The sequence below is a fragment of the Haemaphysalis longicornis genome, unplaced genomic scaffold (genome assembly GCF_048455015.1).
Source record: "Haemaphysalis longicornis isolate Haplotype H1 unplaced genomic scaffold, Haemaphysalis longicornis Haplotype H1 scaffold_4, whole genome shotgun sequence".
NCBI lineage: Eukaryota > Metazoa > Arthropoda > Arachnida > Ixodida > Ixodidae > Haemaphysalis > Haemaphysalis longicornis.
This window is the reverse complement of record NW_027526361.1, coordinates 149,097,172-149,169,260: the sequence shown is the minus strand read 5'-3', so window position 1 is coordinate 149,169,260 and position 72,089 is coordinate 149,097,172. Positions and strand designations below refer to the sequence as shown.

The following is a 72,089-nucleotide window of genomic DNA, read 5'->3' as shown; positions in this document are numbered from 1 at the left end:
TCGACTCGCTGCTCCGGGACCGTTTCGTCTGCGGCCTCAACGACCCCGCCATGCAGACGCGACTCCTGGAGCTTCCCGACCCCTCGCTGGACGACGCCGTGAAGGCAGCGCTGGCGATGGAGGCTGCGGCCAAGGACGCGGGCGAGCTAGCACGTGCGGCCGGCTCACCGTCGACGGAGGCGGCGGTGAACAAGATGGCGGCACGGCATGGCAGGTGCGTTCGCTGCGGTGGTGACCACCCCCCTTCACAGTGCCAGTTCGCGCAAGCGGAGTGCTTTGCGTGCGGAAGAACTGGGCACATTGCTCGTGCGTGCCGAGGGGGGACGACGGCAGACGGACGGAAGCAGCAGCCGGCGCCGAGCACAGGTTCCGCGCCAGCCCACGGCCGAGGGAGTCGGCGCAAGGGTAGGCGGCGGGGGCGTGCGGCCGCAGCTTCGGGTGCAACGGCTGGGCTTCACGTCGTGGCCGAAGACCCGCAGATGTTCGACATGTGGCACGCGGCCACAGTGCAGCCGCTGGTGCCACCATACTGGCTGACCGTCGAAGTCTGCGGGCGCCCCATCTCCATGGAGCTGGACACAGGGGCCAGTGTGTCTGTCATGGCCGGGAAAGTATTCAGACGCACCTTCCCTGGCGTGGCCGTCGAGGCGTCGGGCGTCATGCTGCGCAGCTACTCCGGACAGCTCGCCCAAGTCGAGGGTAAAGCCCAGGTCAGCGTCCGCCTTGGCGACAGGGAGACCACCCTTCCCCTGTACCTGACCAAGGGGCCGTCACCGACGCTGCTGGGCCGGAACTGGATCCTGGCGTTGGGCGTGAGGCTGCCGGAGTACCAGGAAGCAGTGCATGCAGTGGCAGACGGCCCGAGCCTCCTGACCAAGTTCGAGGCCCTGTTCCAGCCCGAGGTGGGGACATGCACAGGCACGGCGGCAAGCATTGAGGTGCCAGAGGGAGCACTGCCCCGTCCAGCCCGACTGCATGGACGGCGTCATCGAGCAGCTGCTGCACCGGCGAGAGGCCGGCACCAACGGCGGCGGGGTGCTGGGCACCAACGGCCGCCTGCTGCACCTGGTGGTGCTGAGTGCCAGGGCCAGCGCCCAGCAGGTGGCGCATGCTATGCGGCAGGTGCTCCCGCAGGGTTTCCGGCTCGACGACAAGGCCCAGTACGCGCTGGACTTCAGTATCATCGGCGGCGACGTGGGCCTGCCGCACAACTCGTTCCACACGGAGCCCCTGCCCCACAGCTGCCTGTGCGTGTGCACCAGCCAGCCGGGGCTGGAGTTCATCCGCGAGAGCCTCGAGAAGACCCTGCTAGCCAACCTGGAGCAGGAGAACCGGCTGCCCTTCCACGGCCTGCCCCTGGTCATGGTGTTTGCGGGCCAGGGGGACTTCCTGCGCGAGGAGGTCGTCAACCGGGCCAAGAGCCTGCAGTGCCCCTTCGTGGACGACGGCGGCGGCCTGGACCCCGTGCGGCTGGAGCAGGCGCTGTGCGCGCTGGTGGAGAGCATCGAGCGGCTGCACATCTACCAGGCGCTGCCCGCGGTCGCGGGGCCCCGGCCGGACCTGTGGCTGATACTGTGCATGGTGTGCGGGGACCCGTACGCGCCCGAGTAGGTGCTTGCGCCCCTGCTGGCGCAGCCGGGCTGCCTGGCCACGGGCCCGCTGCACTGCCTCAGCCTGGACTCCTTCAAGGGGAGCCAGCTTCACCGACCGCTGCCAGCACAGCACCAGGGGCTGGTGCTACTCGCGCCATTGTGGCACCACGCGCAAGTCCTTCGACACCAGGAAGGCTGACAGCTGGTGTGAGTGTGACACAGGTGGCACCCAATGCTGCCACACCTTCATCGACACCTGTGCCCAAGCGGAGTGCGAGACTGCGGAGACCTCCGGACCGGTACTCGCCGGGGGGACAGGTGTTGTTTTGTGTTTGTGTAGGACAAACAAACTTGGGGGTGAGGGGTGTGACAAGTGTGTGGCGCCCCCCATCCCTGATATTCGTTGGCCGCTAAGTTCAGTGGCCCCACCAGGCTCGGTGGGCAACCTTGTGTGTGGCCGGGCAATAAACACCTCCGAGCACGGCTGCTCGGGGGTCAGTCACCGTCACCACCAGCACGCTGCATGTCGTCTCTCGGCTGGAGGGTACCCCTACTCTCCCAGGTTCACGAACGCGGGACTAAATCGTGACAACTTGCCAGCGCCCGGTACCCTATACCATCAGGTGTGGGAGTGCCGAAAAACACCGGACCTGCACCGAATCCCAAACCCCTCCATACAACAGTGGACGGCGTGATTTACCAGCAAGGACACTACGTTCCAGCTTGACCTGGTGCAAAGGGCCCGCGCAGCCAGCCGCAGACAGGGGATCCTGGACTGCGGATCCCCTCCACCGGGCGGGTGTTCTAACCTGTTGTTGTTAATAAAGATTTGCTTCATTCATTCATTCGCTATGACGCAGCTCACGCGGATATCTCATTTAAACCTGGAGATGAAGCGTTGCTTTCGGCGCCTCTCCGTGCTCCAGGACTGTGCGAAGCGTTTATACCCCGCTTCATTGGCTCCAACAAAGCCCTTCGCTTTTCCTCTCCAGTGAACTAATTAGTATCTCCTACTTGTGGCGTCACCGCCCACCGGTACCCGGCGTTGAAATTGTGCACGTGTCACGTATGAAGCTGTTGGTCTATTGTTCTCAATCCACTTGAGTTTCGACCAGTTTCGCGCCTCTCCGACCGAGAAGAAATAGTGTGAGCACAGTCTTTCAGTCATACAGGATATATTGTCCTGTACTGGTCAATCTCACCATTACGTGTACCAACCCGGAACACTCCCATTACTTGTTCCGTGTTCATTCACGCGTCACTCGCCATCATCATCTCGCCCGCGGGCGCATTCGTTCTTAGCCTGTGCTTCGGCTGGTCTCACACCAAGGCCGGTCACGCCGTTGCGCTGCAATACACGATTAACCACGGCCCCTGGTTTACGTCTCTCAATATACACAATATTTATTGTGCTACTGAGGCAAAAAGTAGACCCCGAATTGATGACGTGCGGAGGCAGAAAAATCAGCTGTTTTTGAATTTCTTCAATTTTTGTTGACGTTTTAAGACTGAGTTCTGTATATTTGTACGAAGTACTGCTTTATTGCGTTTGGTTGTATACCTCTCAGTTATTGTGTACCATGCTAAATGCATTGGTCAGTATTGTTTTGTTACCATATCTGGAAAACCAACAGATGTCATTAGTGTATAAAACTACATAAAAAGTGTCACCGAAAGGTACCAATGCTGCCCTTTCAGTAACACACACCGTCAAACATCCGGCTGCTTAGGCAAGAAAACATTGAGGACGATATCGAAGTTTCATCTTTACTGGAAATGATTGTGATGGTTAGGTGCAGATGGGTTTCTGCCAACGCACTGCGTGTTCCATGCAGATAGCAGTAGTTCCTTAAGATTTACCGCATCCAGGCAGCCTGCCGGGATCCCGAAGGTCGCTATGTGGCAGTAAGTTTCACCATGATACGCTGGTCAGGTACCTTAGCACACACCAAAAACAGAAAAAACAGACGATGAGCCAGCCCTGTCACAACATGCAGTGCAAGGAGCATCCTTTCTTTGTTATTTGTCTGATAGGGCTGCACGGCACAAGGTGTCAGTAGAACGAAGACGAGCTATCGCTGCTGTCGTGCACGGGCTAGGCCCCGACTTCCGCTTTACAAAGCTGAAAGCGAACATAATGCCAAATGGCACAGGGTACCCTCTACACGTAGAGAATTGTGCCCAAGTACACGCCTGCACTTTAAGTTCAGCAAAATTCATGCTTGTCGTGCGAAACTGTTGAAGCTCGGCTCCAAGAGTTTGGGAAGTGGAAAGCTTTGTTTACAAGTCCTAAGAGGACGGCCAGAATTTCAGAGTATTTATTTATTTTTATTGATTGAGATACCCTAAGGGCCAAAAAGGCATTACATAGGGGGGATTATACATAAAAAACTCCCACCTCCCCTCGCGGGAACCCCTGTGTAGATGCGACGCTTAGGGGGTCCACGTTGCAGTGTTGGACAGCGGAGGAACGGCGCTGGAACGATGGAGCAGAGCGGCGCAGGCACCGCGTTTTATAGCGCGCATAACGTGGAGGGGACTGCGTATGCCGGTCCCAGTCGATGACGACGTTGGCCTACTTGTAAAGCGGCGTGGACTCTAGGTGTTTGAGCCAAGCGTGGATGTTGCTTTGCCGGAGAACGGCACACCGCAGCGCACCCGAAAGAGAGGAAACCGCGGAAGAGAGAGTACCCCTTACGAAAATGCCATATATGGCCCATATATAAATTATATGTGGCCATATATAGCTATATATGTGTTCATATCAGGCTATAACTTGCCATATATGGGGGCAAATAGGGCCATATATGGCGGGGTCAGCCCATATATGGCGACAAATATGGCCATATATGGCCCCACATGGAGCCATATATGGCGCGTCCAACCCATATATGGCTTCAATTGCATCCAGATATGGCGCCAAGTACAACCGTATATGGCCTGGTCAACCCATATATGGCGCCTTCTACATCCATATATGGCGCTACGTTCTTCGTTATACAGGGTGTCCCAGCTACCATGCAGCAAGATTTAAAAAAAGAGCAATGGCGTTACTCAAAGAATACCTAGTGCCCAATGTTTGCAGTACCGTGGAGAAGCAGACAGTAATTTTTTTGTTAATGATACTTAACTAATTAATTGTAATTAATTACCTAACTCGAGAATTACTGTCCTAATCACTGAAGTTTCAATGAGGAACCTGTAGGTACCCACGAGGGGCATCTAACTGCGGTATTTTCACCGACGAACTAATTGCCTACTTATTTATTATGACTGAAAAAGAAAACCCGCGAAATATGAAAAATACCACGTGAAGGAGCTTCCGTGCGCATTGTAAAGCAGCATCCCCATATAAGCTGATTGAAAGCAACTGCTTCCCTTGTCACCTGCCCGAAGAGACAGCGCATCACCTTGATAATGGAATGCATGCAAGGAGCAGCCACAGCGAGATTTGCGGGGCGCGTGTACAGATAAGGCACAAACTCGGTCACGATTTCTTCTTTCTTTCTTTTGTTTATTTAATTCTGGCTAACTCAGAGGCCGCCTGTTTGAGGGCGTTGCTTTACGATGCACGCGGAGGCGCCGTCACGTGGTATGTTTCGTATTTCGCGGGTTTTCTTTATCAGTCAGAATAAATGAGTACGCAATTGGTTCGCCGCTGAAAATAACGCAGTTAGATGCCCCTCGTGGGTACCTGCAAGTGCCTCATTGACACTTTAGTGATTAGGACAGTACTTCTCGACTTAGAAAATTAATTACAATTAATTAGTTAAGTCTCATTACCAAAAAAATGCTGCCCACTTCTTCACAGTACTGCGAACATTATGCACTAGGTTTTCTTCGAGTTACGCCATTACTCTTCTTTTGAAACTTGGTGCATGATATCTGGGACACCCTGTTTGGCTTGAACAGCTATATGACACAATCAGATTTATGTTTTACACTAAATGCAGCCAGATATGCGGCCAGTTACTGATATATACAATTGATTAACGCAGTTCCAAAGTAATATATATGCATATTCTCTAACTATTTAATAGCAATCACAGGAATATGAATTCCTTGTCAATATAAATTCTCCTAAAACACTTTCTCTTTAATTACCCAGTTACGTTGCTGATAGTTTTTCCACTATACAGAGATCTTTCCTTGCGTACTTCAAAACTGCAATTATATTTAATGCAGCTGCCTTAGTTCTTTATTTGTCATATATGCAACAGCACCACAAACAGTTTTTATTGTTTCTTTTTCAACACAGCATTTATGTACAGCATCGTCCAATAGCTGGTTATGCTTGCTGTGAAAAACATTTCGCAGTTAACAGCCTTAATTAGTTACGAGAAAAAGATATTTTCAGTGTAAAAAATAAGTAGTGGTGGCATTTGAAAGCTTGAAACCTGTTTATTAATCGGGGCGCTCTCGCGAGTAGATTTAAAATTGCGTTGAGTAGACAAAGAGAATGTTCACAAATCACACTCTGGCCTAGAACTCTTCCCGCGTGTACGAGATTTCGGCGCACGTTAAAGATCCCCAGGTGGTCAAAATTAATCCGGAGCCCTCCACTACGGCGCGCATTATCGCCTGCGTTGCGTCGGCGCGTTAAACACTACAATCAATCAATCTAGAATTCTTCTGCTATCGTGATTTTTTTCCAGTTTGAGAAAGATATGGTGTTCTTCCACATAAAATCATTGCCTCTCAATAAATATCTCTTTTAAGTAGTGATGTGTCATATTGCACTACTTTGTTGCCATTGTGAAAGCATTTGTGAATTGCTTTCACAGCTAACGAGATGGCATTTGGGTAGAACCGCTCAATTTGTCCTCCATTAATGCTCCGTGCTGGTGCGCACCGCCGCGGGGCGCTGTACAACGCACCGGATTTGGGGGCAAGCCTGGTGCATGTTTATCGAGGACGCTACACAGTGACGCAACTCGATCGGTTAGCGATAGCTAGAGCACGGCGCCGAAGCGGCGCCGCCTGCTGCGCATACCCAATATCGCGGTCGCTACCTAAAGCATGACGTGCGTGGCGCATGATTCAGATCATTCAAACAGCCCTACAGCGCATGGCACGTTGAAAGAAAATAGACCTTTTCCAGCAGCGATGTGAGCATGTTGGCTGCCGGTCCGCCATTCTTGGAAGGCGTCTCCCGCAAAGTAAACAAAGAGGCACTCCTCAGCTTTCCGCTTGGGGAGCGGCTATGCTGTAGAGCCTTGCACGTTTTTCTTTTTTCTCTTTCGGCAGCTCGCGGTGGGATCGTAGGGGTCGTAGGAACACCGATTTGAAAGGGAGAAAGGCTTTGTGCAAGTGCACCCTTTCCACTCGCGCTAAGCATCCCCGCGGAGGCGATCACCCATCTTGTCACTGCGAGTTCTTGGAATCACACGTTGGGCTGCAGGATGCCCCCTCTGCACCGCGCATTCCGCATTCCCCAGTGTGTCTTTTTCAACGTGCGCGTCTTCGCCGTCCAGTCGCTCGTTTTCTGTGTGTTTCTGTGAGTGTTTCCGCGTCTGCAAATTTTGGCAATGTCAAAGTAAGTACGCTTAGATGCCGTGCAAGTGCTGTGTACAACAATGCCGCGGCGACTACACCGCGGACACGAAGGTACACGTGTTCACGTTCCCGAGGGAAGAAAGACTGAGAAATGCATGGATACACGCGGTGCCGCGAGAAAGCCTCACCGAGAATTCCAGGGTAAGCTTTTTTTTTCATTTTGGTATAGAATTGCGCTTTCATTTCAAGAGGATACACGTGCACGTGTAACTGGCTCCCAAGCCGCACTTTTGTATGACAAGCACCGAAGGCTTTGCTTATTGGAGGTAATATTTTTTCTAGGTATGCGAGCTTCACTTCGCGGATGCGGATATTATCCGTGTAGCCACGCGTACAGATCAAGCCACTGGCCTACGCTCTCGCGGGTACAACAAGTGTACTCCAACAACTGCTGTCCGAGCCTCGACCGGTATTCGCACTTTCCAGCAACAGTGGCGCCGCCGCGCGCCCTTTTTCCGAAGCTGTTTGTAGATGATCGGCGTCCCGGGCGAAGGCAGCCGGAGCGTTCGGAAACGTGGGGATTGAGAACGCAAAACCAAAAAGCAATCGAATGTGCTGTGTACCACTGTATAGAAATCGCTCAGTGCCGGGAAAAGCCAGCGTTCATACCTTTCTTAGAGATTATAATGCCCGAAAGGTTTGGATAACTATGCTCCGCATTGGAAAAGGTGTCAGCCACACAATGGGGTTTGCAGTAGTCACTTTACGAAAGCTGACTTCTTCTGGAGCAATATCCGTAAGTTTAGTCCACTCTCTCGTTATTGATGGTGTGTTTCTCGTACAAGTTTAGTGTGTCGTTTATTAATAGATGGTTTGCAGTCACAGAAACCGCGGTTGAAGAAAGGCACCATGCCTCCACATAACATTCCTATGCGCACGCACGAGAAGAAAGTGAAGCCAAGAACCAACAGGAGAACGTCATCTTTCTTTTATTAACGTTCTGGTTTCTTGTATAAATGCTGCATTCCGGTTGCATTTTGTGCTTTGTTGGTTTGTTTGTGCTTCGTATTCTTTCTAGCATTATGTGTGATTACTGTTTTGAACTTGCTGCTTTTTTTTCTTTCTCAACCCCCCACCCCCACCTCTTTGGAATGGGTGATGTAGGTATTTGTAATAAAGAAATAAACTTGTTATTGCGGCATCGTCGTTTTCGACAGCGCGCTGAAAGCACAGCACAGCTGATGCAACAGGCCCTGCCGCAGAGGTGTCAGCGTTTGATAATTAGTTTCGGTATTTTTATTATTATCTGTAACCTGCATGAACGCTGTTGGATCTTTCCTTGTAAAAACACCCGACAAAATTATAATTTACTCGCATTATTCGCACTTAATCCGACACAATTTCGCAAGTAGCAATAACAAAACGCTGTGCTCGGTTGCGTCTACCGAGCTCTGCTTGACGCCTGCTAAATATTACTAAAGTGTGCTTAAACAATTTTACCAGCATGGATAGAAGTGTAACATCCTTTATAGAACCTGCAGTGCCAACAAACATTCACGCAGTGCGGTTGGCTGGTGACGCCATTCGGTAATTCATCGATGCATGTCATCGGTGGCCTCCCTGATGCAAAAACACTGTGTGACGGGCGTTATAAACTGCTTCGCCTTTGACAAAGCACCTTCGTAGTCTCATCGGCACGGGAAAAGATGGTCTGAAAAGACACTAATGGGCCCGGATCGGCTTTTCCCTCCAGACGCGCGCGCTTACGCGACGTCCCGATCATCGTCCTGTCCTCCATTTTGGATACCCCGTCGTGCCACCTATAATCGCTGGAAAGTGCGAATAAACACGCTAGAACAGTGGAACCGGCGTGTGGTTCGAGAATCGCTTAACCTGGGTGGTGCGTCTGATGCGTTATTACACTCGATGCTTTACACTTCCGAATTCTCTCGAAAAGTTGCCGCGGAAACCCTACTTGTTTTAATAGAAGCGCTGTTTTACAGCTCACCCTCTCCGTCCCCTCCTCCACTGAAGGAAATCGTATTAACGTAAGGGCTTCTTCTCTGAAATTTGTCGTGCGCGTACGTACGTGTTGAAGTTGCAGCTAATATGCGTTTCCAAAAGTTATAAGGGTGGTAGCACTCAGTTTTCTTCAGAGCTGTTAACCTGGACACTGTGTTTCCCTGTTTTACCACCTTTTCCTGCATCCATTTTTCAAAACTTAGTGCGGGCCACTAGTTCGGTGGAGGTACAATCGAATGCTTTATGTCAGTAAACACGGGAGCGCGTGCCGCTCAATACATGCACAGGACTTTGTTGGGAGGCTGACGCTCCCTCGCAGTTTTTGCACTTAGTGGGCGCACTCCCTGAAACCGCTTTATCGCGCGGCTGCCTGCTGCATTAGTTACGTCGCGGAAGATAACGCATTTTTTATCACTCAGTAGGGCAGTGAAAGTAAACATTTTAATGCATTCGCTGGGTAATTGACCGGAACATGAGCACGTGAAAGAACAACAGCATGGCTTGTTTGGCAAAACAGGTTTGCGGTCTCATTTATTTGAAGGATGCGGTCTTTATCCGGTGGCTTTTCACAGCTCGGATTAGGATGAAGTTTTTCACGGTGTCCACGCACAAAAGGGCGTTTTCTACTTGTGCTTTTTCGGACGTCGGTAGTTTTTTCAAGTTTGTTCAAAATAATGTCTTATCTTAAATTTTTTTTTATCCCTGCTAGCCAAATATTGCTTTATTACAGCCGATATAGCACACGGCTTAATGTTTTAGATTTGTTATAAAAAGAATGTGCCACTGAATTGGAGCGTGACCAAACAAAGTTCGTATTAAGTTCGCTGCAGCTGATAATTCGCTATATTAGCGTTCGTTATAGCGTCGTTCATCTGTACTCCGCTGGGCATTTAAATATAGCTTACGCATCTTAACAAAATAATATCCACGGAGCTTTCACTTACACTTAAAAGAAAAATCGGTGAATATAAATGCATGTTAATGAAATCTTAGTAGCACTATCGCCATGTCAAATCTGGCCGAGAAATGTGCCCCTTGCATGAGCATGCTCTCCTGCTGAATGTGGTTAATGAATTTTTGCTCATTTCTGTTTGTTGTTTTCGGTATTAGCACTAGAGTGGGGTTGAATAAGGAGGTGCTTTTTTGCCTCGTCGCATTCTCCAGAAAGGGTTTACAAGCCAAATGTTTGCACATTTCAGCCATCCAGCAGACACCTCTCCATGCAGGAATTGATGCCATTTTGGGGCGTTTTTTTGTTATCAACATAAGCAGAAAAAATGTTCTGTGGGTTGCAATGTGCATTTACATTTGACGAAGTGAATAGCTGAAGTGCATTTGTTTAAACCTCAAGCTGAATTGTCAAAATAAGGAGTTCTCGATGTAAATAAATAAAAATTATTTTGTAAAAGGTGCATAAAGGTTTTAACATGGACTATGGTGACAAAATTGCAAGCAATTACCTTTCAGCATCACTAATAACAATTGCGTTCTGTATCCTGTTGAGAAGAATGTAAGGCAGAATAAAAGTATTAGCAAGACGGAGAATTGGTTCAGGCCCTCTAATTATTTGAGGACGTGACAGTAGTTTTTACGAAATTTATTTTCAGGATTAATGAAAAAAGAACTTGGACATTTACTAATGATAACTCTATTTGTTTCATTTCATTTGCAAGATTTAGTAAAGCCACAGCTAGATAAAAGAGGTAAAAATAAATAAATGCAGTGAGAAACTTCTGCTTCCATCAAAGAGGCCAAGCTGGCCAAGAAGAATGCAGCCACTGACCCATCGCCACAACAAAGCAACCTGCAACCACCTTAATTCGCATGCACGCGCATCATTTTTGTAATAAAATGTGGAAGGTATGTCATGAAGTGTTTGTCAGCATTTTGGGTGCAGCATTAATTGCTGCTGTTAACTGAAGTTCATTATATATGATATCCACGTGGTCATATACTCAATCCATATATAGCCATATATGATGTTAGGCCGCCATATATGGTTTACCCATGTATGGCCTCGCCCATATATGGCCACGTCAGGAATTGGGCATATAAGGCCATATATGGCCATGTCTGGAATTGGCATATATTGCCATATATGGCGCACCCATATATGGCCACATATGCCCAATTCCAGACGCGCTGGGGCCCGCGCATGTGCAGTACTGCACATGCCTGGGCCCCAGCGCGTCTGCCGTGGCTGTGACGCAACGTGCCGCGGCTATGACGCAACAAAATCCAACACAATCCACTTTAATCCAATCCAATCCAAGCCAAACCAAGCAAAGCTAATCCAATCCAAGACAATCCAATCGAATCCAATCTAATGCCCCTCGCGAGAGAGTGTTCGCTATCGGAGAGGACAGGGGGTGAGCGGCGGAGAGCGGCGGAGAGCGCAGCTGCCGCGGCGAGGAGAAGGGGGAGGGGCGGACAACGCCAACGACGACGCCGGAGGGACAAGGCGAGTGAATCAGATTCTCTGCATCTAAAAAAAATTGCATGCAAGTCACATGTGCCTAATGATTGCAGGGTGAAAAGCCATTGCAAACATAAATGGTGTAAAAAAAAGAATATGGAGTAAAAAAAGAGGATATGGATACAGAACTAGAGCGGATGTTCATTTTCTAAAAACGCTAGCCGAACACTCTGGAACGAGGACCGCTCGGTTAGGTTTGCCACACTGGCAAGCAATATTCCACTCAGCAATACTAAGCGGTAAAGGTGAATTGTGGTATTCGTCAGTTTTCGCGAATATGGGCCTGATTTTGTGCCATGCTCGATGCGTGCTGATACGAAAGTTGCTGGGTGAACATGACTGCGTGAGGCAATAAACCGTTGTGATAACGAGCATGAAAAAATGATAAGCGACAGTATTTTCTTCGAATTGCGAGAGGCGGAAGTTTGAGGGCCGCTTTTATTGCCGAAACACTGGTATAGTGGGAATATGACGAAAGAATAAATCGAGCAGCTTTGTTCTGTACTGACTCGAGTATGGCTGTTAGATATTTCTGGTGCGGGTGCCAATAATAGAAGCGTACTCTAAAGAAGGACGAATTAAATAGTACGCGTGACGTTTAGTTTCAGAGTTTGCAAGGTGTAAACGTCATTTTAGGAGTCCCAGTTTTTTAAAAGCTTTACCTGTTATGTGTTCTATATGAGTGTTCCGTGATACGTTTGAACTAAGAAAAATACCTAGATACTTAAATAACCGCACTGACTCTATACGGGTATTCGAAACAGTGTATTGATTTGGGGTGAAATTGTTAGAGGAAGTAAACGTCACATGCTTAGTTTTATCTGTGTTAATATACATTTGCGAGGGGCAACACCAGTCTGATAAACCTGGTAAATCTGCTTGGAGCGTGGTTATATCAGCCGGATGTGTTATTTCTCTATAAAAACGCAATTATCACCGAAAAGGCGGACGTTTGGGGCTAGATTATGAGCAATGTCATTTACATATATAAAGAGTAGAGGGCCTAGAACTGATCATTGGGGTACACCATATTTTACAGGCATGCGATTAGATACATGATTATCGAGTTTGACTGGCTCGAAACGATTAGTTGAAAATTCTTCAATCCACCCTGTTTTGCGGCTGTCAAGTTGATGGCCGGAGAGCTTCAGCAGTAATCGCGTATAGGGTACACGGTCGAAGGCCTTAGAATAATCAATGAATATAGCATCCACGTAACGTGAAGAATGCAATCAGCGGTGAAAGTCATTCACGAGATTGAAAAGCTCTGTTTGGCATGATCGCTCGCGCCCAAAAACCTTGCTGGTTTTCAAACAAAAGGTTATTTTTGTCCAGGTGAGCCTTTATATGATGATAAAGAATGTGCTCGAGTAGCTTGCAGCAGATCTATGTTAGTAAAATAGGACGGTAATTACTGGCTTGGGTGCTATCGCCAGATTTAAAAATCGGAACTACATGGCCGGTTTTTACGTCCTCCAGTCTGCATCCTGTGTCGATTGACTGCTGGAAAATTAGAGTTAGTAGAGGGGCTGAAAGACGACGCGTAAATGTTAGCAATTTAGAACTGATAGCATCGGGATCAGGGATTGTGCTGTGAGGCAGGCGATCAGTCACCCGAGCTTCACCATTTTCAGTGACAACAACGGGAACATCTGGGAAGGCTATCAGAATTTGCTCAGTGGTTATAGAATTGTCTAATGGCTGTTCAGTGGTAAATACTCCACTAAAATATAAGCTAAAACGTTCAGCACATTCAACATCTGCTAAAGGGGTACCGATATCGCTTGTTAAAAAGGGCATTTTGGCTGTGCGTTTAGGGTTTATGGTGCGCCAGGACTTTTTGGGGTTAGTTTTAAGCATGCTGGAAAGCCTAAAATAGAATACTTGTTTTTGGCTTCCGAAATTTTGGCTTGTAGTAAGCCTGTCACTTCTCTGTACTGCGCCCAATCCTCCGGATTCCCAATTCGTGTTGCGTTTTTATATCACGTTTTCGTTTTGTTTAAAACTGCCTTAATTCATGCGTAACCCAGGGGTCGCTAGCTTGTGCTCTGATGATTAGTTTTGGCACGCATGCACGTTCTATTTCCTTGGGCTTATCGCGAAAGAGAGTCCAATTTTCATTAGTTGTTCGGTTGTTAAAATTTTGCTGAAAGTTTTGCCCGAAAGCCGCTAGCATTGCATTCATCTTTTTGTCGTCAGCGCATGCGTAGTCTAGTATGCACTTCTAGAATGTTGTTTTATCGAGACGCGGCAGTGGCAGCGTGCAGTGAATGATGTTGTGGTCGCTGATTTCTGCTAGTATATGAAATGAGGCATTATCAATATTGTTTGTTGGAACTAGATCTAATGTATGGTCACCGCGTGTTGGCTCAAGTACACGCTGAGTTTGGTAAAAAAGCTGAATCAAATGAAGAAACTGTACACAATCGACGCGGTTATTCTGAACAATATTTAAATTAAAAATAAAAGTCTCCGGCCAAGATAATTAGAAAATTTGGAAATTTTGCTGTAACTTCCTCGAGCGAGGTGGTTAGGTGATCGATGAACTCGGATCGGCTGTCAGGGGGGCAGTAGCAGGCACCAAAGATGTATTTATCTCATTGAAGTACGCAGACACCCAGACAAGCTAAAGAGGAGAATCTACCGTAATTATTTTCGGCTGATAATTTTTTTAATGCAATCACGACTCCTCCACCTCGGGAGTTAACCCTGTCTTTGCGGGAGTTTACAAATTTTCTTGGAAGAGCAAGTTGACTGTTATCAATGTTAACTGAAAGCCACGTTTCGGTGCCAATGACTATGTCAGCTGAGCAGGTGACTCTTTCAGAGCGTCGATTTTTAGAAGCGAGCTTCGAAGGTTAGCCACAAGAATAGATAGTCCATTGGAAGTAACCAGTTTATGTGCAACCCGCACGTGTTGTCATTTGACTGGCTGTTCCTTTCTTGTGGAAACCTGGAGGACACTGTCAGTCGCCGCGTCGTAACGAAAATTACTGCCTCGAAAGTGGAGGCTGTTGAAACGCACTCGGAAGCGCTCATTTTCCTCGCGATTTGTCTTAGCAAACTCCCGCAGTTTTTTCCGCGCGAACTGGATTCTCGGAAAAAAATCCTCCTCCAGCCAAACGTTTGGTGAATCGATGTCTTTAAGCTTGCTGGCATTGCTCACTCAACGCTTCACTGTTTGGTTTGAAATTTATCAATTTGACAATAATAGTTCGTTGGAAACGTGGTCGTGGCTGGCCTACACGGTGCGCATGTTCAGTCTTGCCAATGCTAAGTTTAAAGCAGGTGGGGAAGGAATTCCTTACTATTCTTTCAGAATCGTTATAGTCCTCCTTCTCGACCTCAGGGCGGCCTTTCACAATAAGGTTGTTTCTTCGTATTCTGTTGTTTACATCGTCAACGAAGTTGACGAGTTATTCACTAGTTTTTAAAGCAAAGCTTCTTTCCTCTACCCCCCAAGGGTTCTTTCGCGACCGCTGGTGTCAACAGAAAACTCCCGCGATCAAATAAAAGAATGTATTAGCACCGCCAGGAATAGAACTCGGAACTAACAGAGTGACAAGCCCAGAGCCAGTTGTCTTACCGATTTAACTACGAGCCCACGCGGAGCCGGGCAAGACAAGTGTTGCACTCACCAAGCACATCTAACGGTGCACATGCATATCACCCCCTGCATTCTCGCTTAATGCCACACGATAGCGATTAAAGGAAGCTCACACCAACCCATGGCATCTCACTTCTATTACGCCAATGTGATAAAGCCTGTGGCTTACAGTGTTCACGTAAAAACTCTCAGCTCCTTGTCGTCCTCCCTCATGCCAAACGACACCTCAAGGAGCACATTCAAATACTCATTGATGGCCAGGCCATCACTCGAAGAGCCAGCATCAAAGATCGTGGGCGTGCATTTTCAGGCCAACAGCGAGAGTGACGTATCCTTGCAGCGCCTCAAATACAGCATCAATAAACTTATGCACATGATCAGGCGAGTTGCCACCAAGAAGCGAGGCCTCAAGGAATCCGATACCTTTCGATTTGTTCAAGCTTTTGTCCTCTCGAGAATCACTTACTTCCACTCCCTGTCTTCTTCTCGGCAAAGAGGGCATAAAGATGCTTTATAAAATGATTAAAAAGGCGGTTGAGCAAGCTATTGGTCTTTCCATGAGTGCGTCCACAGAGACGCTGCTTAGCACGGGGCTCTACAACACGATGGAAGAGCTGATAGAGGGCCATCTTTCTATTCAGAAGCTCCGACTGAGCTGAACTGCGGCGGGTCGCCGCATCCTTCGCCAGATTGGCTCTGCAGCACAGATGGTCACTCATCTTGATGTACTCCTGAACGTTTGGCGACAAGAACTAAGGATGCTCCCTTTGCTTAGAAATATGAACCCCTCACACGACGAGGGTCGCCGATAAGCACGGGCTGAAGTTCTCAACTCCACCGTCGGTGGGGATCATGCAGTTATTTACACAGACGCCTCCCAAGATGGAGGGCAGCAGTACGCCATCATCGTGGCTACCTCCAGAACCAACATCATTGCTTGTGCCTCACTCAAGACCGAAGAAATGAAGGCAGCAGAACATGCAGCCATAGCCTTGGCTCTCACTTAACCAGGGGTTCGTAGGGTAGCCACCGATTCCCAACACGCCTACCGGAATTACTAGTCGGGTTTTGTGTCCCGAACTGCAATGCGTGTACTAAAACACCACCACCCAGATGATCGCACTCAGCTCATCTGGACACCCGCTCACGTTTCCATAGAGGACAACGAATACGCCCCCCAAGCCTGCAGTTTTACCCCCCGTGCTATGGAGCTGCACTAGGACAGTCATCCACTGGTGTCGTTCAGGGACATAACCCAGGATTATCGCCTTCTGAGACAGACCCTACCTTCGCCTTACCCTGACATTTCCATAGAACTACAAACCACGCTACGGCTCATAAAACCCGATTCCTTCCAACAACCGACGCGGCTTCACTTATTGCACCCGAATCGATACGACGGTGAATGTAAATTTTGGGCGGAAGTAGGAACACTCTGCCACAAAATCGGGGTGTGCTACTTTAATCCTAAGCACCCTCGTCCCTTTCCGTCAACGACCTAACGAGAGAGCAATGGAAGATGCTGCTGTCCAGCCCCTCTCTGCCTACCCAGATTAAGCTGGTGGGCAGAGCACAGGCGGCACGGAGTGAATATGGGCTACAGTGAAGAAGGAACCACTCCCCTGGGACGCACACTTGGCCGTTCAGAAATCTGAATAAAAGCATTTCCTTCTCTTCCTCCTCCTGCTCTGTCTCTGCCTTGTATTTCGTTGCCTCCGTCCGCGACGGCAAAGGCGGAGAAGTAAGATCGTCCGACAGTGGGTTTCAGCATTCATTTTATAAAAAAAGAGTTTCCACTCATGTGCTACACCAATACAACTCAAACAACCATCGTTCATGCATTGATTTAACCTTACCAAGAATAACTCTGTGAAGTAATAGTGGGTATGGTTAAAGTGCATTTTCCTTATCACTAGTTTCACTATTAGTAAAGTGACGTGAGTGAATTTATGTGACGTCACATGAATAATCGTTGTGGGTGCCGTTTACAGCTTTGCTTTCCAGCCACATTCACAGGGTGGATTGGTGCTATTTTTTGGGTGCTGAGTTTGGTTTGTCGAACCGAATCATTAACAGCACCAAAAATATCTGTGAACTGGGGGGAAGTGGTGATTGTCTGCTCAATTGAACTAATTTTGGTATTTATGTTTGCTACATTTTTTTTTAATCCGTCGAGTACGGAAGTAGTTTCAAGATGTTGTTGCTTGAGGAGTGTGAGTATATCTTCAATCTTAGGTCCGATGTCGACGTCGCCCGCACAAAGCAGAACCAACGCAAGGCATTTTGCAAGTACTAATGAGGCCCTAGGGCACAAAAGGCGCAGAAGGCACGAACATGCACTCCAACTTTCAACACGGCAACAACCAGACCGCTGGCGCAGAAAACACGTGCCGATGCGTTCACGGTACGTGCAGACGTCTACACCCATCAGGCTACAAAGAATACAACGTCAGATCATATTTCAAAGCCGGGGCATGGACGGCCAATACCACAAGCAGAGCAAAGTATATGGTTGATGAAGTTAGTGCCTACCTAGAACGGTGAAAGCGTGAAACTTAGCGACTTTACAGCGTGGCCGCAAATCCCAGGTGGGAGGAGCACAGCAGTCCTTTAAATAGGGTCTGATGAGGGAAGGACTGCCTTTCTTGTGACGTCATGGGTGATCACGCAATCCCAGCTGGCTCGCTGAATCCTACGAGATAAGATTAGGAACACGTAGCCACAGAGTCGTCGGTCAGCAAAGCGGCTGTCTGCACGGGTGATGCACGGAAGCTAGAATGGTGAAAGGGTGAAACTTGGCGACTGTACAGCGTGGCCGTGAATCCCGTGCCGTGTAGACGCCGTGCCGCTGCCTCTTAAGTACATATGTCTGCATACAGTTCACATGTACATGGTAGCTTACAAACTCAACACCACGTTGTCTGATTCAGGCTATAGACTACTGCGTCTTTCAATTCTTTATCTCGATCAGGTAGGGTAAACCAGATGAATGGGGAATAGTAAAAAAGCAGGAAAATAATGCGATACTGCGTTTAACCTCACGAGACAAGCTGTTACTGTAGCAGCTGTGAACGCGGTTGGAACAAAAGATACTTTCTGCTAAAAGATAAAGAACCGAACTAAGGCCCTGTGTTAGGTCCCCTTCTTTTCCTAATATACATTACGATCTACCTAACAGCATCTCCTCCTCCCTCCGACTATTCGCAGAAGGTTGTGTAATTTACCGTGAAATAACTAATCCTAACGACTGTTCTGCACATCAAACTGACCTAAACAGCGTTTCATCTTGGTGTGTTGACTGGTTAATGACACTTAATATGCGTTTATGCAAAGCTATGAGAATCACACGTAACCGCAACAACGGCATTCCCTACCCTTACCTAGTCAAATAATTCCCGCGCCTTCCCGCGAGGGGAACACGAGTAAATGCAAAGCATTGGGGATCGTTAACGCGGCGTAAAGTCGCGTTAGGGTGGGTAGTTGGGTCGTAGTTGCGTTGGTGTTGGTTTGGGGTAGAGAGAGGAGATTAAAGTCGCGTTAGGGTGGAGCGAGCGTCAACCAAGGAAGGAAGGAGCAACGCAGTCACTGAAGCACGAGCGACCGCTAGCCGCTTAATATTTGCAGCGCGCGCAGTAGAGGGAGAGCAGTACAGTGGGGAGAGCGCGCATGCGCAAGCAGCGCGCGCCCTTCCACACCCCACCTCGCTGCTATCACGCACCTGTTACGCCGAGAACGCGACGGAGCGAATGGGCTGACTACGACGCATGCGCGAGCCAGCTGCTGTTGAGAGAGAGGAGGGAAAGAGGAGAGGCGCACCTGCTGCGGACGCTGAGCTGTGGACGCCGTCTGACGCAGGAAGAGGCGAGGCTATGAAATGCTCTGCATTTAAAATAGCTCTCTCGACGCTGTGAATACGTACAAATACTTGGGTGTTCGCATAAGCAATAACTTCTCGTGGCAAACACACTCCTAGAGAACAGCGCCTTCGAGCACTGCACGGTAGAACTTGTCACAGGCAAGAAGAAGGAGAGTACCTTTGTGGTCAACATATCATCATCATCATCATCACCAGCCTATCTACGCCTACTGCGGGGCAAAGGCCTTTCCCATTACTCTCCAACTACCTCGGTCCTGTGCCAACTGTGACCAATTTATCCCCGCAAACTTCTTGATCTCATCTGCCCATCTTACATTCTGCCGCCCCCTGCGACGCTTGCCTTCTCTAGGGATCCACTCTGTTACCCTTAATCACCAGCGGTTATCTTGCCTTCGCATTACATGCCCTGCCCACGTCCATTTCTTCTTCTTAATTTCTACTAATATGTCTTTAACACCAGTTTGCTTCCTGACCCACTCCGCTGTCTTCTTGTCCCTTAATGCTACACCTATCATTTTCCGTTCCATTGCCCGCTGAGGCATTCTCAATTTAAGTTGAACCCTCTTAGTTAGCCTCCAAGTTTCTGCCCCGTAGGTGAGTACCGGTAAGATGCAGCTGTCATACACTTTCTTCTTCAGCGACAATGGTAGGCTGCTATTCATTATCTGAGAATGTCTGCCATATACACCCCCCCATTCTGATCCTTCTAATTATCTCTGCCTCATGGTTGGGATCTGGGGTCACAACTCGGCCTCAGTAGATATATTCTCTTACCACTTCCACTGCTCGCCACCTATCTCAAACTGCTGTGCTGTCCCGAGGTTATTTATCATTACTTTAGTTTTCTGCATAAGACGCAAAATTTTACATTCACAGCCATTCAACGTGTTACATAAATAAAAGTGTGTAGTCTAATGTGTAACAAAATTTTAGAGTATATTATTGTGTGTTAGCTTAATTTTAAATATATAGTTTTTTACCACTTGCGCCAACTGCCGGATGGAGCGGGAGTCAGGCCATTCGGCCGCGATTAGCCCGTGTGTCCGCTCTTCTAATTTTTTTATTTCTGTATGGTGTGAGCGTTTTGATTTGTCTTCCCACCACGTTCGGCGCCTGCTCACGCAAGCGTTATCTAACTTTGTTGCTGCAATGCGTTAAAACGGTGCATTCAGCTATATTCCTTTATTTTTTATTTCGTGCTGAGCACCCAAGGGAAGATAGAACTATGATGGTCTTTCCTTATCAACGCTGGACACAAATAGCGTAAATGGAGATAATGATGGAACAAAATTTTGAAAAACAAAAAAAAATATGAAGGCAATCTACTTCCACTCCCCCTTCAGTCCAACTTTTGGCCGCTGGTTCGCACCGCATTCCAATCGTGTCGAGTATTCGAGTTTTGGGACTTCGAATACAAGCGAATGGCCATAATTCAGAATTCTCGCTAGCGCTCGAAAAAGTTGTGCACCAAACAGCCAGGCTAATATCCAGGATAGCTGGTCGTAACCATGGAATGAAAGAAGCTAACCTCCTACGGATCGTACAGGCCTTTGTAGTAAGTCGGGTGACGTACGCCATCCTGTACCTCCGGCTACAGAGGGCAGAGGCAATTAAAATAGACGCTGTCCTCCGCAGAGCCTACAAGCGGGCCATCGGTCTCCCACTAAACACGCCCACCGAGCAATTTGAGGCCCTGGACCTTACAAATAGTCTGGATGAGCTCATCGAGGCTCAACGGCTAGGGAAACTAGTACGGCTGACGTACAGCACAACGGGGTGCCATATACTCGATTCGCTAGGTATAGCTCACCCCGACAGCGCGTTCTAGTTTCGAGATCCCATCAGCAATAAGGGAGAACATTCAGGTCTCTCCGCTCCCGCGTAACATCCACCCTATACATAACATGGAGCGGCGAGAGGCCAGAGCCCGGGCCCTGCAAAAACGCTTTGCGAAAGTCGAAAACGTTGCCTACGCGGACGCGGCCGATTACGCTGGTCGCGAGGCAATGGCCAATGCGGTGGTGAACAATCAGGGTAACACCATAGCCTCCTGCTCTGTCCGCACGCGAGACTCGGTGGTTGGAGAAGAGGCAGCCATTGCTCTAGCCATGGTTTCCTCCACAAAAATCAAGACAATCATTAGCGACTCCCAGCAATTCTAAATTTCTCACGAGGACACATATCAAGGGAGGCGTCCGCAATCTTAATTTCTGGTCTCCACCTCGAAAACCAGACAGGCAAGATCAACTTAATTTGGACCCCCGCCCACTCCGGCATTGCAGGGAACGAGTCTGCGCACGAAGCCGCTCGAGGCTTTACCGATCGAGCGGACGGCACTTCCTATGCGGAACTCGTCCCCATGTCGGGCAGGGACCGGCTATTGTCATACAGCGACGTTACAGGTCATTACCGTTTAGGCCGGGCCCGCTTTCAACCAGCGCACACATCCCTCAGTAAGCGGCAGTCAGTGGTCTGGCGACTCCTACACACCCACTCGTATCTAAACCCACTTGTGTATAGCTATTGCTAGCCAGGGCGCTACTCCCCTGAGTGTCATATATGTCAGCAACGAGCGGACCTGGCGCACATGTTATGGCAATCCGCAGGCGATCACAAATGGCCGCACAATCACTAATAGTGAGCAGTGGGAGACCGCGCTGCTCAGCTCCAGCCCGGATGACCAACTCTGGGCCGTCCAGCTGGCTAAGGACGCTGCCAGCAGAGCCCAAGGGCTCACGGCTGACGACTAAGCAACACAGCTGGCAAACTGAATAAAGTTTACTCTCTCTTTCTAAAAATTACGGAAAATGGCGAACGCTTAAAGCCCCTGCATTTCCACAATTATGCAGATTTCGCGAAAGTTTTAAATGTAATCTGCATGGTAACGTAAATGAAGATAATTGGGGGACAAAATTTTGGAAAACTTAGAAATAAGAAAATATTTAAAAATTACGTAAAATGTGAAAACGCATAACGAATGGAATTTCCACAATAATACAAATTTCGTGAAAAATCTTTGTAATAGCGTATATAATTTTGCGAACAAAATTTTGAGAAATTAAAAATAAAAACAAATGTATAAAATAAATAAGGAAAATCGCGAACCGTGTAACGCCCTGCAATTCCACATTTATACAGATTTCGGAAAAGTTCCAAATGTAGCCCTTGTAATAACGTCAATGGAGCTAATTTTGTCGGACGAAATTATGAAAAACTACAAAATAAGAAAAATGTTCAAAATTCACGGAAAGTGTCAAAACGTATACCGCATGGAATTTCGATAATAATGCAGATTTCGCGAAAGTTCTGATTAAAATCGATGTAATAACGTAAATCGAGATAATTGGTCTGGCGAAATTTTGAAAAGCTAAAAAATAAGAACAAAAATTCCCCCGCACCTCCCCGAGGGGGATTGTGAGGATGCAGAAATGCGAACGTCGAACGCAACGTCCTCGGGTACCATGCGAGGAAGGCACCGCACAACCTTCGATACGTCGATGGGCACGTTCACCGCCTGTCCCTTGATTCCAAACTGCCCGTTGCCTCGAGTCAGCCGCCTGATGCTCATGAAGAGGAGTCGAGGCGCGATGAGCCGCTCTTCGACCGGGTTCAGGTCGGGAAGATGCGCCGGCCGAGGAGGATAACGGTAGCCAAAACTCACGCAGCCCTCCTCTTCGCAGCTTTGTGTTCTTCTCCTTCTTCTTCAGCAGTTCCCCTACGGGAAGATGACGATGGTGGTTGAACGCGAAGCTATCTCGTGATGGATTGTTTGGTTGGCCAATCCCTAGGGGCATCATGCCACAATCCTCATCATACGCGCTGCGGACGCCGGCCAAGGGACGCACGACAACCCCGACTATAATGCATTTCTGCATAATAAAAAATTTTGGGAAATGGCATAGCATTTGGGAAATGGCAATCGCATGGCATTTCCACAATAATGTAGATTTCGCGAAACTTTCACTTGTAATCATTATAAATGCGTAAATGAAGATAATTGGTAGAACGACATTGCGACAATTACAAATAAGAAAAATACAAAATAATTACGGAAAAGGGCGAACAAAATTTTTGAGAGGGAGAGGGATAAAAAACGTTTATTGAAACAACAGGGACGAGGTAGGGGAGAAAAAGAGAAAAAAGGCCATTCTATTCCGGTAGGCCGCGGCCGCGGCTGTCATCCTCGCCCGAGAGATCAGGGCCTCCTGGTCTTCGAGCTGGCAGCTCTGCAACGCGCACTACCACTGCTCAAGGGTAGGGGATCTGGGTGGTGGAGGGTTGGTGGGGCACGTCCAGACGAGATGAGCGTGGTGTTAGGCTCATCGCATTGGGGGCAGTTAAGTTGGTAGTTAGTAGGGGATATGTGGTGTAGATGGAGGTGATTGTAATAAGTGTTGGTTTGAAGTCGGCGCCAGATGCGGGCGTCAGCGGTAGAAAGGGAGGGGTGAGGAGGGGGAAAGGTGCGTCGGGTTGGTCTGTAGTGGTAGAGGATGTCAGTGTAGGTTTGGGAGCGGGGCGTAAGGGACTTTGTAATACTGGCTGCATTGTTGGCCTCTTCTGGGAATGCCCGGTGAAGGAGAGCTCGGGCGGTGGCGTGTGAAACCTCGTTCCCAGGGAGAGAAGTGTGGCTGGGTGTCCACACTATGCGGTCATGAGGGAGGGTGGGCCATTGAGAAATAATGGCCAGGGTAAGAGCCGAGGCTCGTCCGAGTGCAAAACGACGGCAGGCAGCTTGTGAGTCAGATAGTATTGTTATGCTGGGACTCATGGCTTGGGTCATTGCGAGGGCAATGGCTGCTTCTTCGGCCGTGGTAGTTGACGCTGTGCAGAGAGTTGCCGAGGTGAGTAAGGCATTGTGGAAGCGGGCAACAGTAGCGACGTGAGCTGGTCGTTGAGGATAGGGAGAGGCGTCCGTATAGAGGGTGGTCGGGTCGCTGCCATATTTTTTGATGAGGAGGCGTGTAGGATGCTGACGACGGCCGGCGTTGTATGCAAGGTGCATATGACGCGAAATGGGGAGGACATGGATGTTGCGTCGCATTGATGGAGGTATGCGTTGTGGCGAGTCCGGAGTTTGTACCACCTTCCGGCCTAACGTTTTGAGCAGATGACGACTGGCGGGTGTGCGTTGTAGGCGCTGTAGTTGGTTCTGGAGATGCGCCTCAATAATTTCCGGGAGGGTGTTATGTAGACCCAGTTTCAATAACCATCACCTACGGGGCACCCTATCTTACCTTAAAACCACAAGAACATGCCAAGATTGATGTCCTAATACGCAAATCTTATAAGACAGCACTCAACAAAATTTTTTAACAAAAAAATTAAGCAGCTAACAAACAAATTTATTCCCAGTGCTACCTTCCGAGCTAACTACCAAAAACCATGGTTTTTCAAACTTCTAAAATGGCTTGAAAACAAAAAGAAAAGACCTTTTCGTGCAGCTAAACTTGCAGCTACCGCTAGCGCGGGGGGTAGGTACTAGGACGCCGAAAGAATTTATTTTAACGCCATCAGAACCGCAAAATGAACCTTTTTTGATACTGATCTTTCGAAAATTTCATCGAATAAGCCTAGAAAGTTTCGGGCGGTGAATAACCCGAAAACATAGACCGTATTATTTGGAATATTCTTTCGGGCTAAGAAGTTAGCGATTCCGAATGCGCTGAATTATTCAACGCAACCTTCGCTTCCGTATTCACTAACGAATCTAGCAGTCCCTACCAATTTTGCTATCTAGTGTCGTCTCTCTAATGTCCAGTGTTGATTTCGTCAGTGCCGGAATAACATCCCTAATCAACAAACTAAAAATCTCTTCTTCATCAGGATGAGACAATTTTAACTCTAAATTTCTGAAAAATACCACAGAAATATCTGCCATTTATTTGTCTCTGTTGGTCTGTCAGTCATTATCAGCAGGCACACTACCTATGAAGTGGAAAATAGAAAATGTCATTCCAGTCTTCAAAGCAGGTGACAAATTATTTCTTCTCAATTCTCGCCCCGTTTCCTTAACAGCGGGCCTTGCAAGCTGATGAAACACCTCATTTACACCGAAATCATGCTCTACTTGGAATCCAATAACTTCTTTCATACCGCACAGCACGGATTTAGAAAAAAGTTATTGTGTGAAACCCAACTTGCCCTCTTTGTTCATGACCTGCATACAAACCTGGACAATAATGCACAGACTTACGCCATTTTGTTTCCTTTCTCTAAAGAATTCGACAGAGTGACCCATAACCTCCTGATGCTAAAATTTTTAAATTAAACTTAGACATTAAAATTTTAACTTGGATCCGCGAATTTCTCAATAATAGTTCCCAATTTGTTAATGGTAACGGCCATAACTCTTACCCTTTGACAACATAGTGCGTTCCGCAAGGATCTTTATGGGTCCATCATTATTCCTAATATACATCACCGACCTCCCGATGTTCGTATGTTTGCGGAGGATTGTGTAATATATCGTACCATTATTAACACACCTGCTTAACTCGCATTACAAGATGATGTTAACCATCTGCTAGACTGGTGCAGTCGTTGGCTCGTGGATCAAAACCCGAATAAATGTTAATCACTCTCTTTTTACCATCGGCGCAGCCCCCTCATCTATTCTCATCAAATTGGTAACCTTCGGGTGGTAAATGTCAACAGTTACAAATACTAAGGGGTCACTTTGAGTAACGATTTAAAATGGCGCGCCCATATTGCTAACATGATATCATCAGCAAACAGATCGCTTGGTTTTTTAGAACGGCGCCTAAGTCACGCGCCCCCGCAGGTAAAACTTTAGCCTACAAATCGTTAATTCGTACCAAACTTGAATATGCGTCACCAGTATGGAGCCCTCATCAAGCATACTTAACCGACGCTCTGGATACCCTCCAGAATCGGGCAGCTGGATTTATTCATTCCTGATATTCATACAACGTGAGCGTTTCATCCGTTAAACAAGAATATGCTCTTTTAACCTTAATACTCGTCAGCAAATAGCCAGTGTCATTTTGTTCCATAAGTTCTACCACAGTACACTGGGCAACCCACCTTATGTATTACGTCCTGCCCGCGTATTTCGCCGCGCTGCTCATTGTTTTCATGCTCCCCGGCCGCGCGCCCATAGAACGACATTTTCCGCCTCATTCTTTTTCCGCACAGCCTCGCATTGCAATTGCTTTTCTGCTAAGCTTGCTACTGTCCCGTGCCACTCTACATTTGAACAAAATGTCACTCGCTTCTTTTCACATTGAATATTCAAGCGTCCTTATTGAGCCCGTTCTGCACATGTATTGCATTAGTATTTCAGTTGTATTCGTATTAGCATTTTATCGTTTTGCTCCTTTTTCACAGTAACTTGTTATCCTCGCTGTATTTATACTCATCATGCATAGGTATTTCGTTTATTGTATCGGATTCCGAACCCTGATGTAATATTCCCTGGAGGGGGTCTTTAGGTTTAAAAAGTGAAGTGAAGAAAGATACAGAGAAACTTGAGAGAATTCAACAACAAAGCGCCAGACTTATTTTTTCCGACTTCAAAAGCCTTTCATTGGTCTCTGAAATGATAAGGCATTGCGGGCTTGAGTCGCCGCATGAAACCAGACGAACAATTGCAAGGTTAAACTTTTTTTATAAACTGTATCATAACGAACCTGATTTATTCAAATATTTCTATCCTCTGCCACCGCCCCAGCCATCAGCAAGGTTAAATCACTCAAAAAACGTTAGATCATTTGTTCTTAAAAGTAACACATTTAAGCACTCATTTCTTGTACAAACCGGGCACGAGTAGAATTCACTGCCTTCCGACTGCGTGCATGCTACGACACCAGAAGGGTTTGATATTTGTGTTAGGAACATGATGTAACCCTCTCCTGCTAGGACGTGAACCACCATCTGTAGTATTTCTTAAATTAATAACAACAAAAAATAACCCCGTTCAATATGTCCCGATTATTCGCAATCTCCTGTAGTGAATGCGCCATCCTGAGGTCCCCAGATTTTGTTGATAGAGCACTTTTGTTGATATTGCAGATAGGTGATGCACCCGCGTGGGCATGCGTGTATGTATGTTTTGTTTGCACTCACGAGCGTATGTGCCATACATACATATAAATTTTGCTTTATATGTACTTATTTCCAGTATCCATGTTCCCCAGTAAGTTACGACGGTGGATTGTACTGAACTTGCGTGTATGGCAATGTACTTTGTAGTATACCTTGTCACAAGCCCTGTCTCAGCGCGTGCTAATGTATCTGACTGTAATCTTAATTCCTTAAATGTATAAATTGTGTGTGTGTGTGTGTGTGTGTGTGTGTGTGTGTGTGTGTGTGTGTGTGTGTGTGTGTGTGTGTGTGTGTGTGTGTGTGTGCGTGCGTGCGTGTGTGTGTGTGTGCGTGCGTGCTTACGTGTGTGTGAGTGCGTGTGCGTGCCTGCGAGCACGCGCGTGTGCGGTGGTACTATGTACTTTGTGACCCCTGCACTTCATAACCAGTCTCCATGTTTTACCGTTTGTTTATCTGTGTGTCGCCCTGTCCTTTTTGTGTGCACCACCCAAGAAGGCCTAGTGCTGTTGGTGGGCACCACCCAATAAACAATAAACAATAAACTTCGGCGTGCACAAACATCCGTCAATATTCTTGCCACTGGGAAATATACAACGTAACAACAAAGATGACTGTCATATGTGACTTAACCTTTTGCACAATTTTGCAGATAAACCGACAAATTCCAAATGATTTTAACATTTACAAAAACAATAACTACATCTTTTCGCAGGCTCAGTTCTATTTTTTGTTTATTGCTTAATGAGGCTTCCCTGCTTCGTGTGTCGAAATGTATGCTACTGCGGATCATCTTCACACATACTTTGTCGTAGTCAAAGCACATTGAATACACTTGCAGCAAAGCATTAAAAGTATTATGCTTACACTGCGCGAAGCTCCTCTTGAAATACAATTGCCAATATATATATATCGCTGCGTCTGACCCATTCTCAAATCTGGCTGCAGCATCCTGAACAACTTAGAGGTATCTGAATTTACACGCTCGAATCACCTCAGAAGAAAGCAATACATTTCAGTTACGGCCGTTACTACTGGCGCTTTCTACCATCATTTAACCTATATTGGAAGTACAACCCATATCCGAAAGTCGTGGTCGCGAATGGCACAAATTCCGGCATTTTTTCACGAGCTCACCATGCTTCTTATTAGAAAATGGCTATTTGTCTTCTTTATGACTTTAATCTACTAGAAATACTCACACATTCAAATTTGCACTTTTTTAACAGCATAGTAATACATTTATATACGGCTTCTTCCCACGAAGGATTTAGAAACAGAATTTACTGAAATGAGATCTCAGCCTTTAAAAACATTTTCCATATATCAGAAATTTGATTAATTGTGTTCTCAGACTTTTTGTATTACTCTACTAGGTATTGCACTTATTGTAACCTGCTCCGTCTAATCTTTGCGAATCCTTCGTGCGTTTTAATAGATTGTCATTTACCTCTGTTTCAGATGTGGAGCAACGTGTGTTTGTATTCAAAGAACATACAATAGCCCTGCGAGCCTAAAATCTCTCTGCAGTATGTAAAAATAAATATTTAAATTTGCGGCTTGAAGCCAATCAGAGAAGGGCAAAGTTGTTGTAAAAGATCCCTGAGCGGTGAATGGTTTTGTTGTTTGTTAATCATTTTATTAAACGTTACTTGGGAGGTGCACGGTTTAAAAATTCATTATCTTTTATGAGAAAGTGTCTTTTGTTGCAGCCCTAGCTGTTGACAGCGGCTGCAGTAATAGCCTGCTTCGTGAGGTAAAAAACAGTACCGCATTATGCTACTCCTTTTTTACTATTCCCCATTCATCTGGGTTTTTCTACTTGATCGAGATAAAGAATTTAAAGACGCAGTAGTCTATAGCATATATCCCCGACTACCTGTTGTTGAGTTTTTGAGCTATCATGTACATGTGAGCTGTATGCAGACGTCTACTTTAGCAAGGCAGCGGCACGGCGTCTACTCTGGAATCTTTCCCGTCATCTTAGGAGTTCGAAACAAACTTTCTACTTCTAAAACTCTTGGAGCCGAGCTTCCCGAGTTTCGCACGGCAAGCATGAATTGTGCTGAACTCAAACTGCCGGCATGTACTTGGGCACAATTCTCTTAGTGTGGTGGGTACCCTGTGCCATTTGGCAATCATGTTCGCTTTCAGCTGTGTAAAGCGAATGTCGGGGCCTAGCCCATGCACGACAGCAGCGATAGCTCGACTTGGCTCTACCGACACCTTGTGCCGTGTAGCCGTATCAAATATATAACAAAGAAAAGATGCTCCTTGCACTGCGTGTTGTGACTGGTCTGGCTGCTCGCCTGTTTTTTTGTGTTCTAGGGGAATGCTAAGGCTCATACCCAACGAATCATGATCAAGCTTACTGCCACACTGCGACCTTTGGGATGCCGGCAGGCTGCCTGGTCGCGGAAAGGAACCACTTAAGGAACCACTCGTAAGGAACCACTGCTATCTGCTTGGGGCACGGAGTTCTTTGGCAGAAACCCATCCGCCTTTGACCATCGCAATCGTTTCCACTAAAACCTAAACTTCAATATCTTCCTCAATGTTTTGTTAATCAAGTAGCCGGGTGTTTGACGGTGTGTGCCACTCAGAGGGCAGCCTCGGTACTTTCCGCTGACTCTTTTTGTGTAGTTATATATGCTATTGAGGTTAGTTGGTATTCCAGATGTCGTAATAAAGGCATTCAGGACGGCACACTTCAACTGACAGGTATACTACCAAACGCAATAAAGAAGCACTCTGTGCAAATACACACAACTCCGTCATCAAATATCAACGAAAATACAAGAAATTCAAAAACCAACAGCTGATATTTCTTCCTCCACAAGTCATCAATTAGGGGTCTGTCTTTTGCCTCTGTAGCGCAATAAATATTCTGCATATTGAGAGACGGGGACCAGGGGCTGTGGTGAATCGTTTATTGCAGGGAAACGGCGCGAACGACCTTGGTGTGAGACCAGCCGAAGCAGAGGGCAAGAACGAATGTGCCCGTGGTCGAGATGATGATGACGAGTGATGCGTGAATGAAGATCGAACAAGTAAAGGGAGTGTTCCTGGCTGGTAAACACTACGGTGAGATTGACCAGTGCCGGAACCAAATCCTCTAAGACGGAAAGACTGTGCTCAAACTATTTCCCTTTGGTCGGCGAGGCGGCCAAACTGGCCGAAACACAAGGGGAGAGAGAACTCTAGACGAATGGCTTCAGACGTCACACGCGTACAATCTCAACGCCGTGACACCCGTGGTCGGTGAGACCACAAGTAGCAGATACTAATTAGTTCATTGGAGAGGTAAGGTGGATGGCTTTGTAGGGGTCAACGAAGCGGGGCAGAAACGCTTCGCACAGTCCTGGAGCACATAGAGGCGTCGAAAGCAACGCTTCATCTGCAGGTTGAAAGAAGACATGTGGGGGAGGTGCGTCATTGCGAGATTTTCCGTCGTTCTGGCAGGATACACTGATCTATCGGGCCAGCTTCCGGCAACGCGCCATCCGGGAAACAAATTGACCCAGTGCCTGGTCGGTTGTAGATACCGGGCAGGATAAGAAAGATGTGCCAAGAACGGAAGAGGGGTGTCGGCCACAAACAAGAAAAACGGTGAAAATCGTGTTGTACGTTGAACCCCGGTATTGCAGGCGTATGTTACAAAGGGAAGGATTACGTCCTAATTCGTGTGGTGGGGGTTGATAAACGAGGACGAGGAAGTTTACAAGCATAACTTCTTGGGTGATTTGAAATAAATGTAAATATATAAGTTATTTATCTCTATTGGTGATTGGACCACACAAGGAACACTTTCAAGAATCAAAGATAACCACACAAACTTCGCTTTTTCTTTCATGGCGTGTTACATTACGGAGTGAACAGAGGAGCGGTGTTGAATAGCCATGTGTTTTGTTTAGCAGGATAGCATTACTAGTACCAAATTGCCTGTAAAACGTCTTGCGTATATTGTTGAAAATCTCTTACAATTTATTCAGAAAAACAGTGTTCCTAATTAGGCTGACATGTCGGCGATTTACACGTTTTACCGTGTATTCCTCTAGGCTAACATGAGCCACCGTTTTGCTTTATTTATTCAGAGATCTTAAAAACCGCTAGTGGCTCGAACAGTGCCAAGCATTTTGTGTTTTTTGTGTTTTGCCGTAGAATGTTTGTTCCGCGTGTTACCAGCGAATGGGCTCCGCCAAAAGCCCCACCTCTCCCGAGACGACGCAAAAACCTTTCGCCGACTGGAAACTAATTCTTACCCACACAAAAACCTTCACCATGTGATGTATCCGTCCCTATATCTACCCACATGCATATTCAACCCCCCTCCCCCAGGTACGGATTGCCAGCAATTTCCAACCCCCATCCCAATCCCAAACGCTACCTATGAGAAATCAATGGAGCTGCTTGAACACTCCCACTTCTCATAGCAGAGGTGACTGGTGGAGAGAGCACCGATGGCCAATGCGATCCAAAGCCTTCAGGACTAACGGCGGTTCCTACCAGGGGTTGAATCGCGCAGTTCTTTTTGAGAAACTCGAACATTATGGCGCTCGTGAACGGGCTCTTAATCTAAGAAATCATATTTAGGCTCTCCATTCCAACATGTCTATATTCCGTATTGGCTTTTTGATTTCGTTCAAACCGAATATGGTGTACTCCAGGGCAGTTTACTTGAGCATTTACTGTTCAGTGTCTACATAAATGACGTCTGTGACATAAGCAAGCTGGCAAAATTCATTTTTGTGGGTGACACCAGCCTTTTTTTCTCCTCGAATGGTATTACACAACTAACTGCCAACCTAAACAGTCTTCTATTTGTTTGAGGGGTGCTACTGCGTAAATTTGTTAGGTAAAAGCAAACAGAAAACCAAGCCTTGCTTTTTGATGCTTAACGTCTTTCAGTGGTACTTCTGGACCTAACTCTAATTCAGTTATTCAGTACGTAGAGTCGTATGTAATACTAGGTATAATTTTTATGCCTACACTGTCTTGCAACGCCCACATTTGTAAAAATTATATTTGCTTTCTAGATTTTTTAGTATTCTTCGTTATACAGCGATATTTTACTGGTTAAATCTCAACTAAGCCTTTACAGTTTCTTTTGTTATTTCTATATACGCCATTGTTCTCTTGTTTCGGGGACTATCACTATTTCAATATTTAAAAAAATCCGTCCTGCAGTAGGAGACCCGCAGTGTTATCGCTAGCCTATCATATGACGCTGCGGCGGCTCCAACATACACACTACATAAAATTGCTTCCACAGACACAATGTTTCACTATAGGTATGAAAATTTTTAAAGAAAACAATAAAAATGAACCATCAATTTTTTGAAAAATTTGCTTGCCAAAATTCGGTTCACTTTGGATGAGTGCTTATATTTCCGTCGGACGCACTCTAGACAGAGCTATTTTTATAATATAAGATCTCTCGCATACTCCTTATGGTATATGTAAAGGTACCTGTCGGTAAAAGTTGCTACAATAATGTAAACCAATGTAAAATAGGTGATACTCAAAAAACAAACACGTTACCTTTTTTGTAAAACAGTTACAAACATATAACCCAGCTTTAATGACAAATTTCGACCGGAAAGGTTTCTGTTATTTAAATCGAAAACAGGTGAAGTAACTTGTCTTCCATAGGCATAGAGGTGGCCGCGTCTCCCGGCATGACGAAAGTAGGATGCATTTTACTGAGTAAGTATTGCTTAAATCTCAGGGGCGGCATATTTCTTTCAGAAGACCAGAGGAAGGGTCTCCTGAGTTTTTCAGGTGGGTGCTATTGAATGGATCTGAACAAAGCGTCGCGCACGCACTTCCCTGTACTTTACAAGGAACTCGGAGGCCACTTTTTTGTACGGATGTCCCGTTCACTCCGGACACAGCGTGGAAAAAAACCTGTCAGGAGATAAAGCACTCCACGTCCCTCGGGGAAGCTGACTTTGGTTTAGTTGGGCGTTCAGTGAAGGTAGTTGTATTTATAAATTAAAGCAAAACAAATCAAATGCAAATGAAATAAAAATAAACCATTATTAACCGGCTATTATTAACCGGGCTGTGGGGGCGCAAGCAACCAGTACCTAAGCGCTATTTCTGCAGGAACCGAGTTTAAAGCTGTTTTATCACCGGTCGTATTCAAACTTGAACGTAACAGTATAAGACCAGTCACACGTACTGGTTCATGACGAGGTGGTTCAACCATGCACCCCTTACCATGCGGTCTCATTGTCTTTTGGGACCATCCTAGCCTTTCACGTATGTGAATGTCGTAATAGCTAAGCCATTTTTCCCATTTTAGTAGTCATCTGAATTTTCACCGTCCACACACCGTCGCCTTTTGTGGAAAGAGGTAGGCCGCCATACTGGACACGCAAGCCGCAACTGGTCACACCCGTAGAGTGCAAGTCGGCGCAAGAAAATTATCGTGGTGTCCTTCAGCCCGCAGGCAACTTTAAACTTCGGATTTGACCTATGCCGGCGTACGTCCAAAGGTATGCTAGTGGCATGCCGTCATTCGTGCAGAAAAGGTCGCTCCAATGTGAAGTCTGATGACCTTAAAAATGTGTTTTAAATGCAGAGCATTTCAGTAACTCACGATGTCACCCGCGTTGACGTCCGTCGTAGCCCGCACCGTCGTTGTCCGCACCCCTCCCTACACTATATAAAAAAATACTATCCGGCGCGTGGTTTCGATCCCTCGACCCTGCGGGCGGAACGCAATGTACATGGTGCTCTACCCACTGCGCCACAAAGCCGACACAGAATGGGAGGCTACGAACGCGCCTTATATCCTTGACTCATTCAAACTACGTCAAGAAGCTGCTGATACAACGCATTCACTACCACCAACTCCCCAAACACTAAACGCTAACGGAATACACCCACCCCCTATGCGACGCATTTACTCGAGTCCCCCTCGCGGGGAGATGGGACCGCCAAAAACAGCGCGTTGTGGACTGCGCAGTAAGGTGCCGGCACGTGCGAGAACCACTCGCGCTGTTCGTTCCAGGCAGGGGGCGCGCGAGCACTGCGAAGGCGGGAAATTTGAACTGCTTTGGACAAATATCCGTTCAATTCATCAAGAGAGAAGTGAGACAGGGAGGCGAAGAGCGTGATGGGTAGTAGCAGTAAGCGGATAACGGTGCTACAGGCCGGTATGGCGAATCACTGCTCTGCATTTACGACCGCTTTCATGTTGAGTGGAACGGCTTTATTTTTTATTTAGGAAAACTGCACAAAGCTGTAACTTAGCACGCAAGAATAAAACTATTTTTTGGTTTTTTGCTGCATTACGCATTCTGGTGAAGACAACACTAATACGCTGATTTTGGTGTGCAGGGCCCTTTGATTGTCTCGCTTTTTATGACCAGATAGTTAATCGAAGCCACGGCTCGGAGTTCCGTGGGGGCTTGGAATATCTTGTTTTCAAGGATGCGTTTAGTGGACAAACTTCAATTTTTATAAGAAAAAACATAAAACGAAGAAAAATATTTGAGGCCATGGCGCGTACCTTTCCTCTCTTTCATGCACTTTCCCTCGCGTGAGGGAGTATGCATTGCGCCCTTACACAAGCTGCTGCCCTAAAATAAACACGAAGAAAAACTTGTGACATTATTCCATTATGTATTTGCCTAGCACTGGTTCAGCCTGCCCTTTGATTTGCTCTGTTTGTTTAAACACCACTTCGCTTTTCAACATGAACGTGCACTTGCAGAAGTTACAATTTTGTTGCTAGTGTATGAGGCAGACGAGAGCTGTTGTCGACGAACTCTAAACTTCCCTCTGAAGACAGAACCTTCATTTACTCTCGGCGCTTATTAGCCACGTCCATCTTGCAATACTGGCCACCAACGGGGCGCGCATTTTACACGCCAGACTACTCGGCACGTAGACCACCGCCGTAATTACCTTTGAAGGCACCATTGTGCCATACTACGTAAAAGCATACGGCATCCTCACACGCTGTCGACCATACCGTCAAACTATCCAGTGATGTGTTCTCTGCGGGGAGACGGGCCATCGGCAGGACATCTGCCCAAACCCCGAGGTTATCATCTGCCCAACCTGTCACTTACGTGATCCCCCCATCGGACAACCATGCACCCCGACTTGCCAACTTTGTGGACACAACCACCTTACGGCCAGCCGTGAATGCCGTAAGAAATTAAAACCACGGTTACCACCCCCTTGGAGGAACGCCCGTACCAACCAAGGACCGGCCCCGGCCAACCGCTGGCCGTCCCTGGACGAGACCACCCCACCTTTAGCACTCAAGAAAACCACCAACAACGTGAGCTGGTCAGCCGTGGCACTTACTCCGCCCACTGCTCACCCCTCACCTATCTTAGCCACTCCAACGCCGCCCGCCCTCCCTGACCAACGCATCCATCAACTAGAACATAAAATTGCCAGCTTAATACAACAACTCGAGGCCACCAACAAGCGCACCATTGCCCTTGAATCATGTATTAAACAATTGCGTGCTCAAGTCCACAAACTGATCCACAACTCATCTCACGCTTCTGCAACACCCATGGACACACAGCCTGACAAAGAGGCCACTCCCCGCGCGCAAAGCCCAGCCCCCACGGACCTTTTCTGCATTGAGCGACTTATTTACCATATGGGCGAACAAATTAATGGCAGTCTTAACAGCCTTGACAAACTCGGGGACAGCACGCGAATTATTAAAGCACGCAAAAAGGCCAAGATTTGTAGGTTGCCCCCGGAATCAGGAGACACATGGTGCTGGGCCATCCCATGGGATCAAGAAGAGTTCGAAGGCACGCTAGATACCCCGCAACAACAACTCCCCACCTCCGTCCAAGCTACAGCTCGACTACAATTCCACCGAAATCTCTGGCTCTCACCATCTGGCAATGGAACTGTCGTTCCCACCGCAACAAACAACCCTCCTTGTTAGCATACGCACAACAACAATCCCCAGATATTATAGCCCTGCAAGAAGTGGACGAGGAGCCAATTACCCTTCATGGTTACAAATCTAACCAGACTGAACCCACCTCCCGCACCGCCATCCTCATTCGTACTGCGCATGCGGTGCTGACCCATTCCTTACCAACGATCCTTGACTGCACATTTGTAGAACTTTTACCCCCGAACAAAACGCAACCCAGTTTATACATACCAAATATCTACAGCACCCCCCGACAACCCCTTCATGGCATCCAAACCCTGCTACAAACAGTACGGCAACAAACTCGTGGCCACCGACTTATTCGCCTTGGTGATTTTAATGCCCCCCGCATGGCGTGGGGATACCACTACGACAATCCTAAGGGCAAACATATTTTCTATGCCCTCCAACAACAGCATTTTCACCTGTGCAATGTACCAGTTCTCCCTACCCGTATTGGCACAAGCGTTACCAGGGACACTAATCTGGACCTCACGCTCACCCACAACTTCCAGCATGCCGTATGGTCCCACCACGACGAAAATCTGGGTAGCGACCATCATATCATTCAAATTACGCTACCGCACTACCGCCCCCAAGCACCCACAATCGGCACGGTCCGCATCACCAATTGGAAAGAGTTCTGTAAACAAACAGCGGCTCAAAAAATCGATTGCATCGACACATGAAGATCTAAATTACTGGACCTCTTTCGGCAACACACTACCACTGTCGGCCTAACGCAAGAAACCCTGGCGGCAGACTCTCCCCTCCTCGACGTATGGTAAGCTCGCCGCAGCCTCACCAAACGATGGAAGCGCAACCGCACTAACCGTAAGCTTAGGCTCCGCATCACCAAGCTGATGGAGGAGGCAGAGAATTACGCTCGCCAACTCAGCTGGCAGAACTATGCAGAATTCTGTGTGAGACGTCAAGGTACCTTGGGCACCCGCCGTACCTGGCACATGCTCCGCTCCCTTAGGGCAAGACGGAAACGAATGCTACCACACGATCAAATCAAGCGCCTCATCCACTCCTACCCTGGTACAAAAGACCAGCTGGTGAGTACTCTCCAGGAGTCTCTCCGGGAAGACCCGACGCAACCCCCTAGCCCGCTACCCGCCCTCCAAGGAACCCTCTAATCCCTCTCTCGACATCCCATTCACGCTGCAGGAGCTGGAAGCTGCACTTCTAAAGCTCACACGTACCACCACCGCAGGCAATTACCAAATTCCCAACATGCTTCTCCGAATCCTTGGTCACGCGGAAATTGACGATGTCTTAGATTACTATAACCACCTTTGGGCTGCTTGCACCCTCCCCCAGCAGTGGCCGCATGCGAACATTACGCTGATGCGTACACCAAACAAACCCATTACCACCGCAAACATTCGTCCAATCTCCCTCACGTCCTGTGTCAGCAAGCTTTTAGAACACATGGTGCTTAACCGCCTCACTCCTAACGAGGACAACGGTTACCTCCACACTACCATGTTTGGATTCCGCCCGCACCTTTCTACTCAGGACATCCTCTTACAAATCAAAGCGGACATCATCGATCACCTCACCACCTCGAGCTAGAAGTCTATCCTTGCCCATGACATTAAAGGTGCATTCGACGACGTCACACACGAGAGCATCCTCAAGGGACTATGAACCACAAACTGTGGTCCGCGAATGCACGTCCATTTTGCTGCATTTCTTCGAAACCGCACGGCCGCCGTCCGCCTCGGGCATCTCCGATCCGGGAATTTCACCCTCCACTCCAGGGGGACACCGCAAGGATCAGTGGCGTCTCCGCTACTATTCAACCTAGTGATGCGAGCTTTGCCACCTTTACTTAGGCCAATCCCCGCGGTCAATCATGATCTGTATGCTGATGACCTCACACTGTGGATTGCACAGGGCTCCACCGGCCAGCGCCAGGATTCGCTACAAACTGCTATTGAAGTCATTCAGGAGTACCTGCAGGAGAGGTGTCTCAAATGCGCCCCAGAAAAATCTGCGTTCATCACACTGTGCGCTCGCACGTACAAGAAACGCACCGACCCTACCCCAGATCCTGACCTCTTCATCGACAACCACCCAGTACCCAATGTCGCTTCAGTAAGAATACTCGGACTTAACATCTCTAAGAACGGCAGTGGCTCTAGCACCATCCCCCAACTCCAGCGGACGCTCACCCAACTCACTCGACTATTCCGCCGTGTTGCCCACCGTCGGTTCGGCCTTCAAGAACACGATGAGGTTTGCATCATTCAGGCATTACTGACCAGCCGCCTTATGTACGGGACCCCACACCTGGCCATCAAACCTGCGGAGTGAGACAAACTCAACGTGATCATTCGCCAGGCTTATAAGACCGCGCTTGCCCTTCCGCCCACTACATCCGCCCGCACGTTGCTCCAATTAGGAATCCACAACACCTGGGAAGACCTTCTTGAAGCGCACACGCTGTCACAGCAACGCCTTCTCCTTATATATACGGGGCGCTGCACGCTTCAACGCTTGGGTTATCATTGGCTCAGTGGCTCCTGTCCTATCCCAGCGGCTCATATCGCCAGAAATATGCATCCGGAATACAACGTCGCCCGCCGAGCCACTCGTGCGGCCACGTTGCAATGGCTACATTCCACTTGCTCCATCACTCGGTACAAAGACGCTGCCCGCTACTCCACCCAGCGAGCTTACGACGTGGCCGTTGTCGTCCACCACTTTCAACAGCTTTCGGCAGCCACTATTCGCACCACCACTGCCACAACGGCCGAAAAAGCAGTCATTGCGCTAGCAGCCACAACAGCCAAACACTGTGTCACCATACTCAGTGACTCGCAATAAGCATGCCGCCGATATCTTCGGGGCCGCATTACTCCCACAGCTCTCCGCATCCTTCAGGATGACTCCAAACTACCCGACATTCAACTCATCTCGGCACCCGGTCACGCCAAACTCGCGGAGACGATGCGGTCCACTCCGCTGCCTGCGAGTATGCACGCCAGGCCGTCTCCGACCGGAAGCCTCCTTCCCCAGACACCTCTCTCTACCCCCCCTTATCTCCCCACCCACTACCGCCTCAGCCGCCGCAGATTTCCTCCCCCTCACCCTCGTCTGAGTCATCACGAAGCCACTACCCTCCGAAGGCTACAAACAAACTCTTACCCTCACCGTACCCTCCTCCACAAAATGTACCCTACTCAATACTACACGACCTGTGCCTACTGTCCATCCCCTGGCACCCTATACCACCTGGTATGGGAATGCCGGCAATCCCCGTGTTTATCTCCAATCCCTAACCCTACTTACGAGCAGTGGGTGGACCGGCTGACCAGCTCGGACCTTGCGGCGCAACAAGAAGTCGTCGCTAGAGCCCGGGCAGCCAGCCAGGACCAGGGCATCCCGGACAAAGGACCCCCCCACAGGGCTGGCGCCCCAGCCATCTAGCACCAAATTTGCTTGTTTTCATTAAACGTTTACTTCTCCTCCTCTCCTGCAGCTCCACTACTCATTCCATTCCTCGCATTACCGACTTTTTTTTTCTTTCCCATTTTTCTATCACCTTGCCTTTCTCACTCACTCCCTGAATTCCTCATCCCTCTTTCAATGCTAAAGAAAGGAAAGGGCCTAAGCACCCCCAAAGCCACTGTTTTTTAGTGCCACGAACAGATACAATGCTAAGCAAGCCCATAATTCTGATCGCGCCCAAAACAGACCTGATACGTTCCGGCTACCTTCCCGCCATCCTCTTTGTGAAATAGTCCTGAATTTGCAACGGCCTCCGGGCCAACCAGATTTATACATTGAGGGTATTCCTTGCTGAAAGATCATGGCAAGCAGCCCGCAAGCCTGCCAGATATTTTTATCAGGATAGCAATAGGTGTTCTCCGAGGAAACCGTCGGCAGGCCGAACGAATACAGCATATTTTAAAGTCTTTTTCTCGGGTGGTTGAAGAAACCCCCTGCTTGTCCCTACTTCCAAGAATTATCGTTATCGATCGCTTAGATTGCCTTGTGTCTTCAGGTTACGTTGCTTGATTTTCTCACGGAGCCGTCCCGTGTGGTCCCTGCGGGCTTCCCTCCTCGTGGCATTTTGTTCACAGTCGGATGTGATTGTCAACAATGAGGAATTCTTGAAGTCACACGACACATGTAAGTCTTTCGCCAAACCAAAGCTGTTCTCCTATGATGTTTCCATGGGTTACCACGCTCGTAGTTAACTAGTCAGATCATGGTCATCGTCAACAATACTATATGCGGATATGTCCGGATATTCGTCATCTTGCGACGAGAACCGTTCTGCCTCGGCGCACGGCTTTTCGAATTATCCAACACTAGTGTCATTGTTTGCAATATTCGTCCATAACATTTCGTTCACTCGTCAAACAACAACGTGTGCGGGATTCCCCGCTTGCAATTGCAGGGTCGAAAGATCTCCTAGGCTACTCAGGGAGCCAAGCAAGAACAAAACATTTCAAAGGAAGCGATAAAATTTGGACGGCACAAAGGCTGCGCCGATAAAGGCGTATGTAGAGCAGAGTAATGGCGTTCTGATGATTTGCACATCCCAGCAAACACATTACTTGCTGCAGATATTCTGGAGGTCTCAGCAATCGACATTACAGATGTCCAGGAGACGTACGTTTGGGGTCAAAATTACACATATTTAAGGTTGCTACAACTACAAAAACCTATCCAAATCACGCAAAGGATAACGTAGAATCTACCTCTCGTGGTACATTTATAGGCTGTTTATGGAATGTTACCTTGGTGGTACAGCTTATGAATATTGTAGTGGTGCGTATGCAAGACGTATATGTATGTCTAGTCTACATTGTTTTGCTGTCTTTGGCACAAACATTATTTTGTTATATCCATGTCTAGTGTACATTAGTATGATATTGTTGAGATGAACAAGTATGCATTAAATTTGCATTCTTTATACATTATTTGGAGCTTGGCCAGTCCCCTTTGTGAGGTTGCCTACATGTTTTGAGCACTTGTACCACTAATACATGTCTTTCTAGCTATTCAGAGCACTGTATGCTGTTACTTGACACCTCGCTTCTAGAGAAAGTGTTTCCGTTTTTGAAGTGCTTCGTTTTGCATGAGGTTTGATAAGGGAAGGGCCAAACTTACCAAAGACTCTTGCAGACGCACACAAAGCACAGCTCCAAACATGAAATGTCACATCGAAAACAAGAGGCAGTAAGTAACAGCAAACCAGTCCTGATCAGCACAAGTGCCCTTCACACTAAGGCAACCACACCGGTGTCATCGAAATTGACCACGAAGCACGGCTTTGCAGTCCTTCTGCAAATAAACTATCAGAAAAGCAAATAAAAAAACAAACTGATCCTAATGACAGTATTTTCATGCTAGCTGCAAATAAGTGCAGCTGGGCACAAAGAAAGCTTTCAAAGTACATATAAAACACAAAAGAGTTCAGGTGAAATAGTTTATATCGACTTCAGAATAATCTAATACGTTTTTGCAACACAAGCACTTAAAGTGTGATGCCTATCTGCCCTGCCCTAAAAGGTGCAGATTAAGTAATTATAAGAATAGCACAAATATACATGACTATAAATAAGTAACATACTGCAGAAACATTGGCAAAAATAGGAAAGAAAGGAAAAATGCAAACACACGGTGCAAGAACAAGATAGTTATGCAGCTTCAAATATCTCACACTAAGTGGAATGGGCGGAAAACAGCGCAAGAAAAGTGTGGAAACAGGTGTGATTGAATAGTGGTTACAAGACAAAGGCAAATTTACGAAACTTCAAATAACACATCTAGTGAAAATATTGGCAAAGAATAAAACAACAGCACCTTGGAAACACAAAAGTGGTGTTGAGTGGTGGGTGCGAGCGCCATAAGCTACTTTAAATGAACCGACACTACGGAAATGGTTATGAGCACTAGAAAAGACGGTGTATATACAGAAATGACTGTACGACGGTTACAAGAGCAGTAGAAATTTACGTGACAAAATGATTTACACATAGCGAAGCTGCAGGACAACAATAACACAACAAAACACTCCAGAAACAAATTATTGAATGGTGGTTAAGAACACAACACAAAGTTGCACTATTTTGATGTTTCACACAATGTGATATGCTTTGGGAACAAAAAAAAAACGGACAAAGACAGAAATTCTTGAATAATAGTTACAACAAGACCGATTTACACGACTACGTAATTCACACCAAGTGACACGATCAAAGAACAAATACACAAAGTAAAAATACATGGAAGCACAGAAGTGATTTAATGGTGCGTGCCTCTAACACTCAGTTATGACAGGAATTCCTGAACACTTTGCGTTCTTCTTTGCGGTGCCAGAAACTGGCAAAATGGTTGCAGACCGGAATGGTCGGAAAGTGAGCAAAGATTTCGTGGTCCAAAGGCTGAAAGAAATTTAATTCCTTTTCTAGCAATAAAAACTCTGAAGCCGCAGATTGTCAACAAAGCTGAATTTGCACAGGATGTGGCTGACAATTAAAGTCTTGGCCCTATACATTATTTGGTAAAAGAAATTGATGTCTGTAACAACACTAAGATATCTTGTTACACACAAGTCAAGATACCACTCGCATGTGAGAAAGAGTGCTTCCCTTTTTTCCAAATCAGGAGAACTACTCTGCCAAGTCGACTGTCAACAGTAGCTTGAGCGGGCGCCTTGTGCACTGTTGCAGTAGCAGCTCCCTTGCCAGCCAGTTCTTCAATCAAGGCATGGGTACAGGGAAATGGACACAGGAAACACTGGTATACTAAAAAATGGCAGCCTACCATTGTACCTGAAAAAGAAAGTGTATGACAGCTGCATCTTAGCAGTACTCATTTACGGGGCCGAATCGTCGAGGCTCACTAAAAGGGTTTAACTTAAATTAAGGACACCTCATCAGGCAGTGGAGCGGGAGCTGATGGGTGTAACATTAAGGGACAGGAAGGGAGGGCAGCGATTGAGGGAACCAACCTGTGTTAGGCACATACTAGAAAGTAAGAATAATGAATGGGTGTGAGCAGAAAATGTACAGTGAAGGCGAAAGAACCATCGGTCATTAGGGGAAGAGAGCGGATAGCTAGAGAAGGCAAGTGCGGCAGGAGGGGGCAAAACGTTAGATCATCAGATGAGACGAAGAAGTTTGCTAGTATAAATTCTTCGCAGTTAGCACAGGACCGGGATAACTGGAGAATAATGGGAGAGGCCTTTGACCAGCAGTGGGCGTAGATAGGCGGATCATGATAATTAAGATACAGAAATGGACGGTGATGTTCTTTCGAGGTTACTACACTGAACACCAGTCACATTCAGTGTGTACCGAGATATGATACGAGTTTTGCGACCAATACATCGCTTGCTGTAGCGCAAAATGCATCTGTATACTGTTTAATTAAGAGGTGGTCGCCTGAAATATCACGCAGTATCTGTGGCCCCCACTGGTAGTGGAGCATCTAAAGAGTTTTTTGCTTGATGAAAAGAAAAAGAAAGAGAACTAGTCATCCGACACAGTACGCTCGCTCCGCGCATCAAACTACGGCACAAAAAATAAACACCAAAGCATGCTTTCATTCACACACTTCCATTCATGCCACATGATAACTCCAACCTTAGCACACACCTGCAAACAACGAGTCACTGTGCACAGAAATCGTCTTTAACGGAACAATTTGCAGCCTCCCTTCTTGATGCCGGCAAATCATGTAGCAAGCAAATAAAAATTTAAAGATTGGGCTATGATCATGGTGCAGATTATGATTTCTGTCATTTGGAATGCAGACGCAATACTTTTATGGTCAGTAACAAACTGAAGTGGATAATGCGAGCGGGAATGTGCATGAGATTGTTTCACCTGTTTTTGTCCAATTATATTATTTTCGTAACGACAACTCGGTTCGTTGCAGTGACCCGTAAAAAATTTGAATTTTGTGGATTTAACACTGTAAAGCTACACATAGAGATGTATGCTAATTAAAGAATAGGCCTATACATTGATAGCATAATGAAACCATGCATGTGAATTGAAGTCTCGACACTTGGGCAGTATTTTTTTCGCCTTTGTTCTGATACGGCTGCCGCTTTCTGGATCAAACCGCATCCTTCGGTTATCAGAGTGACACCTTAGCCACTAAGCTGCCTTAGCATGTTAAAAAATTTTAGGCACGTTGAAGATAACCAACAAATAAAGGCCGAATGCTGGGCCTCACTAAAGGAACACGTACATAACTGGAAAATGAAAAACATACAGGTACACCTGCAAAACTACTGAGGTTGGTTCCCACAATTGCTGTTGAATTCCAAACCTGAGACTCCACCTTTCCAGGACAGCCCACCCATATAAGCAAGTTTTGCAGCTATAAACAGTACACTACGAGCGTCGCATAAACTGGACAACTGCCCTTTTCCACCCACAATACGCTGATGTTTATCTCACTGAAGTATACCTCAAGTCAAGTAACAAGCCAGCAAGTCCATCAAATATGATCAAACACTGCCGCCCGTAGGGTAAAAACAATTATGCATGCTCCATTATTATACTGTTTGGTATTTTTGAAAACCAGTCCCTTTGTTCTGTTTAGTTGCCCCTATAGTGCAAGTGGAGCCCCATCCCCTAAACAGACAAGTATAAGAAATGGTGGTACACGCACTGCACTGGATCATTTGCTGTACGCTTTAAATATCAGACGTCCTTAATGGGAAAAAATGATGGGTGTTGAGATGCAGAATCAAACGTGGTTAATTCGAACTTTCCATTTATTCAAATTGATGATTTTATCTTGCTAACATTACGTGCTTTTTAATGCGCAAGAATGCGCTGTAATTCTAAGGAGCCGAAATACACGAGTGATCCCAAAATGCCGCCCGAATAAACATCCTATCAGCACAAGAAAACTAACATGGTTCCGCCTTTACCTAAGGCATGCACCCAGCGTATGCCACGCACCCGCTCTCGTTCTACGTGCCACCCTGTACTGGCCACGTTTTCGGACCCTTTAGCACTCAACAGTGAAAATTTTGATGGCAGCAGAGAAAAATCCTCTCCCCCCTTCCTGAGTTCCGTCAGTCTGCATAGGAACTAGCTTGCAAGCATTAAGCAACGTTTTCTGAGTCACAACGCAGCAATTGAACAAAGGGGCGCACGACTAATCACTTAAGTTGGGAATAGGCATAACTATTCTAACCTAACATTCAGGTCGGATCACATGTGGAGCCTGATGCAGAACACCCTAAAAGGGTTTCATTTCATCCTTTAATTTTGAATTTAAATTATAAGTTTGGACATATACGTCATAACAAACCACCCAAAGATGTAGCAGCGTCATCAAAGCAACCAAAGACGCACTAAGGTCAAATCTGGAAAAATCGTAATGTGAGGGCTCATGTCAAAAGGAAATGAAAACAAGAACAAAAAGAGCAGGGTATGCTCCTGGAACAAACCCCAGCTTGCTCGGACCCTTGCCAAGACCTAACTATACCTCAGGCTGCGATAGTGGAGAGAGACCCCCTGGAAACGCTCCGTGAGCTTCAGACTTTGGAACGAGAGCCTGCTGGCCTACTGGGCAAACGAGCTTGGGCTTTCAACCCATGACCGTTCTGGAACGCACAAGAGGCTGTATGGCCCCTGGTTTCTGGCGGCAACGGCTGTGCTCGCTACAACAAAGATTTAATCATATGATCAATGTCCGCATTGGCCCTACTAAGACAACCTTAAACCAACTATGACTGCCAATGTGAGGTTCCGCTTTTTATAAGAACTATATTTCGTGAATGGTGACTCTGTGGACCCTTTAGCCCAGCATACAGGTCCCATCTGAACTTGCAAAATATTTTTCTGTCTATCCTAACCACTTGGCTGATTGAAGTTACATTATAGACACGGATTAAGCCATGTCCACAAAAGGTGGCAAAAGGAAGCAAGCATGAACCCGAACAGGGTCATTACCATGGAAGTTAACATCCTGCAGCATAATCGTGAGCTGGGCTAGTTGGTATACAGGGTGTCCCAGCTATCATGCACCAAGATTTAAAAAAAGAGGAAAGGCGTAACTCGAAGAAAACCTAGTGCATAATGTTCGCAGTACTGTGAAGAAGCGGAGAGTAATTTTTTCGTTAACGAGACTTAATTAACTAATTGTAATTAATTATCTAACTCGAGAAATACTGTCCTAATCACTAAAGTGTCAATGAGGCACTTGTAGGTAACCACGAGGGGCATCTAACTGCGGTATTTTCAGCGATGAACTAATTGCGTACACATTTATTCTGACTGATAAAGAAAACCCGCGAAATATGAAAAATACTACGTGACGGCGCCTCCGCGCGCACCGTAAAGCAACGCCCTCAAACAGGCTGCCTCTGAGTTAGCCAGAATGAAATAGACAAAAGAAAGAAAGAAGAAATCGCGACCGAGTTTGTTCCTTATCTGCACACGCGTCCCGCGAATCTTGCTGCGGCTGCTCCTTCCATGCATGCTATTATCAAGGTGATGCGCTGTCTCTTCGGGTGGGTAACACGCAAAGCAGTTGCTTTCAATCAGCTTTGCTTGGGGACGCTGCTTCACAATGCGCGCGTAAGCGTCGTCACGTGGTATTTTTCATATTTCGCGGGTTTCCTTTATCAGTCAGAATAAATGAGTACGCAATTAGTTCGTCGCTTAAAATAGCGCAGTTAGATGCCCCTCATGGTTACCTACAAGTGCCTCATTGACACTTTAGTGATTAGGACAGTATTTTTCGAGTTAGATATTTAATTACAATTAATTAATTAAGTCTCATTAACGAAAAAATTACTCTCCGCTTCTTCACAGTACTGCAAACATTATGCACTAGGTTTTCTTCGAGTTACGCGACTTCTCTTTTTTTAAATCTTGGTGCATGATAGCTGGGACACCCTGTATATGCGTAACTAAATCTTTAGAAAGCACATCACTGATAAACTCGTACTCTTGACCAGTTAGAACTACGTTTATAGGTGAAGTATACGTTGTACTGCAGTACGCATCAAACTAGTGCAAGAACTTTTTATTGCACAATCACTTTCAAGCAAAGCCTTCCCTTAATTTAAAGAGTATTTTCGTCAAATTTCCAGTGGCCACTGTATTGAACTTTCCGAAGCTTGAATGCGATTGTAGTCAGTTGTTTAGGCAGGCTTTCAATAAATTAAGTGCATTTTGCTTACGTTCATTCGGTGGCCTTTAGGTTTTCAAGCAAACAACGGCCATGTAACGGTCGTGGCTGAGGCATTGCTTAAAAACCTGCTGGAATGAAACCAAAATAGTCGATCCCTCCCATTTCCTTTGGCTACTACTGCACCTACTATACCCTGATACTAAGCAAGCTGAATATTTTATAAATTCAACTTCGCATTGATGCACACATATTGAGGCTATATAAGAATATCCACCACGCAATCCCTAGAATGCAGTGCAGCGTGCCGCATGACATTGCATTGGCTTGCACCAGAAGCAACATGAGGAAAACGAGTTAGCAAATCTGTCTCAGTAATGCAGCACATGCAAAATATTAGGACTTGGGTGCTTGGGTGGCATTTATGCAACAAAAATGACTGGCATGCGGAATATTCAGGACGCCAACAAGATGCACGTGAAGTAAAACATGATACCAGCAATCTGCATTTGATACGGGCTCAATTTCACGGCATGCAGAAGGCATTTTTTTGTCGCATAGGTGGCGTGACTTGACTTTATTACATGCTATTGGGATAGGTCTTCCCCACTTAAAAGTTGGCAGTCAGTCCTGTTACGAGTTTGTTGTTACGTTTGCACTTAAGTGCTAGACGTAAAAGAGACACAAACTTGTGCGAAAACCAGGTTGATATTGTCACGAAGACAAGGACGATGCAGTTGTCTTGAATGAGAAACACGTTTATTGGAGCGAACTTGTGCTCCCCTAACAAACTCAAAAGAATACAGAGGCGGCGAAGCAGCGGTCAACAAAGTGACTTGCACAGGCGAGTGTCGTCGAATCGAATGCCCCGGCGTCCGCACTGCAGGCTTTTTATCTTTTGGCGCGCGTGGTTCTCGAAACGTCGATTCGCATCGAGAACATAGTAGATCCAAGAAGATTATTCTGGGCTGTTCACGTTAGATGGGAATGCTCTCCCTATCACAACAGATAACTTATGCGGCACAGAAAGAAAGAATGGAACACGCGCTTCCCTAGCCGCAGAGATAAAACAGACCGGCGCAGCCGGGCGGTAAAAGCAAAACACAAATAAACAAACCTAATGTATGGTTCGCGGCATTACCCCCCCTCCAAGAGTGCATCGACCCGATGCTAACATAAGCGACAGTCCGAACAAATGAAAATAAAAGTTCGTCATCGTGCGTAGAAAGGTTTTAAGCGAACCACGTGGACGACGTCAGGCCGCGTGCGTTGTCGTGATGTGCCGGAGCCACCATCGGGGATCACTTCGTAGGTGAGTTGGCCAACACGTCGTAGAATCTTGTAGGGTCCGAAATACCGTCGCAGGAGCTTCTCACTGAGTCCGCGTCGTCGGATGGGAGTCCAAACCCACACACGGTCTCCTGGGCGGTACTCGGCGTCTCGGCGGCGGAGGTTGTAGTGGCCCGGATCCACCAGCTGCTGGTCCGTTATACGAACTCGAGCGAGTTGGCGGGCCTCCTCCGCACGTTGAAGATATCCGTGGACGTCGGCGTTGAGGTCGTCGTCTTCTACGTGCGGAAGCATGGCGTCGAGCATCGTAGTCGGCCTTCTACCGTAGACAAGCTCGAACGGCGTCAGCTGCGTCTTCTCCTGGATAGCCGTGTTGTACGCAAATGTGACATACGGGAGCACTTCGTCCCAAGTCTTATGTTCAACGTCAACGTACATTGACAGCATATCTGCGATTGTCTTGTTCAGACGTTCTGTTAGTCCGTTCGTTTGGGGGTGGTACGCCGTCGTTCTTCGGTGATCCGTGTTGCTGTAGCGTAATACTCCTTGCATCAGCTCCGCAGTAAATGCCGTTCAGCGGTCTGTGATTAGGACTTCCGGGGCTCCATGTCGCAGCACAACTTGGCTTATAAAGAACTTCGCCACTTCTTGTGCAGTCCCCCTCGGAAGAGCGGCGGTCTCTGCGTAGCGCGTCATGTAGTCTGTCGCTACGACAATCCACTTGTTCTGTGATCGTGACGTAGGGAACGGGCCTAAAAGGTCCATTCCAATCTGTTGAAATGGTCTCGATGGGACGGCGATCGGTTGCAGAAGTCCGGCGGGTCTTGTCGGCGGCGTTTTTTGTCGTTGGCAGTCACGGCAGCTCCGGACGTAGTGGGTGACGTCAGAGGTAAGGCCGGGCCAGTAGTACCTCGCCTTGATTTTTCCAATAGTGCAGGCTGTGCCCAGATGTCCGGACGACGGGTCGTCGTGGGACGCTTCCAAAATTTCGTCACGAAGGTCCGCGGGGATGACGAGAAGGTAATTCGCTCTTTTTCCGGGCCTGAAATTCTTCTTCACAAGGATGGAGTTTCTCAGGCTGAATGCTGCTAAGCTGCGTTTGAAGGTCCTAGGAACGGCAACGTTGCATCCCTCGAGGTACTCGATTATGACGCGTAAGTCGGGGTCGGCACGCTGCTGGGCGGCTAGGTCGCTCTCCGTCACGATCCCGAAGAACGCGCTGCCTTCATCAGAGTCTTGTGGTGGTGGTTCGACGGGGGCGCGGGACAGGCAGTCGGCGTCGGAGTGTTTCCTGCCGGATTTATAAACGACTGTAACGTCGAACTCCTGCAGGCGCAAGCTCCACCGCCCAAGACGACCAGAGGGGTCCTTCAAATTGGCGAGCCAACACAGCGCATGGTGGTCTGTTACAACCTTGAATGGCCTTCCATACACGTATGGGCGAAATTTTGAAATCGCCCATATAATAGCCAGGCACTCTTTCTCACAGGCAGAATAGTTTTTCTCCTTCTTCGACAGACCACGGCTGGCATAGGCGATCACCCTTTCGCAGCCGCTTTGCTTTTGGACAAGCACGGCACCCAAGCCTATATCACTGGCGTCCGTGTGCATTTCCGTTTCGGCATTTTCGTCGAAATGAGCGAGCACGGGGGGGCTTTGCAGGCGTTTTTGCAGCTCGCAGAATGCTTTTTCTTGGTCGTTTTCTCAGCTGAAAGGGGTGCTATCTTTCGTCAAGCGCGTGAGTGGCTCTGCAATACGTGCGAAATTTGCGACGAAGCGCCGGTAGTATGCGCACAGCCCGAGAAATCTTCGCACGCCCTTCTTGTCTTTCGGCCTGGGAAGTTCGCAATGGCTGAAGTTTTTGCCGGGTCAGGTAGGACGACTCCTGCGGCGTTGACGACGTGGCCCAAAAACTTGAGTTCCCCGTAAGCGAAACGGCACTTTTCAGGCTTCAGCGTCAAACCCGACGTACGAATGGCCTCGAGTACAGACTCCAACCTTTCAAGGTGTTCGTCGAAAGTCCGGGCGAATACCACTACGTCGTCGAGGTATACGAGGCAGGTGTGCCACTTAAGGCCAGCTAGCACAGTGTCCATGACTCTTTGAAACGACGCTGGTGCTGTGCACAGCCCAAACGGCATCACCTTGAACTCGTATAGGCCGTCTGGGGTTATAAATGCAGTCTTCTCTCGGTCTCTCTCGTCCACTTCAATTTGCCAGTAGCCGGTCTTCAGGTCCATCGATGAGAAATACTTCGCGTGGCAGAGGTGGTCGAGGGCGTCGTCGATTCGGGGGAGGGGGTACACGTCCTTTTTCGTGATTTTGTTCAGTCGCCGGTAGTCAACGCAAAACCTTAATGTGCCGTCTTTTTTCTTTACGAGTACGACGGGCCCAGCCCAGGGGCTTTTCGATGGCTGTATAATGTCGTTGCTGAGCATGTCGTCCACTTGAGTCCAAATGGCTTCCCGTTCGTGTGAAGAGACGCGGTACGGTGACTGTCGGGTAGGTCAGGCTCCATCTTCGGTTATTATTCGGTGCTTCGCTAGAGGGGTCTGACGTAGTTTTGCGCTCGACGAAAAACATTCGCTATAGCGACGCAACAAAGCCAATAATTTTTTCCGTTGTTCTTGCGGTAGCGCCGGATTCACGTCGAATGCTGCGGCAGCTTGAAGGTTTCTACGGGTGTGCGTTCAAAGTCAGCGACCGTGATCACGTCACTTGCTTCTTGCGTTTCTTCGAGGAATGCAATTGCCGCGCCCTTGTTTAAATGCTGGTACTCCTCGGTGAAATTAGTCACCGAAATGTGGGATTGGTGTCCCTTGAAGCGCGCAATGCCTCTTGCGACAGACACACCACGGTCGAGAAGCACCCTTTGATCAGTGTCTACGATAGCGTCGACGTCAGGAGCAGCATCTTCACAGTATACTGCGACCATCAAGCTTGCGCGGGGTGGCAGGGTGACATGATCATCGGCAATCCTTACAGCAGCACGTCGTTCGGCGTTCGGTTCTGGCGTCATGGAGTGATGGGGGGAAAAAGTTATTGACTTAGTCTGCACATCGATTATTGCACCGTTGTCCACCAAAAGTGCATTCCAAGAATTACGTCGCGGGAGCAGTTAGGCAGAACGACGAACGCCGCAGGGTACGTTGTGCCATCTATGGTGACGCGCGATGTGCACGTTCCACTTGGCGTCACGAGGTGGCCTCCTGCTGTGCGTATGTGCGGACCGTCCCATCTGGTCATAACTTTCTTAAGTTTAGACGCAAATGGTCCGCTCATTACTGAATAGTCAGCTCCCGTGTCTACGAGGGCGACTACGTCAAAGCCGTCGATGGACACATTGATGTCAGATGCAGTCTTCCTCGAGTTCCGGGTTCGCCGGGGCGTCGTATCTCTGCTTGTACGTGTTGATCGTCGGGCACTGTGCATCGTCGTTGTCGTCGTATTCTTAACGGACGTCTCAGTCAGGTCGGGTACGCGTCGCGCCGTGTAGCTGTCGTCGTGTTCGGGAGTCTCGTCAGGGTTAGGTCGGGTCGTCGGGATGAGGGCATGTCGTGAATCACTGTCTTCAGCGCGTTCTTGCGTCGTTGGAGGGTTTCCAGGTTTTCGCCGTAGAGCAACTTCACCTCCAGAAGTTGCCGCCTTTAGTTTCCCCCGCGTGGGCTGGGAGACCTTCCACGTGCGAAGTCAGCACTGCTACGGCGGGCCGGCGACTGGTACGGGTAGGGCGACGGCGAACGGTTGAAACGGGCTGGTCCACAGCTGGTGCTCGACAGGTATTCTTCCATCTCAGATGGGTGCTGGCCGGGTCGGGGGCGTGGTGCGTCGACGGAGAAACCACGTAGTCCGAGTCTCTTGTATGGGCAGCGATGGTAGATGTGGTCGGCCTCTCCGCAGTGGTAGCACAGAGGACGATTATCCGGTGTTCGCCATACGTCAGTCTTCCTCGGCGTCTGGGTTTGTGCTACCGGGGGTCGGGCGGGCGACAGTGGGCGGCGGTAGGGCGGGGCCTCTTGACGACGTGCCTCTTGACGACGTGTTGGAGCAGGGCGGGGTCGGTGAACAGCCGCGGAGTACGTCATAGCTTGGGGCTCGCAGTGTACTTCGGATGCCACAGAAGTTCCCAAAGCGTTTTGAACTTCTTCCCGGATCACGTCAGTTAGGCAAGCGACTTGGGGTTACGGCGTCGTCGGGAAAAGTTTCCGCAGCTCCTCTCTCACTACTGCGCGGATGGTCTCGCGTAGGCTATCAGCCGGAATCCGCATGTTGTCGACGTAGTTCGTACTGGCTGCGCCAACAAAGTTCCGGTCATACTGCTTAGCACGCATTTCGAGATTCTTCTCAATCGTGCTGGCTTCGGTCACGAATTCAGCGATGGTTTTGGGTGGGTTGCGGACAAGTCCAGCAAACAGCTCCTCCTTCACACCGCGCATCAAGAAGCGTAACTTCTTTTCTTCCGTCATTTCGGGGTCCGCGCGGCGAAATAGTTGCTTCATCTCCTCAACGAAGATCACGACCCCTTCGTTGGGGTGTTGTGTCCGCGTTTCAAGCATAAGTGCAGCTCGCTCTTTTCTCACAACGGTAGTGAATGTCTTGAGGAACTCCCTTTTGAAATGAGTCCAGTCGGTCAAAGAACTCTCATGGTTCTCGAACCAAGTTCGAGCAGCATCTTCTAAGTAAAAGAAGACATGCCGGAAAGTTTCTTCGTCGTCCCACCTGTTGAAGATGCGGACGCGCTCCTGCTTCTCCAACCATTCTTCGGGGTCTTCAGCGGGGGCTCCCCGGAACGATGGCGGTTCCCGGGGCTGCTGCAGGACGATTGGCGACGTTGTTTCTTGCACCATGGTGTTGGTTGCAGCGTTCATTTTCTTGGGCCCTTCTGGCATCAAACCGAACTCGGGTGGTAAATCTTGCAGGCGGAGGCTGGCTCTTGTTGGACTGGCTTGGCGGCTTCCCGAGGTTGTAGTGGGCATGAAGGGTGCTACCCAGCACCTCCACCAGATGTCACGAAGACAAGGACGATGCAGTTGTCTTGAATGAGAAACACGTTTATTGGAGCGAACTTGTGCTCCCCTAACAACTCAAAAGAATACAGAGGCGGCGAAGCAGCGGTCAACAAAGTGACTTGCACAGGCGAGTGTCGTCGAATTGAATGCCCCGGCGTCCGCACTGCAGGCTTTTCATCTTTTGGCGCGCGTGGTTCTCGAAACGTCGATTCGCATCGAGAACATAGTAGATCCAAGAAGATTATTCTGGGCTGTTCACGTTAGATGGGAATGCTCTCCCTATCACAACAGATAACACATGCGGCACAGAAAGAAAGAATGGAACACGCGCTTCCCTTGGCGCAGAGATAACACAGACCGGCGCAGCCGGGCGGTAAAAGCAAAACACAAATAAACAAACCTAATGTATTGTTCGCGGCAATATATATTGGGAAGAACGGTGTGCTACAAATACAATGTTGCAATTGCATTAATTGAATCTGCTATGCTAAAATGTTAAATGACTGAAAGTGAGTACTATCGCACAAATTTTGTCATTCTACTGTTTCTTCGCCAAAATCGCAGGAATAAATACACAGAATGTAAAAATGGAAATGCCTGCCACTCGTGTTCATTACATCACTGTCGCGCAAAATCCCCGTTCTGGTAAACATTTTCTCGTTCTGCTTTCTTTCTTGACTGTATAAAAGACGCCTTCTATGCTGCGAACACAAACAATTCCGAAGACAGTTCTAAGGCGTTGTGCCTCTACACACGAATGGGAAACGAGGCTGCGCTAACGAATATGGACAAAAAATTTACACAGCTAGGCCACAACGTCAAATCAGCATCGCGTCGCCAGTAGGAGCAATTGGTGTAGTGGCTGTGCGCGAGATGTTTACGTCCTGGTGGTGTTGCCGTTCCTATTGGATGTTACCCGGATTATGTTTTTATTATCTGAATAAAACTCAGTTGTAGTTCAGTGCTTTGCCCTATCCTCTTGTAGCGTACCGCGGGGTCGCAGCGCAGCGCAAGAGACAAGGTACCAGCGTGGCAGGCTTTCCGAATCGAACTGCCCGTGCCGTGCTGGCGCACCCAGCACTGGCCGCTCGTTTCTTTATTCTTCTCTTTCATAGCCAGCGCCAAGGCACCGGCTAAGAGCACCAACCAGAGGGCGCTACAGGGCCCCCCCCAGACAGAATGTCGAACGTGACGCGACGGCGAGGCAGGCGGGCGTTGGTTTTGGGGGCGAGCAGTGGTGTGTTTAGGCCTGCGATGTCTGCGCGGAGTTCGTTGGGTGGCGTCTCGAGGTAGGCCGGTTTGAGGCGGTCCAACGAGACGACTTCTTTGCGGCCATTCAAGAGGATGGTGGCGGACTTGTGGGTCTTTTTAAGGACACGGTACGGCCCATCGTAGGAGGGGGTAAGAGGCGCCTTTACAGCGTCCCGCCTGAGAAAAACGTGTGTCGAAGACGCCAGGTCGGGATGCACAAAAATGCGGTGGTCAGAAGACCGAGGTGGGACCGGTCGCAGGTGCTGCATGCAGTCCTGCAGGCATTGGAGGTACTCAAGCGGCTGGGGCGAGGAGGCCGTAGAGACGAACAAATCGCCAGGAAGCCGCAGGGGTGCGCCGTAGACAAGTTCAGCAGTTGAACAGCCGAGGTCGCCACGAAGGACGGCACGCAGGCCAAGAAGCACTACAGGAAGGTGATCAACCCAGTGCTCTCTATCCAAGCACGCAGTGAGAGCACTTTTTAGCTGGCGATGGAGCCGCTCAACGACGCCCTTGGCACAGGGGTGGTATGCCGTGGTGCGGCAGTGTTTAGTGCCAAGCAAGCGGCTGAGGGAAGTGAACAGAGTACATTCAAACTGCCTGCCTCGATCCGTGGTAACAATGCCGGGGCAGCCGAAACGGCAAACCCATGTCGCAACGAAGGCTTTTGCGACCGTTTCTGCCGTGATGTCCGGAATTGGTACGGCTTCGGGCCAACGGGTGAAGCGGTCAATCATTGTGAGAATGTACCGGCCATCACGGGAGGGAGGAAATGGTCTGACCAAATCGAGATGAACGTGGTCAAAGCGACAGCTAGGTGGCAGGAAAGGCAGCGCTGGGGTCTTCGTGTGGCGGGTCACCTTTGCTGTCTGACAAGCGAGGCACGAACGGGCCCACTGGCGGACTCAGTGGGCCCGTGTTGATGGCCGAGCATCAGTGTTGATGCTCAGCCAGACGAACCGCTGTGTAATGAGGCGCTGCGTGGCTCGGATGCTGGGGGGGCAGATGTCGTGGAGCGAGTGAAACCCAGCACGACGAAAGGCAGCCGGAACGAAGGGTCGAGGCACCGCGGCTGACACGTCACACCACAGTGAGCCAGGCACGAACGGATGAGGCACAAGTTGTAGACGAAGGAAACCCGGGTGGTCCCGCAGTGCCTGCAGCTCAGGGTCTTCAATCTGCGCCTGAGCTAGGCGTTCCCAGTCCACAGCAGATGCAGCAGTGCCGATGGAGGTAATGCGTGAAAGCGCGTCAGCAGCCTCGTTGTCGGTACCTGTGATGTGCCTAATGTCCGTCGTGAATTCCGAAATATAGGCGAGCTGACGGAGTTCCCGTGAGACGTACTTGGAGGAGTTTGTACGGAAAACGTACGCCAGAGGCTTATGGTCCGTAAGGACGTAAAAGTACTGGCCCTCCAAAAAGTGCCGGAAGTGCTGGATGGTGGCGTAAATGGCGAGCAGCTCACGACCAAAAACGCTGTAGCGCGTCTCGGCGGGTTGGAGCTTCCGAGAGAAGAAACCCAGTGGGTGCCACTCGGAATTGATTCTCTGCTGGAGAACAGCGCCGATTGCAACGCTGGTTGCATCTACCATCATGCGAGTGGGGACGTCGGTTCTCGGGTGGATGAGGAGCACCGAATCGGCGACGGCTTGCTTAGCAGCGTTGAAAGCGGCTTGAGCTTCGGGAGACCAGGAAATCGCGGATGATGAGCTCTTGGTTGTGCGTAGAAGCTCAGTCAGTGGATGCAGAAGCTCGGCGCAGTGGGGTATAAAGCGTCGCGAGAAATGCACCAGGCCCAGGAACTCACGAAGCTGGCGGAGGCTGGTAGGTTCGGGGAAATCCTTCACGGCTTGAACGTGAGAGGGTAAAGGGCGAATTCCCTGCGCCGAGATATGATGGCCCAGGAACTCGAGCTCGGACGTCCCGAAGACGCATTTCTGGGCGTTGACAACCAGGCCAAATTGTTGAAGGCGTTCAAAGAGTTCTCTGAGGTGACGCTCGTGATCTTGTGGAGTGGGACTCGCGACGAGGATGTCGTCAATGTACGCAAATACAGCCGGAAGGCCGCGCGTCACCTCGGCAATGAACCTTTGAAATGTTTGAGCTGCGTTGCGTAGCCCAACGGGCATGCGCACATACTCAAACAAACCGAAGGGTGTAGTGATGGCCGTCTTCAGGATATCGGCAGGCTCGATGGGGATTTGGTGATATGCCTCGACAAGGTCCACTTTGCTAAAGATAGTGCACCCTTCCAAGTGGCTTGTGAAATCCTGGATGTGGGGTAGGGGATAGCTGTCTGGGACAGTCTGAGCGTTAAGCGCCCGGTAATCGCCGCACGGGCGCCAGTCTCCACTTTCCTTAGGAACCATGTGCAGTGGAGACGCCTGGTTGCTGGACGACGGGCTGATAATACCGAGTTCCAACATGTGCTCGAATTCGCGTTTAGCAGTCGCGAAACGCTCACCGAAGAGGCGGCGCGGCCGAGCTGCGACTGGTGGACCACGCGTGACGATGTGGTGGGTAACGCTGTGCTTGGGCGGCTGCTTTAAGTTGCAGGGTCTCGTAACCTCAGGGAAGTCTTCGAGAATTTTTGCGTACGGTGACGAGGGAAGCAGCGGGCAGATGCCAGTTGGAGCGACAGTAGACAGTACGCCCAAAATGGAACGGCGCGTCTTTCTGTCAATGAGGTGATGTTGACGCATGCTGACGTCTAGGTCAAAAAGGGTCAGGAAATCGGAGCCGAGGATGGGCTGATTGACGTCGGCCACTACGAAGACCCACCGGAAGGCACGCCGCAAACCAAGGTCGAGGGGAGGGACCGCAGAACATACGTGGCGATAGAGGTAGAGTTGGCTGCACGAAGCGTAGGCCCAGGTGACTTAGAAGTACGCTCATCCTTGGTGGCTGGTAGTACGCTGACCTCAGCACCCGTGTCTACAAGGAAGCGAAAACCAGAAATGCGATCCATGACCAGGAAAAGGCGGCCGGGTTGTAAGGCGAGGTCAAATGCCGCCATCAGTGATCTCGCCTGGCGTTTCCCGACCAGCTGCATGGGGAAGTGCAGTGACGGGCGCGGTGCTGGAAAGTGCGATGGTACCAGCAGACAGACGAGCTTCGAGGGCTGCGCGAGCAAGAACCTCCCGGGGAAGACGAACGACGGCCAGGACGTGGGGAGGAGCCGCATCAGTGATCACAGGACGTCCTAAGCGCTTCAATAGAAGCGGCAAGTTGATCGATCCGAGCCTCTAAGCGGGACACGGCCGATGACTCTGCTGTCGAAGCGAGGGTAGTGACTGAGGGAGAAGTCGCGTCGTGAACTCTATCGGCAAGCTCAGCGGCGCGGTCGAGGGTGAAGTCCCCTGCAGCAGCCAAAACGATGCGAGTGGACTGTGGCAAGCGCTGCAGAAAGAGCTCTTTTAAAAGTGCACCGTTCGAGTCCACGTTGCTCGCGCCTACGAGCTGTCGCATGGAGTTGAGCAGCTGGGAAGGGCGGCGATCACCAATCTCTTCGTGGGTGAGCAGCACAGGCAGCACAGGACTGTTCGGCCTAAAACAGGCCGGTGTACTTTGGCCGGTGATTTTCTGTCCGGCCGTTTTCCGGCAGCCATGTTCGGCCCATGTCCAAATGTGGGCCTTTTGGCCGTATACGGCCGTACTCCCATGGCTGTCCAACGGCCAGTGTCCGTCGGCCAGTCGACCGGCTTACGGTCATACGGCCAGATTCCAGCCTTAGGGCTCCGGCCATTCCAAAGCCACCCGTGTACGGCCGAAGTACGGCCGCCGGATTACAGCCGAGATGCGGTCGTCGGACTCCAGCCGGACTAAAGCTACCGGAAATACGGCCGTGCTACGGGCATTGGAGTTCAGCCACAGTACGTTAACTGTACTGAGGCCGGTCACTGCATGTCGCGCAATCAGATGACTCATTCGCGCAGTGCAGAAGCAGCACAAACCCAGCATTTTGGGTCCAATGCAGCCACATCAAAGTGAGCTCGCGCGCAACCACCAGGCGTCAAGCTTTCAGCGCAGCCTTGCTTAATTACCATCCTCAGTTGACAGCAAAATTCATTTAATAAACAGTGCTCACAAATTGTCGTTCCTTTAATTGCTGTGCCTCTTTTACTGCCGAACACAGAAAATGTTCAGTTCTTTGTAGAGCTTGAATAGATGTATTGTCCAGGTCCTCATATCCTCTGTAGGGCGGCTTACCTGTAATAAACGGGGAAAGAGGAGGGGGGGGGCGGCGGAGGGTGCATACTTTAGTGGGTTGAATTTCAGAGAGATAAATTGCGCCGCTTTTAGCCAATTTCTTTTAGGGCAATATTCCGGAACACTTTCATGGTATGACTACATAAACTATTTTTATAACAGTTGCTTGACCAATTTTTCTGTATATAAAACTGGCGTGAATGCCTTTACGAAACGTTTTGGTTCTCAACAAAACACTCAGGAGCATTTAATATAACACTCCTTCACAAAAAAGTATGTCCAGTTTTTGCCCATTTTTCTTGCAAAGACATTTTCTACTCGATCAACTTTTCTGGTGATCTTGCGCAGGGCTGATCCTAAGAAGGAGCGAACAGGTACTTTCATTTTCAATCTATTTTAATGTTGTTTTCATGAGTACAGGTCCACACCACTTAATAGTCCAAAAGAACTTAATTTACTTCTAATGTCATACTATGTTCAAAAAATTCTAGACGCGTTGCGAATGACGCCCTGGTTCAGGTGGCTGGAGTTGTATCCCTCTGTGTTCACGCAAGGAAAGGCGTAAAATTAGACTTACATAATTTGTTTCAAACCAATAACATAGCAATGGTGGCATGCATACAGGAAACCTTGCATACTGCAAAGAATAGGGCAATAAATATTTTATAGCACAATGTTGAATCCGTAGGGTTCTCAACCCGTCGGAGGCAAACTTGCGCCCCTGGAAGTTCATTTATTTATTTATTTATTTATTTATTTATGTAATGCCTGCTTGCCTTTGCATGCATTACAGAAGGGAGATACATAACACTAAAGCATTAAATATGAGACAAAATAACAAAATAATTCTACAAAGCGCGCTGAAAATCGTCAATATAAACAGTTAATGCAATCATACGTGGAAGATAATTACACTGCAGTATTGATGTAAAATAAAATGAATTGCGCAAGGCGTCACCTTTAAAGGAAAGTTAATAATTTGCTTTAAACTAGTGGTCCCACTTTGCGATATGTAGAATGGCGCTTGGACTACTTCTCCCCTTCTACTCCGGTTTTAGAATGATAGATATTATGAAAAAAGTTCAAAATGTGGTTTCGTCTGAGATCTTTCACGTCCTGCCATTTCAGTTTACTTTTACTTTCTCTCCTGCTAAGCTGAGCGTGACAATTACCTAATCCGAATCGCACTGACATATTCTGAATGTTTTCGAGCGTATCAACCAGCTCTTTGGTGTAGGGATCCACGAAAACACATGCGTACTCCAAGATTGAGCGCACATGAGTGAAATACGGTTGTTCTTTTCAGTTAGATGGAGGTTCACTGAAATTTTGTCTCAGAAAGCCAAAAACATATGCAGCCGTTACTTTTATGGTGTGAACCTGCCATTTAACCTCTAACCACTCCCTAAATAAACTCTTAGGTATTTATATTCCTCGGCCGTTGTCACGGCAGCATAATTTACGGTATACGTATTCAATTGGAATGATTGGATTGGAAAAACATTTATTGTGCCTGCGGTTGAAGTCCAAGTTAGGACTTCAGACTTGGCCAGTGTCGTCCTCGCTGTCGCCACCAGGGTTAGAGGCCCCCCGCCCGTTACCTGGCTGTGAAGTCTCCTGCCTGGCCAACGCCACGATGACCCGCTGGACGGCCTCGAGTTGGAGGTCTTGGTTGCCAGATCGCTTAGCCTCTTCAAAGGCGGGTGGAAGCCTTCCTGATGTAGAATCTTCTGGGAAGTTCAGACAGTCCCAGATGATGTGCTCAAGAGTCGCGGGGGCGTTGCGACACACCCTGCACGTACCGTCGGGGTGTGCCTCCGGGAAAATCTTGTGCATGAAAGCCGGGCTCATGACCGTTCGTGTTTGAAGCTGCCTATATATGACTGCCTGCTCCCTGCTCAGCCCTTTACAGGGCGGCGGGAGGGTGCGTCTGGCGAGCCGATAGGCCTTGGTTATTTCGTTGAAGCTGGTCATTCGGTCTCTTGTACTGAACCACAAGTGATCACCACTTGACCCGGCGCGGTCTGTTAGTTCGCGCGCGCGGGCGTGTGCGGTTTCGTTATGGTTGGCGTTGGTGTGCGACACTTCCCCTGCGTGTGCCGGAAACCACTTTATTCTTGCCCTTTCCCGGTGTCTCGGTATCTCATTTAAAATTTTCGTCGCAGCAGCAGAGACCCTGCCTCGGGCGAAGTTCCTGATTGCCTGCCGCGAATCGCTGAGGACAGTGCGGCAGCCCGGGTCTTTGATGGCCAGTGCGATGGCCACCTCTTCAGCCTCTTCGGATGTACCGCTCGCTGTGCTGGCCGCCGCTCTGATGCTGCCCCCAGCATCGACGACAACCACGGCGAATCCTCTTCTGCTCGCATATTCGGCAGCATCCACGTAACGGGCGCTTGTGTCGCCGGCGTGCAGGTCCGCCAGTGCCTTGGCCCTTGCCTTGCGTCTGCCTTCATTGTATTCGGGGTGCACGTTGCGCGGGATAGTGTCCACGCGAATTTTGCTCCTGATCTCGTCCGGGACGGGCATCTTGGCTCCTTGTTGTTCGTGATATCGTATTCCAAGCTTCTCCAGGATTCTCCTACCGGGCTTGGTCATGGAAAGCCTCTCCAGCTGGGCAATCCTCTGAGCCTCGGCAATTTCGTCGAGGGTGTTGTGGATGCCCAGAGTGTACAACCTCTCCGTGCTGGTGCATTCGGGAACTCCGATGGCCGTCTTGTATGCCCTTCGGATGACTACGTTGAGCTTGTTCGTTTCGTCCCTCTTCCATTTGTGGAAGGCGGCCACGTATGTGATGTGGCTGAGGACGAAAGAGTGCACGAGCCTCGTGAGGTTCTCCTCGCGAAGTCCCCTCCGTCTGTTCGACACTCTTCTCATTAGTCTGATGGCGTTGGCCGCCTTGCCGACGACCCGTGTCACTGTTTTCCCGTTGCCTCCGTGCTCGTTAATAAGCATTCCCAGAATACGGATATCTGTGACTCTGGGTATGACGGTACCATCTTTGGTGTAGACGGAGATTTCCTCGCGGTCGCTTCTCTTTTCAGTGCGGGGACCTTCCCTGGGCCTGTATAGCAGCACCTCGGACTTACTCGGTGAGCATCTGAGGCCGGTGCCCTCGAGGCTTTCCTCGACCGTCCGTACCGCCCGCTGAAGCGCCTCTTCTACTCGAGCGTGGCTGCCGCCTTCGACCCACAGCGTGATGTCGTCGGCATATATGGTGTGCCCGACGTGCTCCACCTCTGCGAGTCTACTGGCGACCTCGATCATGACTAGGTTGAATAGGAGCGGCGAGATCACCGACCCTTGAGGGGTGCCTCGGCTGCCGTTCTCTTTGGCGTCCGTTGCGAGATCCCCCGCAACGATTTCTGCCGTTCGGCCCGTGAGAAAGCTACCTATGTACTCGTGGGTCCGCTTGCCCATGTTCAACTTAGAGACTTGGCTCAGGATCGCCGAGTGGTTGACATTGTCGAAGGCCCCCTGTAGATCCAGGCCCATGACGGCCCTTGAGTCTCGGGTGTCCCTGTCGACAATGAGGTGCTTCAGTTGTATCATGGCGTCCTGCGTGCACAAGTGCTGCCGGAATCCGATCATACTGTCGGGGTAAAGGTCGTTGTTTTCGAGATATTCTTGCCAGCGCGCTAGTAGGACGCGCTCCAGTACCTTGCCCACGCAGGATGTGAGCGATATTGGACGGAGGTTGTCCGTGCTCGGCGGCTTTCCAGGCTTGGGTATCAGGATCATCTTAGAATGTTTCCACTCCTTCGGTACGACTCCCGACCTCCAGCACTCGTTGAAGTATTTCGTGAGGGCTACAATCGAGCGGTCATCGAGGTTCTTGAGTGCTCCGTTCGGCACGTGGTCGGGACCCGGAGCCGATCTGCTGTTAAGCTCTTGCAGAGCCGTCCGCACTTCCTCGACGTCGATGTCTCTGTCCAACCTGTCGTTTGGGCTTCCAAAGTAATCTCTGTGGGTGACTTTCGGCGTGGATGGGATGTATTTCTCCAGAAGTTTCTTCTTCACCGCATCCTCGCCTCTTTCCTTGATTTCCGCGTGTAGGATCTTTGCAAGCCTATCCCTCTGATAAGACTTGGTCTTCGTCTTATCCAGTAGGTGCCGGAACAGGTTCCAGGTTCTGCCGTTGTGGAGTTGGCCATCAGCAGCGTTGCAGAGTTCGTTCCATTTCTGGTTGTTGAGCGCGTGGCAGTGCTCCTCAATCTTGCGATTCAGACCGGCGATCTTCTTCCGCAGCCCTCTGTTGAGCCTTTGCTTCTTCCATCGCTCTTGTAGAGATCGCTTCGCCTGGATTAGATGGACTAGCCTGCTGTCCATGCTGTCGACTTGAACATCCATCTCGATTTCTCTCGTGGCCAACCTCACGTCCCTGGTAACGTTTTTCATCCAGGCGGCGATGTCTTGGATGTGTTCGTTTTCGTCTGCGGCTTCGTTTCTTTGCCTTCTGAAGGCTTCCCAGTCGACCCATTTGTGCTTTCGTGCCTGAGGTGCGCTGGCTCCACTCAGTCGCACTGTAGTTTCCACAATCATGTGATCACTTCCAAGGTCCAGTCCGGTGTTCTTCCACTGTACGTCCTCCGCCACGATGTTCTTGACAAAGGTGAGGTCAGGGGTGGTGTCTCTGGACACCGAGTTGCCCGTTCTCGTCGGGTTGGCAGGATCCGTGACGAGGACGTACCCATTGTCGAGCGCATCCTGCGCCAGGTTTCTGCCTTTGGCGTTGCTCTTGACGTAACCCCAGGACTGGTCCATGGCGTTGAAATCGCCGCATACCAGTAGCTTGGAGCAGCCTGCCTGTGCACTGGCCTTGTGTAGAAGCGCCCTGAAGCGCTGCCTGCGTTTACTGGGGTTGCTGTAAACGTTGAGGATATAAATACTTTCCTTTCTTTTCCTGCCTACCACCACTTCCGCAAAGACGTGATCAATTGTAACGTTCGTGAGATTAAGTTCTAGCATTGTGTGCTCCTTCCTGGCCATGACGCATAGTCCCCGGCTATTGTCGTCGGTAGACCATAGCGCTCTGTAGCCATGTAGGGGGGGACGCACTGTTAAAGTTTCTTGGAGTAGGATTATGTCTGGTTTCCGGTCGCTGCTCTCGATGTGTTGCAGTAGAACTGCCCACTTCCTGTGCAGGCCGCGGCAATTCCACTGCCAAACGACTATTGTTGTTTCTGGGGCCATGACTCGTCTGTACCGGTAATGCCGCCCTGCGCCGTCGTGCGTGGGTCCTGGTGTTGGGATAAGGCCTCATAGCTTAGAGTGTGTTGGGTGGCTCCCTCGATCTGCAAGAACCGTTCGTGGTCTATCCTGCTTTTTTCGGCGATGGCCAACTTGAGCGAGTCGATCATTTTTTCCATCCTCGATTCGAACATTCGCTCCATCCTCTTTTCTAGCTTGCTCAACCTGTCCTCTAGTCGAGCTTCGTTGCTGCTAATTTCTTTGGTGCCACGTTTTTTCGTGATCCTTTTCTTGAATGCCGGTTCTTTGAGTTCCTGGGCATCATCGACAGTTTCCATTGGCTGCCCCTTAGGCAGAGACTCAGACGTGTTGGTCGAAGGGCCCGGGGCGGTGTCATTGCCCCTAGCCTCCGCCAGACATTGTAGGCTCTTCTTCAATTCATCTATCATTCTTCTCAATTCCTTGTTTTCCTCGCGAAGAGCCTCTATCATTTCGTGCTCCTTGCTTTGCGTGTGCTGTTTCTTGGTTGCATTGCCGCTGGCCTTTCTGGTGCTCTTGGCCGCATCCGCCCAGCTTACGCGGTCCTTTGACGGGGATCTTCCTTTCCGGGAGGTGCTGGGACTCCGACTCTGACGGCGCAAGATGCCGCCGTTGGATGGCGACCGGCCCTTAGAATTCGAACGGTTCCTCGAATGGGATCTTGGTTTGCGGGCGGAGCCCAGTACTGGGAAGTCGCTTTCCGATGGCAGCTGGCTCTCCTCTACCGAAGCGTAACGCCGCTCCCATTGTCTTTTCCTGACGACATATGGCGTCTTGTAGCGTGCCTTGCAGGCCTTATCACCCGTAACGTGGCCCCCACCGCATAGCTTGCATCTTGATGAGCATGGATGCTGTTCCTCCGGGTTGAGTTTGCCACACCCCCGGCATCTTCTTTCATTCGGGGTGGGACACACGTCTTTTCGATGACCAACGCGCCCGCACTGGTGACAGACATCCACCTGCTTGCGATAGAGAGAGCATCTTAGCAACGCCGACCCGTACCTCACGTAATTCGGAACCTTCGCGCCCTTGAAAACGACGATGACCGTTGTCGTTTCGCCGATTCTCTTGGCTCCTAGGGCTAGCGGATTACGCTTGTTGACCACGCGCTCGTCAATGTTGTCGGAGGTCTCGCTTATCGGGATTCCTCTGATGACTCCCTTGACCGTATCGTGCGGCGCAGTTCTGTAGGCCCACACTTCATGCTTCTTTTCCCGTATGGCGATTTCTTTGATCTGGCTGTATCGGGTGGCTCGTTCCTCATCTGAGGTGCAGATCACAACAATGTTTTGCTGAGCATTTACACAGAGGATGTCCTCGTACTCAACTTCCTTGGTGGTACCGGCCGCTGCATGTACAGCCGCAGTCAATTCCACTATGCCTAGCTTGGCCAAGTTGATACCTCCTCGAGGTCTCAAGACGATCTTGATGGTATCCCTGGGCAGCGCTGGCATTCTCGCAGCCTTGATCGCCGAAGATCTTGTTTTCCGGGCGCTAGCCGCTGCCTGCTTAGCTGCGGCTGCGTCTTTGCTCGTCCGCGACGGGGTTTCTTGTTGGCGACTTCGAGCGAGACGGACACTCGCCATTTTCCATCCTGCTTCTTGCATTTCTTCGGGTGAAATGTCCTCACCCTCCACTTGCACACTCATTTTTCCAAAATCCCTGATGGACGGAGTGGACGACTCCATCTCGGCGTCTAAACTTGCCATCTTGCGGGGTCGAGGTGGCCGCAGCTGATGTAGCGCTGGGCCTACCCTCGGTGACCACGCCTAAGCTTAGTGGCCTCACGCCGGTGAAAAGTCGAATAGTCCGATAAATCGACTTGCCTTTGATGATGTTGGTATCAATCGATGCCGTGTGCTTTCACGAACACATTGGTGAACACGAATCAAGGCTTAGAACTAATGGGCATTGCTAATTTGCCATTAGAAACGGAGCCGATGTGAAGCGCGTCCGCTCTCGCTATATCTTCGTCTTCCTCTGCAGGTTTTCTTGTAAAGGTGCCACGTTAACACACTGTTTAACATCCAAAAACTTTTCTGAATCAGCACACCAGGATGTTATTAAATTCGAATAAAGCTGCAGGTATACGAAGTCACCTTCATTCGCTATAGTCCGGTAAACTACACAGTACTTTTGAACAAAGCTATAGGGCCAATGCAAAAATCGATTCATTCAGTTCATAGGATGAAATGTACTACGCAGAAGGGGATATGGAACACCATCATTTGCTTTTTTGCAGTCCAAGAATATACAGTCAACCATTTTAAGCTTATCTATTGCAAGAGCCAAATCCTGCGTGAACTCAACAATCTGCGTTGAGCAAGAAAATCCTGACAAAATCCGTGTTTGCTAAGATGCTGGCGATTATGTTTAACCAAATGAGTCATATCCCAAGAGTAGCTAAGCTCACCTTCAAACATCGAAACTAAATTAACAGCTAGGCTTCGTCAGTGACAAGGCTAAGTTGTTATCGTAAATTTAAAATAATTTTTTTTCTAAATAGGCAGTCGTAAAATCCCATGAAGTAACTTTGCGCAGGGCATGAAGTTGATCCTACCAATGCACGAGCGAGTCTCTTCTACGTTTATCACCAACAACATAGTGCAACATTGCTTGTCGCAGTTTAATTGTACGCAGAATAACTTGCGCTTTTGCTCGCACTTGCCTTTCTTTGGTGGGGAGTCCTTAGCATGGTGGCGTTTTAGCTCCTGCGTGGTGGCCGCTTGCTCGACGCCCTTGAAGGCCAGTTATTCTGGTGAACCATCTCCATCTCGGATCGGACATCTCTGCCGGGTCGATGTCTTCAAACCTCTCCATTTCTTGAGGGGGCGAATAGCCTCGAGCTGATGCGTCGACGAAGCCGGCGGCAGAGGCGTCGTAGCGGTGATGACTGGCGAGGCTTAGCTCACCCGTCGGTGTGGCACAGTCTTCTTGTGGCCATAAATGGCATTTCAATGGCCTAAAAGGTTCCCTGCTAATGTCCAGTGAGTCCTTGCACCTTGCCCGTTCACGAGAGCACTCATTACTGTTTGAAAAACGATGTTCGTTCATTTAAAACGTAGAAACACGGAGCGCATGAAAAACGCGTCCACGTCGTTCGGCTCTCTAACGGCTTTTCTGCCCCAAGGAAAAAACCGGTCGGTCTCCTTCCAAACACGTCTGTGCATGAAGTCTCGGCGCCCAGGCGCGTGCCGTTGTTCGGCTGTATGCCGTTTGCCGAAAAAATGACGTATAACCAGATACCTTACGTAGGCCGGTCTCCTCTTGAACACCGGTTGCCAAATATTCGGTGGCCATTCGCTTGCCGTAATTCGGCCGAGGACAGCTAACAGAATGAAAAACGTATATTCTGGGGCCGTACGTCGGCCGGTATCCTTCATAACACTGGCTGCCCGAAGAAAACAAATATTATACCGCCGGACGCGCGGTTCACCGTTGAAACAACGAATGCACGGCAGCCGCGCTCCGGCCGGTCTCCTTTCGAACACCAACTGCCGCAAGAATACGCATATTCTGTGGCCGGTCGCAGCCGTGCTTCGGCCTGTTACCGCTTCCCGAAGAAAAAACGGATGCCCTAAGGCCGTACTTCGGCCGTTCTCTTTCTCAACATCGGCATCCGTAAGAGAACTTAATATCTGGCAGCCGGTTAGCTGCCGTTGTGCGTCCGTACACGGGCAGACGGAAAAATACCGAAGTGCTGGTTGCCGAATGTTGGCCGTTCAACGCATGATCAGTGGCTGCCAGAACCTGGGTGCTGGCCGGACATGCCAGAAAGCGGCCATAGACGGGCCGGTCTTGGGGCACACTTTCTGTGCCGCCTGGGAGGTGCCGGAGGCGCGCACTCTCGGACGCCGTGGTTCGGTCCAGAATACTCTGCTTGAGCCGCTGGTATGCAGTATCGTTCAAAGGTGCCCCAATGACGTCTGCCACTTCATCAGCCACCTCAGGCGGCAGGTTGCAAAGCAAGTGGCGAAACCGAGTAGTCTCCGAGGTGACGCGGTGCAGGCCGAAGACGGCTTCGACATGGGCGAACCAAACGTGTGGGTTCTTTCGCACGAAGGTGGGCAGACGGAGCTGTATGACTGCGACGTCCGGCGGCCGCGAGGAAAAGTCAGGCAAAAGAGGGCCCGAGGGCGCGAGGTTGCTGGGGTCGGTCATGTCTTAGTCCGGAGTCACCACTGTAGCGTACCGCGGGTTCGCAGCGCAGCGCAAGAGACAAGGTACCAGCGTGGCAGGCTTTCCGAATCGAACTGCCCGTGCCGTGCTGGCGCACCTAGCACGCGCCGCTCGTTTCGTTATTCTTCTCTTTCATAGCCGGCGCCAAGGCACCGGCTAAGAGCACCAACCAGAGGGCGCTACACTCTCTTCTTGTTATGTCCTCGTCTACGTCCTCTGTTAATCCATTGACGATCGCGTCGCCAATAACCGTTTTCGTTGATGAACGCTTCACAAGAGTTTTAACTTAGGCTGGTTGGTACATAACTTCGAGAGAAGGCGCAAGCGAACGGAGAGAACGGGGTGGAAACTAGAGAAACAAAGAGCAAATGTTTATCTACTTATCGCTCCATCTCGTCTGTAACGCTGCCGCTTTCTTTCGAAGGCACGTTTCAAACAACGCCAGCAACGGAGTACAACGTATATGCCTTTTTACAAGATACACTGACAAAACTAATAAAGCCTGCATACCCAGCTTTCTCGCTCAAAATTACAACCTCTCGGGAACCTAGCAAAACCACTGTAGGAAAATGATATTTAGAATAAAGCTAGAAGCCAAAGTACAGATAAAAACGCAAAAAGAAGATTTCAGGTTTCTGACTATTTGTGTAATTCGCTGTCAAATCTAACTTCCCATGCATTTTTTTGGGATAGTTCCCATGGCTCAGGAAGACAGTCGCGCAACGCACGCGACTTGAAACTGTGCAGAAAGCATATATTCACACCAAATATTAGCTATGCAAAAGAACTTTTCATTTCGCTAAAAAATTGCAGAGTAATCACTGTTGAAAGGACTGTCATGAGCGGGAAAGCTGCAAACGGATATTTCATTAGTAATGATGTTGAGATGCACATTACTCACGAGGGGAAGGCGATGAACCAGGTGAAGACGGCAACGGTCTAAATAGTGTTGCATCCAGTGACAACTGTAGGCGCGCTGTTGGCTCGCTGAAGTCTTGCAGACGAATTGAGCTCACAACACAATTCACACGGCTGCACACAGTCTTCATTTATTGACAGTTGTAACAGTAGGCAATTGAGTACTATTTCAAGGCTCTCATCCTGTTACACGTTTAAGCTGAACCGCGCAGAACACGCCTGACAGTTGCACCTATTGCCCTCCGAAGGTCATGACCATTGGATTGGATTGGCTCATACGATCAGGGTTTATAGAATTGTAGCATTTTTGTTTTTTGCGGTCTCAAAACAACTTATCAAACAATAAACTTTTCAACTGTTCAAAATATAGCGTTGGTACACATTTTGTGTACTTTATATAGATTTATCTTAACAACGGTAGGCATTTATGACCCAGAGTTACTCAATACATAGCCCCCAAAATGACCCCCCGCCACGCGCGTTTTGCTTCGCCCGTCCCAATCGCCGCGGACCCCAGCCAAAAGTTTTAAGCGCGCTGGTTCCTCCAGGCTCCGCCAGGCGGCAGTGGGCACCTATGCATAGAATACATAGTTCAGCCCATTGGGCCGCTATGTATGCGGGGTTGCGCGGCATATGAACGCCGCAGTTTTTTTTCGTCTTTGCAAGAATGTATTTGCGAGTCTATTTGCTGCTTTTCTGCACAGCTCCTTCAGGAGATGCTGACACAGAATACATGTTATGGATGTGTCCTGCATTGGAATACGCGAGAACCTGACACCCATTAGGCACAGGCCTCCGCCCTTGCAGGTCGATCCCAGACCTTCATCGGTGCATAGTGGGACCCCAGCACCTCTCCCTTGAGTTCTTTCGCGAAACGGGAGCCAACAAAAACTGTAACGTCATGAGGCACACAATCGCAATTAGAAAAAAGCAGCAGATATCGTTCTTGGCTCATTCTAGAGCGAACGTACACAACTGCAGAGTGCTCCACGTACGGCACCAAATGTGTGGCCCTGCATTTCCATAGATATTCAGACTGGCGGAGTTAGGTTAATTGATAGCTACGATAGCGCACATACAGATATTTGGTCTACCTAAGTTAAAAAAAATACAGAAAGTAAAAAAATAAAAATATATATAAGTGATATTAACCAAATCAAAAGTATATAGCTGCTCCACAAAACAAATACAAAATTAAAGAAGCAGCAACAATAATGACAAAAGAAATAATAACAAAATCGCGCCAACAGACGAACCTTGTGACGCGCTGCCTTTGCACAGAAATGCACAATTGTCGGAGTTAACAGATTTCATTGTTGTAATAGCACAAATACAGGCACTTGATCGAACGGGATATGAAAAACGAATAAAAAACCTACAAATAAATTATAAAAGTGAACTCACGAATTCATAATTATTAGTTCTCTCGCACAAACCGAAGGCAAGACAAAAAGCCGTGACAAAAAGTAACGACAGAAACACGAATAAAAAAATATGAAAACTTACTCAACTTTGGTCAGTTTTCATGATTTGTCCGCCAAATGCCGGGCGTGTCTAACGGCATTTGAGGAAAAATGTAAAACTGGCGGAGTTAACACGTTGAATTGATCGTCATAATAGCGCGAATGTAGATAATTGGTGGTACGGAATCAAATTAAAAAGCTAGCTGACAAAATAAAAAATCCGCATTTATACACCTCCCCTTAAAAAGTAAGACTAAAATAAAAAAACCGCTTCAAAGAACTACGGAAACACGTATACCGTAAAGCCCTGCCTTTAAGTTGAAGTGCATAATTTGCACGATAAGATGTTTCATAGGTTTAAAATAGCGTAAATTGAGCGAATTAATTAAACAGAACTTGAAAACAGGAAAGACAACCAAAACGAAAATTAAAAAAACTTTAAAAGCGACTTTACAGAATAAAACAATAGAGCAGAGTTCACACATTTATTCGTTCAATTTATGCGAAACCACTAATCTAGCTGAGCCCTAATCTGCGCGCTCAGGTAGTGAAGCGAAACTCATTCTCAACTGCAAACACAGACAAATAATTGCCGCACATCACGCGATATTTATGGAGCTTCATAGGCTATAATGTATTGTATAGTTTTTACAGACCATGAGAAGCCTTTTTTATCTCTTGCGCACTTCCTTAAACCTCCAAAGTACTCACTGCCGCTGAATTGCAATGGGCGGTGGTGTCTGAACATACCACGGTCGGTTTGTGTCGGATTTGCATGTTACAGTTTTCTAAGCCTGCCTTCAAAAGCCGCGGCAAGAAATCTATCGGGACATATATGCACACCAACCAGAAACAATCTTGATATTGTATTTATGCGACAGATGCTTATTCAAGTCGCCGTTCTAAAAGATAATGTTCGGTAAGGACGCGCGGGGTTTTTCAGGGTCACCGCTGGGAAACACACGTAACAAAACTAAAAAATAAAAAATAAGGACGCGAAAGTGCAGCAGAGAGCGTAAGAACCGACTATGCTTCCTTCGGGTGATTGCTGCTTGCTCTTTGTACTTGCGTGCCTCCCATTATTAAGCTGACCATATTAAGTTATTGGTTATTGTCTTCTACGTATCATTTTAAACCTGGCTGCACAACCCAGCTTGACCGCAACCTCCGAAAACGCGCGTTTCCTCGCTTGCGCCAAGCGCGCAGCCGAATATTTGACGCCATAAAGTTTCTTACAAATTACAATATACACTAGAGAGGAAACTGGCGCTAGCGTCTATGCGGCTCAAATCAAGGCCGTCTGTGTCGTCATGGACAGCCATTATACATCGCGCTCGCCTTAGTTTCATCATTGGCT

The 72,089-nt window shown here is 48.6% G+C and overlaps 1 protein-coding gene across 1 annotated transcript; it reads right to left on the bottom strand.

Annotated features, from left to right (window-relative positions):
- Window positions 1-38,996: 38,996 nt before the first annotated feature.
- Window positions 38,997-65,626, bottom strand: LOC144180043 (uncharacterized). Its single transcript, XM_077708450.1, has 5 exons — window positions 65,175-65,626; window positions 62,722-63,789; window positions 62,241-62,535; window positions 61,529-61,706; window positions 38,997-39,037 (listed from the first exon to the last, which is right to left on the bottom strand). Exons 1-5 carry the CDS (start codon window positions 65,624-65,626, stop codon window positions 38,997-38,999), a joined length of 2,034 nt encoding a protein of 677 aa, XP_077564576.1.
- Window positions 65,627-72,089: the final 6,463 nt, after the last annotated feature.

What these genes read in the sequence shown, in the direction of transcription:
- LOC144180043 (XM_077708450.1), bottom strand. Translation starts at nt 65,626, where the DNA reads ATGCCAGCGCTGCCCAGGGATACCATCAAGATCGTCTTGAGACCTCGA. An exon ending in AAGGTTCCGAATTACGTGAG is followed by an intron (nt 63,790 to 65,174) that starts GTACGGGTCGGC and finishes CAGTAAACGCAG; the next exon opens with GCAGCGCTTCAGGGCGCTTC. An exon ending in GAGGCACCCCTCAAGGGTCG is followed by an intron (nt 61,707 to 62,240) that starts GTGATCTCGCCG and finishes CACAAATGGAAG; the next exon opens with AGGGACGAAACGAACAAGCT.